Source organism: Triticum aestivum, chromosome 1D, assembly GCF_018294505.1.
Source record: "Triticum aestivum cultivar Chinese Spring chromosome 1D, IWGSC CS RefSeq v2.1, whole genome shotgun sequence".
Classification (NCBI taxonomy): domain Eukaryota; kingdom Viridiplantae; phylum Streptophyta; class Magnoliopsida; order Poales; family Poaceae; genus Triticum; species Triticum aestivum.
Window position 1 is genome coordinate 93665088 of NC_057796.1, and position 72089 is coordinate 93737176.

At 42.7% G+C, this 72089-nt stretch overlaps 2 long non-coding RNA genes and 1 pseudogene across 3 annotated transcripts; 2 read left to right on the plus strand and 1 right to left on the minus strand.

Moving 5' to 3' along the window:
* The first annotated feature begins 29905 nt into the window (after window positions 1-29905).
* On the plus strand, window positions 29906-33335 carry LOC123180533 (uncharacterized). 2 transcript variants are annotated; one of them, XR_006491096.1, is made up of 3 exons: window positions 29906-30199; window positions 30918-32031; window positions 32981-33335. It is a non-coding gene; the product is annotated as an uncharacterized lncRNA (long non-coding RNA). The 2 variants fall into 2 exon arrangements; XR_006491095.1 differs by having other exon boundaries at window positions 29915-30199; window positions 30918-31029; window positions 31190-33335.
* A 521-nt stretch (window positions 33336-33856) lies between these two features.
* On the minus strand, window positions 33857-42677 carry LOC123180534 (uncharacterized). The gene is made up of 13 exons (XR_006491097.1): window positions 40154-42677; window positions 39805-39904; window positions 38885-38988; window positions 38743-38803; window positions 38578-38673; window positions 38393-38493; window positions 36888-37737; window positions 36674-36734; window positions 36424-36521; window positions 36181-36302; window positions 35947-35994; window positions 35792-35859; window positions 33857-35619 (listed from the first exon to the last, which is right to left on the minus strand). It is a non-coding gene; the product is annotated as an uncharacterized lncRNA (long non-coding RNA).
* A 20669-nt stretch (window positions 42678-63346) lies between these two features.
* LOC123166136 (BTB/POZ and MATH domain-containing protein 1-like) lies at window positions 63347-64900 on the plus strand (annotated as a pseudogene).
* The last annotated feature ends 7189 nt before the right edge of the window (window positions 64901-72089 follow it).

The window sequence follows — 72089 nt, forward strand, 5'->3', positions numbered from 1 at the left end:
TTCCACTTTTTGATTAGTACAGCTGCCAACTTGCAATTTTGATTATGTGGTACTTTTCTTTCTGTTGCCCGTCAGACTAAGTTTTTGGACTATTAATAGCTACAAATGCTTGTAAGAGCTTCGGCTGACTATTCATTTCTCATAATCACTTATAGACCGGTAATGTGGTTAATTATTAGTGGAGCCAAAGAAACTACGCCTATATTCCTTTCGGTATTTCAAAGTGATCTATTGTTTGATGCAATTTGGAAACCGTAGCATTTCAGAAAAGTGTTTTGCTATCTCTACCATCACTGAACTACCTCTAGGATGTCATAGCAACATGTCTTTGAGCGGGATGGATAGATCAAATGGAAGGTCTGAAGGTGTAGCTCAAGTGTATCTGTATTTTCCTCTAAAAGATGTCAAGGAATATTGATTTTTATTATTATCTGTATTTGGTTATGAGCATGGGGAATGCTTATGAAAGCTACAAATTTAAACAAGTCTATGAATTGTAGGTGTACTTTGTTATGAACGTGATGATGGGAATGTTTGGACAAACAAACCTTGTTGATATCATTGGGCTATTTTGAATTTTTTAAATCATAGGTATAGTGGTTTTAGCACTATAGTCCCTGAGTTCAAGAATAAAAGTGAAGCCAACAAAAAAACACCCATGTAACTAAAAATCAGCCAAAATCATTATGTGAAACCCACAACAAAGTAACCATTCCATCACAACAAAAGCAACCAATTGCAACAACTCACGTATAAAGAAGTGTGTAATTCATGATGACTGACTGAAGTACGGCGCGGCAAAGCGCGCGTCACCCTCTAGTGTTTGCCAATTGTCAACCGTGAGGAAGAGAGATTAGCATGCAGGGAAAGCTAACGTGCCTTATATTTCAGAATTTTCTAACAAAGCTAATAATCCTTAGATATATAATTGGCAGAATGAAGTATAAAAGTTACAACAACTCAGGTGTCCGGTTGGTTACTTCTATTTGTATGCAACCTGGGGTCTCTAGATCGAGGTGGAAATGTTGCGTATCGGGCTCAGCGCATACAATGTACTTTTAAAAAAGACCATCATGTCCTTTATTATGAAGGGGTATGAATTAATCTCATCCGTCAATGTGTTTTGGGGGTGTACTGAAGCAGAAGTATACATATACATGTCTATTATATACATACGTACAAAAAAGACAAATATGTTCAAATGCTCTTTTGATGATTAGAGCATTCTTAGGCATTGTACAATGCTAGGTGCTTAGGGTGGTGTTTAGAAAAATAAATCGGGTTTTGCTGAATCACCAGTGACTATTACTATAGTAGAGAAGTCTAATTAAGCGTCTACCCAGTATAAATAAGCACCATGCTTAAGAAAAGCCTGATTTATTTCTCTAAGCACCTTGCATTGCACAAGGCCTTAGCGCACTCCACCTACTTCAGAGGAAGTCGGCTGCGTCGATTGTGACGTTCAACCGATCATCATCCATAGTCATATAACAGTTCATCATCTGTAGTCATATACTCCCTCCGTCCCAAAATTCTTGTCTTTGATTTGTCTAGATACGGATGTATCTAACACTAAAACGTAACTAGATATATCCGTATTTAGACAAATTTAAGACAAGAATTTTGGGACGGAGGGAGTATATAATAACTGATCATCAATCTAGCACATGACAAGTAGCACGGCCTCGTCATCTCCATCATCGTAGTCATATAACAACTCGATCATCATACGTAGTCATATAATAACTCACCATCAGTATAGCACATGAAAAGTTAACCAACACTAGCTAAGCGTTGTCATCCTGGGTAAGTAACTCATCATCATTCTGCACATGACAAGTACTACCCCGGACCTACTCCTCTCTCTTAGGTAAAATAGAGTAAAACAGGTAAACAGGTCCATCTCCATAATGAAGAATAGAGATCCACCTATCTTCAACATGTGACATGCGCACATTCACGTTGTCTCCAATTGGTTGTTTGCGTGTACTCATTACTTGGCTCCATCCTTTGATTTTGAGGCTATCATCTTTTAGAGAAATTGAATATACACTGTGGAAAGCCACCGGCGGATTTGGCCGTAAGCTAACCATACTCATATGACCTTCGGTATACATCAAGCTAGGCACAACATTCTTCGGAAGCTTCTGTTGAAGAACATAATAGTAACATAGTTAGCAATGTAGTTTAAGAACGTATGCAACCATAGTTAACAAAATGATACCATGTTATTTGCAAGGATGTTACCATCACTCAACTCATGGACTAGTGGCACGTATCCACTATAATTTTGGCTAATTTCATAATTGATCTTAAAAGTCTCAACGTCATTAATAAATGAGACAAGAGAATTTTTCTCCTCCCAAGTTAGGTCTGAGCCATAACTATAGTAGGTCTTGTCTACAACCTTCCGTGTATTTCTTGGAGAAAAGAAATAAGCTGTCAATTATAAATAAACAAGTTTAATAGGGACGAATACCAACTATTTTTATATAAGCAATATAAATTACTTAACCAATTTGTTTGCATGTCCACATCCACCCAGATGTCGATATTATCTTCAGGACCAAGATCGAAGGTTATTTTCATATCCTCCTGAAATCCATAGCCCTTGCATAGTCCTCTCCAGTTTGAACACCCAAAATGTGAGTGATTTACTGCATTGTAGAGCTTAACCGCAAAAGTGAAACCATGTTTCCTCCTTAGGTGAGCTTGTCTCCATAACTCTCCCTATCTTTGAAACCGAGCTTCTCAAGTACATACGGTCTTGCATAGTTGGGGATGCACTAGTCGAATTGTAAAAACCGGGAATTACACGTTAAAGCAAAAAATCACAAGTCATGCTTAATTACGAAGAAATACTAGTTGTCCTTACATACCGTAAAATGTTCGAAGGCCTCCTTCATTTTGAGGGTGAAGGACCTATCGTTATACAGGTGAGGCCTATCACACATACCTCCTTTGTCGGTGTAGTAATTGCACTCAGGGATCCTATCATCGTCAGATTTTTCCTGTGTTTATAATTCAAAGATTAAAAATTGACAACAATTACCATGGTTGATTTTCTCTTGTCGAGTCTTCCTTGAAAACTCTCATCTCACGTGGTGTATATGGTGGCCACTCCCTCTATGATATTGCGACCGTTGATGGTAGTCGCTCCTCCCTTCTTTCCCGAGTGCATTACAACAAAATGTCTAGCACACGGGAAAGAAGGAGAAGCGACCCCCACGATAATTGTCGGGATTCTTCCTCTCTGATATATTTACCGTCAGTGATGGTCGCATCCCCCCTCCCCTCGTGCATTACCAAGGTCTATCACGACGAGAAGAGGAGGAAGCGACCCCCACGACAACAGTCAGGATTCTTCCTCTCTGAAAGTCACACAAGGAGCCCCAACAGACTGAAAGTGAACCCGTTACATATATAGAGTAATAACATAAAAAAATCTAGCCTATGTTTTGCCAGAATGTTGTTTCATTCCCATTCCGGCAAATCACGTGAACTCGATATGTCCTAATTTCTAGCACAAGTCATGCCAAAATTCAAGAAATTTTTTAGCATGACCTTTGCTAAAAACACGACATATTGAGCGCCTCAAATTTGTTGGAATGGAAATGAATCAACATTCCGGCAAAGCATACGCCACTCGGAGTTTCCCCGCAATAGAAAGAGACATATGTGGCCATCTTTGGCACCACATCACAGCAGCTCAAGATCAACATGTCCATAGACATACACATGTCCAAATAGTATAAAGTATCAACATTGAAATGATCTCATACAAACTTTGTATATAAATGTTGGTCATTTCATGTCTACTTCTATTGTGCATACTCTGCTGCCATGTCTACCATAGTTATGCTACTGATATGTTGCTGTGAAGGATTGTTTGATTGCATCGTAGGAAAAACAAAAGGATTTTTTATAATGGTATATTATAGATCAAATGGAGGCTTTCAAGGACTATTTAGAGGTGTGCACATTAGTGAATATTGGATTTACCAGGCACCTGTACTAATCACCTTGCCCTCTATGTGTTCGAGAAGATTTCTTTTGATTTTTTATGCAAAATGATGGATTCATGCGGCTCGTATTGGTATTGATTTGGAAACCGTATTGTAGGTGACTAGTATTGATTCAGAAACCCTATCGGAACAGTGTCTAGATCTACCAACGGTGGTGGTAAGTCAAAAGACGGTTTGTTTAAACATGTGATGAAAAGTTGAAAGGCGACGATGTTCTTAATTTTGGCAATTAGCTAGAGTAACAATTAGTAGTTATGGTTTAGCCTTGAGCTATTGTGTTTTCTTAGTAATATGTACTCGAGTCTTTTTGGTTTCATATAATAAAAGATATACATCTGAAACCCAACCTAACATATAAAGAATGAATGTTTATCTGTAATGCTCAGGAAGAAAGAAGGGGTCAACTTTTTGATGTTTATTCCAACCTCATGTACCCTTCTTTGCATTTTTCCTAAAGCCTGTTCAACCTCATATCACCTAGAACAAGTCATGGACTTCTTCAATGAAAGAAAGTCTCATGGGTAGCAATAATATTTCTTCTAGTTTAGGAAATTAGCTATATCAATTAACTATTAGCAGTTATTGTTTAGCCTTAAACAAATATGGTTTCTTAGAAATGTGTTCCCAAGATCATGTGCATTAGTACAAAGTATCAACACTTAAATAGTACAAAGTACCAACATTCTTTCTCTTTCCCTATTCTTTAATTCATCTTGAGTTACACTTTTACTTCTTCCATTCGCGCTCAAACCTTGCCCATAAACCCTTCATTTTGTATTCAGCCACCCTCTGAAGTTTCAACCCATTTGAACCTCATTCAAATCGGTTTTCAAAGTACAACATATCAGTTATATTCAACATGGTTGGATTTTACTTCTCCCATAAAATTCCCCTAAAATGTTCATAAATCACATTCCATCTAATTGGTTTTATAAGTCTAGACAGTTTGAATAAATGCATCCATCCATCTAGCCATCCATCTAAAAAACTAAACCTAAAACTAAACACAGAGGAGAGGGAGGTGCTCACGGTGGGGGCAGGGCCGAGCCGGAGAGGGGGCACGTACTCGCCGGTCGACACGCGTGGGGAGGGCCGGGACGGGAGAGGGCGGTCGAGCGGGAAAGGCCGGGATAGGGGAGGGCGAGCATGGGGAGGGCCGGGATAGGGGAGTGCCGGCCGGGATAGGGGAGGGCGAGCATGGGGAGGGCCGGGATAGGGGAGTGCCGGCCGGGAGGTGCCGAGCGTCGGAGCAGGGAGAGTGACAGTGTGGAGAGTGGAGAGAGAGAGTGACGGACAGGGAGAGGATAAGGCCGCTTAGTATTAGCGCGGGTAACATGCTGGTGCTAATGCTAAGGGCACTACATGTAGCGCATGCCACTGTACCGACGCTGCTGCTAAGTGAGACCCACCAGCTGGCCCCGTGTAATAGCAGTGGCAACTACAGCTACGAGGTTAGTTGTAGCGCGGGTCCCAAAGCCCGAGCTGCTACTATGGCTCGACCCGGAAGTACCGTTGGGACCACTTAGCAGCAGTTATGGATGTGTCCAGTCATGCTACAACTATACTCTAACTATAGCGTTGGATTCTTACCCGCGCTACTATTACTTAGCAGTAGCTTGGGGCGCTTGCCCAGCGCTACTGCTAAGCATCTACCTATAAGCTATTTCCTAGTAGTGCTTTGCCCCTGCACGGCACACTTCCGTGCCAGCGACAAAAGCGTTCTGCTCCGCTGATACGTCCATTTTGCATCATGTTTACCTACTGTTATTTATATTGTTTTTATGCATAATAATGCTTTTGGAGTAATTCTAATGCCTTTTCTCTCATAATATGCAAGGTTCACACAAAGAGGGAGAATTCCGGCAGCTGGAAATCTGGACCTGAAAAAACTACGTCAGGCTACCTATTCTGCACAACTCCAAATGAGCTGAAACTTCACGGGCATTTTCATGGAATAAATAAGAAATACTGGAGCAAATAACCACCGGAGGGGGCCACCTGGTGAGCACAAGACACCAGGGCGCGCCTGGCCTGTGCTCAGCCCAGCCCACCTCCGGTGCCCATCTTCTGGTATATAAGTCATTTTGACCTAGAAATAATAAAGGGAGGACTTTCGGGATGGAGGGCCGCCGTCTCGAGGCGGAACTTGGGCAGGAGCACTTTTTCCCTCCGGCGGAGCGATTTCGCCGGGGGAACTTCCCTCCCAGAGGGGGAAATCATCGTCATCATCATCACCAACAACTCTCCCATCTTGGGGAGGGCAATCTCCATCAACATCTTCAACAGCACCTTCTCCTCTCAAACCCTACTTCATCTCTTGTGTTCAATCTTTGTACCGGAACTATAGATTGGTGCTTGTGGTAGATTAGTAGTGTTGATTACATCTTGTAGTTGATTACTATATGGTTTATTTGGTGGAAGATTATATGTTCAGATCCAATATGCTATTTAATACCCGTCTGATCTTGAGCATGTTTATCACTTGTGAGTAGTTACTTTCGTTCTTGAGGTCACAGGAGAAATCATGTTGCAAGTAATCATGTGAACTTGATATGTGTTCGATATTTTGATAGTATGTATGTTGTGATTCCCTTAGTGGTGTCATGTGAACGTCGACTACATGACACTTCACCATATTTGGGCCTAAGGGAATGCATTGTGAAGTAGTAATTAGATGATGGGTTGCAAGAGTGACAGAAGCTTAAACCCTAGTTTATCCGCTATTCCGTAAGGGACCGATTGGATCCAAAAATTTAATGCTATGGTTAGAATTTATTCTTACTACTTTTCTCGTAGTTGTGGATTCTTGCGAGGGGGTTAATCATAAGTAGGAGGTTTGTTCAAGTAAGAACAACACGTAAGCACCGATCCACCCACATATCAAATTACCAAAGTAGCGAACACGAATCGAATCAACATGATGAAAGTGACTAGATGAAATTCCTGTGTCCCTCAAGAACGCTTTGCTTATTATAAGAGACCATTTTGGCCTGTCCTTTGCCTCAAAAGGATTGGGCTACCTTGCTGCACTTTTGTTACTACTATCATTACTTGCTCGTTACAAATTATCTTGTTACCAAACTACTCTGTTACTTACAATTTCAGCGCTTGTAGACAATACCTTGCTGAAAACCACTTGTCATTTCTTTCTGCTCCTCGTTGGGTTCGACACTCTTACTTATCGAAAAGGCTAAAATTGATCCCATACACTTGTGGGTCATCAATGCCATTTTCTGGTAACGTTGCCGAGGAGTGAAGCGCTCTTGGTAAGTGGAAATTGGTAAGGAAAAATTATTACTATGTCCTGAAATTTATTGTCACTTGTTACTATGCAGAACAATCCTTTGAGGGGTTTGTTCGGGGTATATTCACTTCGACCGGAACCACAGTTAGTCACCCCTCAACCTACTGCACCTACTGAAAATATTGAATATGAAATTCATTCGGGTATGATAGAACAACTGCTAGCTAATCCTTATGCAGGAGTTGGAACCGAACATCCTGATATGCACTGGCATGGTATACCCGGATTGTTTAAGCTTGCAGGTTTACCCGGAGATGAAGTTAAGAAGAAGTTTATCCATTTATCTTTGAAGGGAAAAGCATTGGCATGGTATAGGCTATGCGATGACATTGGATCTTGGAATTGGAATCAATTGAAATTGGAGTTTCACCAAAAAAAATCCTATGCATCTAGTTCATCGTGATCGGAATTACATATATAATTTTTGGCCTCGTGAAGGAGAAAGTATCTCTCTAGCTTAGGGGAAGAAATAAAAGAGATGGACTGCATAATAAAGGTCTATATCACAAGTGGCAATATAAAGTGACGTTCTTTCGCATTAAGATTTTGTGCATCCAACCCTGAAAGCGCATGGCAACCTCTGCTTCCCTCTGCGAAGGGCCTATCTTTTATTATTATCTTCTACCTTATGCAAGAGTCATGGTGATCTTCACCTTTTCCTTTTACGTTTTATCCTTTGGCAAGCACAGTGTGTTGGAAAGATACTGATAGATATATCTAATTGGATGTAGGTTAGCATGAGCTATTATTGTTGACATTACCCTTGAGGTAAAAGGTTGGGAGGCAAAACTATAAGCCCCTATCTTTCTCTGTGTCCGGTTAAAACTCCGTAACCACAAGTATTGCGTGAGTGTTAGCAATTATGAAAGACTAAATGATAGTTGACTATGTGGACTTGCTAGAAAGCTCTGACATAGACTCTTTCTGATGTTATGATAAATTGCAATTGCCTCAATGACTGAGATTATAGTTTGTTAGTTCTCAATAATGTTTCTGATTCATACTTTGTATTGTGAATAGATTATTACTTGAGCATAAGAGATCATATGACATTATCCATATATGTTGCTGTTATGAGAATAATCATGATGCCCTCATGTCCGTATTTTATTTTATCGACACCTCTACCTCTAAACATGTGGACATATTTATCGTTATCGGCTTCCGCTTGAGGACAAGCGAGGTCTAAGCTTGGGGGAGTTGATACGTCCATTTTGCATCATGCTTTTATATCGATATTTATTGCATTATGGGCTGTTATTACACATTATGTCACAATACTTATGCCTATTATCTCTTATTTTACAAGGTTTACATAAGGAGGGAGAATGCCGGCAGCTGGAATTCTGGGCTGGAAAAGGAGCAAATATTAGAGACCTATTCTGCACAACTCCAAAAGTCCTGAAACTCCACGAAAGTCATTTTTGGAAATAATGAAAAATACTAAGCGGAAGAAATACCAGAGGGGGCCCACACCCTGGCCACGAGGGTAGGGGCGCGCCCCCTGCCTCGTGGGCCCCCTATTGGCCCTCCGGTGTCCACCTTCTGCTATATGAAGTCTTTCGTCCGAAGAAAAATCATAAGCAAGCTTTCGGGACGAGACTCCGCCGCCACGAGGCGGAACCAATCTAGGGCTCCGGTAGAGCTGTTCTGCCGAGGACACTTCCCTCCGGGAGGGGGAAATCATCGCCATCGTCATCACCAACGCTCCTCTCATCGGGAGAGGGCAATCTCCATCAACATCTTCACCAGCACCATCTCCTCTCAAACCCTAGTTCATCTCTTGTATCCAATTCTTGTCTCTAAGTCTGGGATTGGTACCTGTAGGTTGCTAGTAGTGTTGATTACTCCTTGTAGTTGATGCTAGTTGGTTTATTTGGTGGAAGATCATATGTTCAGATCCTATATGCATATTAATACTCCTCTGATTATGAACATGAATATGCTTTGTGAGTAGTTACGTTTGTTCCTGAGGACATGGGAGAAGTCTTGCTATTAGTAGTCATGTGAATTTGGTATTCGTTCGATATTTTGATGAGATGTATGTTGTCTCTCCTCTAGTGGTGTTATGTGAACGTCGACTACATGACACTTCACCATTATTTGGGCCTAGAGGAAGGCATTGGGAAGTAATAAGTAGATGATGGGTTGCTAGAGTGACAGAAGCTTAAACCCTAGTTTATGCGTTGCTTCGTAAGGGGCTGATTTGGATCCATATGTTTCATGCTATGGTTAGGTTTACCTTAATACTTCTTTTGTAGTTGCGGATGCTTGCAATAGGGGTTAATCATAAGTGGGATGCTTGTTCAAGTAAGAACAGCACCCAAGCACTGGTCCACCCACATATCAAATTATCAAAGTACCGAACGCGAATCATATGAACGTGATGAAAACTAGCTTGACGATAATTCCCATGTGTCCTCGGGAGCGCTTTTCTCTATATAAGAGTTTGTTCAGGCTTGTCCTTTGCTACAAAAAGGATTGGGCCACCTTGCTGCACTTTATTTACTTTTGTTACTTGTTGCTCGTTACCAATTATCTTATCACAAAACTATCTGTTACCTATAATTTCAGTGCTTGCAGAGAATACCTTGTTGAAAACCGCTTATCATTTCCTTCTGCTCCTCGTTGGGTTCGACACTCTTACTTATCGAAAGGACTACGATAGATCCCCTATACTTGTGGGTCATCAGTCAGCACAAGATTAATATGGAACCTGATGCTAAACCCGTTGTTGATCACCAACATCGGTTAAATCCCAAGATGAAAGAAGTGAGATGCGAGCAAACAAATCTTGTCTTGAATTGGGAGAAGTGCCACTTTATGGTTAATGAAGGTATTGTTTTGGGCCATAAAATTTTTGAAAGAGGTATTCAGGTGGAAAAAGCTATGGTTGATGCAATTGAGAAAATGCCATGTCCTAAAGGTATCAAAGGTATTCGTAGTTTCTTTGGTCATGCTGGTTTCTATAGGAGATTTATCAAAGACTTTTCTAAAATTTCTAGGCCCCTTACAAATCTTTTGCAAAAGGATTTTCCTTTTGTTTTTTATGATGATTGTTTAGAAGCCTTCGAAACACTCAAGAAAGCCCTAATTTTTGCGCCTAATGTTCAACCACCTGATTGGAACTTGCCTTTTGAAATTATGTGTGATGCTAGTGATTATGCTATTGGTGCTATTCTAGGACAAAGAGTTGATAAGAAATTAAATGTTATTCATTATGCTAGTAAAACTCTAGACAGTGCTCAACGAAATTATGCTACTACTGAAAAATAATTTCTAGCAGTAGTGTTTGCTTGTGATAAATGTAGATCTTACATTGTTGACTCTAAAGTTATTGTTCACACCGACCATGCTGCTATAAAATATCTTATGGAAAATAAAGATGCTAAACCTATACTTATTCGATGGGTTCTCTTGCTACAAGAATTTGATTTGCATATCAATGATAGAAAAGGAGCAGAGAACCCAGTGGCTGATAACTTGTCTAGGTTGGAGAATGTCCTTGATGACCCACTACCTATTGATGATAGTTTTCCTGATTAGCAGTTAGCTGCAATAAATGTTTCTCATAACACTCCTTAGTATGCTGACTATGCTAATTACATCGTTGCTAAATATTTACCGCCTAGCTTTACATACCAACAAAAGAAAAGAAAATCTTCTATGATTTAAGACATTACTTCTGGGATGACCCACATCTTTATAAAGAAGGAGTAGATGGTATTATTAGACGTTGTGTACCTGAGCATGAACAGGGACAAATCCTACGGAAATGTCACTCCGAAGCTTATGGAGGGCATCATGAGGGAGACAGAACTGCTCACAAGGTATTACAGTCTGGTTTTTATTGGCCTACTCTCTTCAAGGATGCTCGTAAGTTTGTCTTATCTTGCGATGAATGTCAAAGAATAGGTAATATCGGTAAGCGTCAAGAAATGCCTATGAATTATTCACTTGTTGTTGAACCATTTGATGTTTGGGGATTTGATTACATGGGACCTTTTCCTTCCTCTAATGGGTACACTCATATTTTGGTTGCTGTTGATTATGTTACTAAGTGGGTAGAAGCTATTCCAACTAGTAGTGCTGATCACAACACCTCTATTAAAATGCTTAAGGAAGTTATTTTCCCAGGGTTTGGATTCCCTAGATATTTAATGACTGATGGTGGTTCACACTTTATTCATGGTGCTTTTTGTAAAATGCTTGCTAAGTATGATGTTAACCATAGAATTGCATCATCCTATCATCCTCAGTCTAGTGGTCAAGTTGAACTTAGCAATAGAGAAATAAAATTAATTTTGCAAAAGACTGTCAATAGGTCCCGGAAGAATTGGTCTAAGAAATTAGATGATGCATTTTGGGCTTACAGAACAGCATATAAAAATCCTATGGGTATGTCTCCTTATAAAATGGTTTATAGAAAAGTTTGTCATTTGCCTCTTGAGTTAGAACATAAAGCATATTGGGCAATTAAAGAACTCAACTATGATTTTAAACTTGCTGGTGAGAAGAGGCTATTTGATATTAGCTCATTAGATGAATGGAGAACCCAAGCTTATGAGCTATTTAAAGAAAAACTTAAAAGATGGCATGATAAAAGAATCCAAAAGTGTGAGTTCAAAGTTGGAGAATATGTTCTTTTGTACAACTCTCGTTTCAGATTCTTTGCAGGAAAACTCCTCTCCAAATGGGAAGGACCCTATGTTATCGAGGAGGTTTATCGGTCTGGAGCTATCAAAATAAATAATGCCGAAGGTACTAACCCGAAGGTTGTTAATGGGCAACGAATAAAACATTATATCTCAGGTATGCCCATTAATGTTGAAAGTAATATTATCCAAACTGTGACACCGGAAGAACACATAAAATAGACCTTTCTAAACACTCCAAAATCGTTAAAAAGAGGAGGTACGTGATACGGTAAGTAAACGGACTCCGAAAAATCCGCAAAAATATTTTGTGTCTATTTTGGAATACAACAAAAAATAGGAAAATAAGAAACTACTGGGAAGGTGACCCTGGTGCCCACCTGGGGTACCTTCCGGACTCCTTTTTCTTCCGTTTGCTTGTCTCCCAAGATAAAAAGATCTTTATATACCCCCCCAAACCTATTGACCACCGTATTGCGGAGAAATCTTTTGTTTTCTTTTCTTGTTGTTTTCTGTCAGATCTGTTAAGCCAGGCATCATGTCTTCTCCCTTCTCCAACAAAGTAGAAGAGGATGCTTGGTTGATGAAGATCGAGCTGAAGAGAGAGGGCCCCGAAGAACCTCTCGAAGGGGTCAAAAGCCGGGAGGCCATCGGAGATCAAGCGCCGGTGATCGAGCAAGCACTGCCTGCCGAAGAGGAAGAAGAAGATATCCTTAAACCTTATTATGCTCATCTTACCCCTACTGAGATTGAAGCCTTTCGGATCATTGAAACGGTTTGTGTGCAAAATAAATATCTCACTGGTGAAAATATTCTGCATCAAGAGCACATCATCTTCCTCTGGAGCGTCATCCGTAGATTGGAGAATCTCCTGATCATGAAGGACAAGATCGCCTCTACTTCATCACCACCACCTTCTTCTTCATCACCAAAAGAAAATTGAGTATCGGGTATGGGCACTCCCCTTGGCTTGAGCCAAGCTTGGGGGAGGTGCCCCGGTATCATATCACCTCCACTATCTTTTGCCTTTACTTATCTTAGTTCGATCCATAGTTACCTTTTACATTAGATGAATAAAAGTTTAGTTCGATCCTTTCTTTTTCTAGAGTTTGCTTAGTGATCTATCCTTGTAATCGTGTGCGAGATATATAATAAAGTTAGTTTGAGTTTTGCTTTCTTTACTTTCTTGTTTCCAATAAAAAGAAAGGAAATAAATGAAAAAGATCATATGCTAATCTTATGGTAAGTAATGACATCACATAAGGAAAAGTATAAGTAGAAAATTTTATTAGAGATTGGCAAACATAGCATTGGTCAATGATGCAACTCATGAAAGAATTAATAAGGGAAGAGAAGATTCACATACAAATACACTATCCTGGAGATCTTTTGTGATTGTGAGCCCCCATCAAAATATTATATGCCAAAAATTTTGACGTTGGACAAGGAAGACAACGTAATGATTTATGTTTGTTGATATTCACATAGAAGTTATATTGTCATAGATCCTTCAACATGTGGTGCTTGCCCCCCATCTTTGCTAGCCAAAAACTCCGCACTAAGTAGACATACTACTTGTGCTTCCAAAAACCCTTAAACCCAAATCTTATTTTCAAGAGTCCACCATACCTACCTAAGGATTGAGTAAGATCCTTCAAGTAAGTTGTCATCGGTGCAATAAGGCAATAAAAATTGCTTCTAAAAGTGTGAGGTCATTTAGTGTAAGAGAAAATTGAGCGTTGTACGAACTTGTGATGGTATAGAATAAAAGCGACAGACTGCATAATAAAGGTTGCCATCACAAGCGGCAATACAACGTAACGTTCTTTTGCACTAAGGGGTTGAGCATATGAACAAATAAGCACATGGCAACCTCTGCTTCCCTCTGCGAAGGGCCTATCTTTTACTTTATGTATTTACTTTTATGCAAGAGTCAAAGTTTTTCTCTCTATTACTTTTTATTTTTCTCCTTTGGCAAGCATCATGTAGTGAGGAAAGATCTAGGCACATATGTCCAGTTGAATATGGGTAGCATGAGTTATTATTGTTGACATCACCCTTGAGGTGAATATGTTGGGAGGCGAAACTATAAGCCCCTATCTTTCTATGTGTCCGGTTGAAACTTTTTGCTCATGTGTATGCGGTGAGTGTTAGCAATCATAGAAGACTATATGATGGTTGAGTATGTGGACTTGTCTAAAGGCTCTCATACATGACCCTTCCTGAAAAGATGATGAATTTCAGTTGCAAAGTTGACTGAGAACATAGTTTGTTGATTTCCAATAGAGTTTATGCTTTATACTTCGATAGTGTGATGAATTGCTACTTATTCATGAGAAGTCTATGATAAAAGTTCTATGATAAAACTTTTATGTTAAAGTTTGTTGTTGTTATAATAATTCACATGATGCCCGTATTTTGTTTCTTTCGACACCTCTCTCTCTAAGCATGTGGACATGTTTTTCGATTTCGGTTTTCGCTTGAGGACAAGCGAGGTCTAAGCTTGGGGGAGTTGATACGTCCATTTTGCATCATGTTTACCTACTGTTATTTATACTGTCTTTATGCATAATAACGATTTTTGGAGTAATTCTAATGCCTTTTCTCTCATAATATGCAAGGTTCACACAAAGAGGGAGAATTCCGGCAACTAGAAATCTGGACCTGAAAAAGCTACGTCAAGCTACCTATTCTACACAACTCCAAATGAGCTGAAACTTCACGGGCATTTTTTATGGAATAAATAAGAAATACTGGAGCAAATAACCACCGAAGGGGGCCACCTGGTGAGCACAAGACACCAGGGCGCGCCTGGCCCCCCGGGCGCGCCCTGGTGGGGTTGTGCTCAGCCCAGCCCACCTCCGGTGCCCATCTTCTGGTATATAAGTCATTTTGACCTAGAAAAAATAAAGGGAGGATTTTCGGGTCGGAGCGCCACCGTCTCGAGGTAGAACTTGGGCAGGAGCACTTTTGCCCTCCGGCGGAGCGATTCCGCCGGGTGAACTTCCCTGCCGGAGGAGAAAATCATCGTCATCATCATCACCAACAAAGCTCGCATCTTGGGGAGGGCAATCTCCATCAACATCTTCAACAGCACCATCTCCTCTCAAACCCTAGTTCATATCTTGTGTTCAATCTTTGTACCGGAACTATAGATTGGTGCTTGTGGGTGACTAGTAGTGTTGATTACATCTTGTAGTTGATTACTATATGGTTTATTTGATGGAACATTATATGTTCAGATCCAATATGATATTTAATACCCCTCCGATCTTGAGCATGTTTATCAGTTGTGAGTAGTTACTTTTGTTCTTGAGGTCACGGGAGAAATCATGTTGCAAGTAATCATGTGAACTTGATATGTGTTCGATATTTTGATAGTATGTATGTTGTGATTCCCTTAGTGGTGTCATGTGAACATTGACTACATGACACTTCATCATATTTGGGCCTAACACTACTAGGGAAAACCTTATACACAGAATCCTACCAGCAACGCGCATTAAAACAAAGCACTACTGCTATCTAGCAATAGCTCGTGTCGGCAAAACGCGCTGCTGAAATAAAAGTAGCAGTAGCGCGCCTATACTAAGCCACGCTACTGCTATAATTGCCATGACCTTGCTGCCAAGCTAGTTATAGCGGTAGCGCCTTATTCCAAACAACGCTACTACTATTTATCTTAGCAGTAGCGCCTTTTTATAATGCTCGCTACTGCTAAGTTTACTCCACACCTTGCACCTAAATTTAGTCCCACCTCGCTCTGCGAACACGGTTTTTACCACCTTAAATATGTTACTTCTCAAACTATCACAACCACTTGGTCTTAATTGAACTCTATGTGTAGAATTTGTGGCTGCAATATGAGTCTTCTCCGGTTTCTAAACCCGTAAGGACTCATATTGACAATTCAGATTGTACACAAAAAGATCATTGATGATCAATGTATTTTTGATGTTTATTTTTACATGCTTAGACTTAGCAGTAGCGCATTGTAGCAGAAGGCGCTACTACTACGGGCGTAGCAGTAGCGCTTCTTAGCTGAAAGGCGCTAATACTAGGGCGTTTAGCAGTAGCGCGTTTCCCTAAAGCGCGCTACTGCTAAGCCATCCTATCTTCCCCAACCATCCGCCCCTCACTCTCCTCTCTCCACTCACACTCACTCACTCTCCTCCCTCAACCCCCCCACGCCGGTCCTCCCCGCCGGCCGCCGTCGCCTAACCCTCCTCCCTCTGCGCCGCCGTCACCTCCCCTCCTCCCTGGACTCGGTAATCCTCCCCCTCCTCCCCGCCCCTCCTCCTTCGTCCTCCCACCACTCCACCATTCGCCGTCGGTCGGCCCCTCCTCGATCCGCCTTCCTCCTCCGTCCTCCTTCCTCCTCCCTCCTCCAGTCGCCCCTCCTTCTCCCTCCTCCCTCCTCCATCTATAACCCCCTCCTCCCTGCTACATTTTGATTTAGTAGGCTAGTTGATATTTTCTTGTTGATATGCAACATTTTGATTTACTTAATAGTTTGTAGTTGATATATAACAATTTTGATTTAGTATGATTAACTGATTAGTAAAAATTTAGACATAGTTGATAGTTTTTAGTTGATATAAGCCTCTGGTCATATATAACACTTTGATTTAGGATAGTTTCTAGGGTTTAGTTGATAGTTTATACTTAATTGAATTATTACTAGGGTTTTAGTATATTATTTTTAGACATAGTTGATAGTTTCTAGTGATACTGAAACTACTTACTCATTTGGTAGAATGAACATGTCATATTTGTTAATACTATCAGATACATGTTGATAGAATATATTTTGTTTATATTTTGTTTATGCAGAAATCAAGTATTTGCCTGCCTCATCCCCGCAGTCGTCCCCATCGCCGACCCCTAAGACCTCTAGGTGAGAATAGCCAAATCCCCATGCTGTTGATATAGATGATAATGTATTGTAAATGTCGATGATGAAAATGCTAGTGCTAGTCGCCATGTCATTGATGTCGATGATGATGCATTCTGAATATAGAGGATGTCTTGGTGTTCTTGTTTGCAATGTACCTTTGAGTGGCCTATGTTTTGCCGGAATGTTGATTCGTTTCCGTTCCGGCCTATTTCAGGCGCTCGATGTGTCCTGTTTTTAGCAAAGGTCATGCCAAAAAAAATTCATGAATTTTAGCACGACTTGTGCTATAATGTAGGACATATCGAGTGTTTGTGATTTGCCAGAACGGGAATTCAATGATAGTCCGGCAAAACATAGGGCATTTTTTCTTTGTCATTGCTCGATATATCGCAAAGTGTTTATGAATTTTGTTTTCATAATTAAGCACTTGTTCTCGACGTCGACGATGCCTATCCCGCATCCTCGTCGTCGACTCGGCGGAGGAAGGTCTGCTTGATCAGAGGGGCCATGTCCGGGACTGGTCTCCGCCGGGATGGTACTGGGAGGTGCTACCTTCCGGGGCGTGCAGCTTGGTGAGGAGGCAGCCCGTCGTCGACCCTGACCTTCTTTGGTGGCGGTCGCGTGGGCCAGTGACAGTGCAGAGGCTTTCGTCCACCGCGGAGGTGGTACGTTACCGTGTCAGTGAGGAGGACGAGCACGTCTGTAGCTACGTGGTTGCATTGGAGGGCAGGTTCTCCAATACCTGGTAGGTTCTTCAGGGATCTCACTGGAGCTATGATCCTGTGATGGTTCCTTCTCTTTGGGGTCCACCACCCGCGCCGATACCCGTCGTTCGCTAGGGTTCTAGTTGTATTAGTGATGTTATGTGTATGCTACTATTTGAGATATATTAGTGATAGTATTCAAAGATGTACGGATGCAAGAGATGATTTAGTTCTGCTTATTGAATGCATGCTAATTTGAATACTAAAATTGGAGATAATTGAATGACATTTCAAGTTGACTTTAAGTCTATCAGGACTCCACCATACATGAGAGAAGACAAATGTCGACTGTTGTCGTGGGGGTCGTTCCTCCTCTTCTTTCTCGTGATAGACCTTTTGGTAATGCACGGGAAGGAAGGGAGGAATGACCATCACCGACGGTCGCAAATGTCAGAGAGGAATCAGTGAGGGAGTGTGTCCACCGTATATGAGAGAGGACGAAGAATCCCGACTGTTGTCGTGGGGGTCGTTTCTCCTTCTTCTTCTGCTAGACCTTTGTTATGCACTAGGGGAAGGAGGAGTAACGACCATCACCGACGGTCGCAAATGTCAGAGAGGAATCAGTGAGGGAGAGTCTCCACCATATATGAGAGGACGAAAATCCCGACTGTTGTCGTGGGGGTCGCTTCTCCTTCGTTCCCGTGTGCTAGACATTTTGGTGTAATGCACTGTGTTGGGGATATTACCACTGGGCGTAAACCGGCCAGGAGAGGCCGGGTTAACCCCATGGTAGTTCACTATATCTGAAGCCCATGAAGACAGACGGTGACGCTTTATGAAGGCCCAGGGCCCAAAGCCGGTTTAAGGCCTGTAGACATAGGCCGGCATTGATATGTAAACTTGTGTTGTAAGATAGAAAGAAGCGGAGACCGAGCCGGACACGTGTATGAGCCGGCCTCGGGATTCTGTAAACCGACGGGCGTCAACCCATGTATATAAGGGGATGACCCGGCGGCGGTTCAAGGACAACAGACAACAACTCGAGACTCAGGCAAAACGTATTCGCTCCCTGGTCATCGAAACCCCAGCAATTCCATCACAACTAGATGTAGGCTTTTACCTTCATCGTAAGGGGCCGAACTAGTATAAAACTCTTTTGCATCCCTTGTCCGATTTAACCCCTTTAAGTTAACCCGTAGTGATGGCTCCACGACTAAGTCCTTTCTCTAGGACATCTCCCGTGACAAAACCACGACACACTCGGGGACGAAAGGAGGAGCGACCATCACCAACGGTCGAATGTATACACCACGTGAGCCGAGAGTTTTCAAGAAAAGACTCGACAGACCGATAGTCAACCCGTGATGAATAATAATGATCTAATTTAGTTTTTGTAGTACATATATTTAATTGTACAAGTTTAATCTTTGAATTATGAACATAGGAAATGTCGTCAATGTCGTCGTCGGACGACAAAAGTCTTCCGATGGAGTGCGACTGGTGCGGCGACGACCGGGGTCTGTGCGACGGGCCTCATCTGGTAGAAGGTCGGCGCTTCAGCATTAAATTCCAGGAGACCTTCGATGTTGAAACGGTATGCAACGACGACAAGTGTTTTTTTCATAACTAAGCACGACTTCTGCTACTTCAACGTGTAATTTTCGTCTTTTACAATTCAACTAGCTTATCCCATGCCATGCAAGACGCTATGTCTTGGAGAGTATGGATTTTTAAGATCATGAAAGTATGGAAACAAAGATAATTCACCTAAGGACCCATCATGGTATGGATCTTGATGTAAAACTATACAATTCTGAGAGCGTTACCCATTTTGGTTGCCCGAATTGGGAAGCACTTTGCAAGATGTATGATTTTCATGAGGGTATGCTTGTCACCATGGATCTGGGCGATCCTGACATCGCCCAAGACAATATGGACATTTGGGTCCTTGTTGATACACTTCCAATTCTACCGCTATGTGAGTTTCTCAAACATAGTTATTAGGTAATTTATATTGTTTATTTCAAAATAGTTGACATCTTATTTTCATTCTTCAAAGAATGTGCGGAAGATGGTAGACAGAACCTACTACACGATGGCTCAGAATTAACTTATCAGGAGAAAATATCTGATCTCATTTATTACTGATCTTGAGAATTACAATATCTATTATCAAACTCCTCCACGTTATGGTCAATGCGTGCCACTAGCGCACGTGTAGAACTACGGTAACATCCATGGAGATGTCATGGTAAGATTTTTTACTATTACGACATCCGTGCATCTTTTGCATAAATTCTTCTAAAACTCAACTACATTGCTAACTACGAAGCTATTACTATGTTTTTCAACAGAAAATCCCGAAGGATTGTGTGCCTCATCTGATGTTTCTGAATGGTCGCCTTGATGTTTTGAACTTATGGCCAGGTCATCCAATGAATCACTCCTGTTCATACTGGATTTCTAAAACCGATGAAGATATGACAATCAAAGATTGGAAAAAAATGTATGGTCAATCGTAGGGAGCTACTTGGAAGCAACATTGTGCGAAGCGCAAGATTTGGAGACAGGATAATCTCCATTCTCCATAATGGAGAGTCGGGGCCTATCTTGTTTTATGCTATTTTACCTAAGAGAAGGTAGTAGGTCCTATAAAAGAGGAGTAGGTCTTAGGTACAATGTGTTATTATGTGCTACAATGTGTTAGCTAGAGTTGATGATGATGATCATGAGGAGTTGTTATATGATAATGATGATTATGAGGAGTTGTTATATGACAATGATGTATTATATGATGATAAGTTGTTAATGAGATGATGAGGATGATATGATGATTATGATGTAAAAACAATCTCTAAATTGCTATTGTATGAAAACTTGTATAATGGTGTATGAATACGACATAAAAAGAAAAAGGAAATAGAATACGCGATAATAGTAGTAGCGCGGGCACAAAGGCGCGCTGCTAGAAATTACCAGTAGCGCTTTCTACAAAACGTGCTACTACTAAGTACGTATAGCAGTAGCGTGTGTAAGCCCGCGCTACTGCTAACCTTTAGCTGTAGCGTCGTATCAGTAGCGCGGCACCCCGTGCTACTGATAGGCCAAAAACCCGCGCTACTTCTAGGCTTTTCCCTAGTAGTGTAAGGGAATGCATGTGGAGTAGTAATTAGATGATGGGTTGCGAGAGCGATAGAAGCTTAAACCCTAGTTTATGCGCTATTCCGTGAGGGAACGATTGGATCCAAAGGTTTAATGCTATGGTTAGAATTTATACTTAATACTTTTCTCGTAGTTGCGGATGCTTGCGAGGGGGTTAATCACAAGTAGGAGGTTTGTTCAAGTAAGAACGGCACCTAAGCACCGATCTACCCACATGTCAAATTATCAAAATAGCGAACACGAATCGAATCAACATGATGAAAGTGACTAGATGAAATTCCCGTGTACCCTCAAGAACGCTTTGCTTATTATAAGAGACCGTTTTGGTCTGTCCTTTGCCTCAAAGGGATTGGGCTACCTTGCTGCACTTATGTTACTACTATCATTACTTGCTCATTACAAATTATCTTGCTATCAAACTACTCTGTTACTTAAAATTTCAGCGCTTGCAGACAATACCTTGTTGAAAACCATCCTCCGGCTCTCGGTCCCATACCACCATCGCGGAAACAAACTTTGGTTCATCATCGCCACAGGAGTTCAGGCAAGCCACACCTTCACCATTGGACCCGGCATGCGGATTCACGCCAGGCTTCAGCCTCCCATGTAGCTACGCTCCGATGAGTCAATTCACGATCTCTTTGCATCCACCCACAAGGATGAGGAAAGTTGCGGGAGACTCTCACCCGTCGCTGAGGTATTCATGGCCAAAGGCACCGCACCTGGCATGGGCGAACTGTCTGCCGTGCGCACTCGTGATGGATGGGAAAATCAGGATGGTGGTGATATAGCAATTAATGGTCGCAACGGCGGCGGTGCACACGCAAATAATAAAATCGCCGCGCCCCTCAGGAACAGATTGATGAGCTCAACCGAGTGGCAGAACAAACTCTGCAAAGCCCAATTGCAACTAATACTTGAGAAGGAGCTAGGCTCGAGGCTGCTTCTATGGCCACCTTGACCGAAAGGGAGCGTCTCAGCTTGAAGGAGCAAGCTCTTGAAGTAAGGGCCCGCAACAACCCCGATTCCAGTTGGCCAAGGAAGCAGCTATGGCCAAACACGGCTGCACAAAACTTCTAGGTTTTGCGCATCCCGGTCCAGAATTTGGCTGCGATCGCAAGAATAGCAGATGCCCTTCAACCTTCGTATCACTAGCAGAAGGAATTCGACATGTTCAAGATTTGTTGAAATCGACAATGGTGCAAAATTCTATGATTACTCAGATGCATCATTGGATTCACAATGAATCGGCTCAGTCAGAGACCACTCAATTGGATCATAGTCCCCATGGGCTGCGTGTTGGGAAACATAGTGGAAAACAAAAAAATCGACATACGATCAAGATCTCGAATAACTATGAAGATGCATTAGAGATTAGATCATATCGGTACCAACGAGTTGCAGCGAAAGAAGAGTCGGTGTAGATCGTACTTGAAGTTCCACGAACCATGCATTCACGATGATCCCTCGAACCAAAGACCGAAAGCATGGCTTCTCTACGGATTGCACGCATACGGGTTTCATGATTCGGTGGAGCTTCACCTTCTAGAGCATAGCATCACCGGAGAATTAAATGAGGGAGAAGAGAACCTCATGGGGCTTCTCTATTATGAGGATTAGAGAGAACTAGATTTAACTCTAATCTAGATCAACTCTAAATTAGAATTAGAACTAGAGAACTAGATGAGGCTCCAAAACTTGTGTGCCTCAAGGGGCAAAATCTTCTAGTATATATAGTTGTAGGGAGAGGGGGAGGGGCGCGCTACCTAAGGGAGGATGTCTCCCCATCCTTGGTGCGCTGGCCTAGGGGAGGAGGAGTCCTCCTCCCTCTCCAATTCTACCACCTCTAGCTTGTCATACAAGCTTCTTTTTAGTAAACGCTTGTCATACAAGCTAGGAGTGCCCCCGACTCTTATTGGGCCTATAGGCCCGCCCAATAACTATTCACTACTAGGCCTTATTGAGATTTTGTTCATCCCATTGACTCTAAATAAATAATAGGGACTTCTAGATAATTATCGAAGCCCTCTATTATTTATATTAGGTCCTTGGAAACAATTTCCATCTATATATCTTTTTTCGCATTATATAGTATTCCCCGAAACACCTCCAGTAACCCCGAAACACTTTCGGTTTCTCTCAAAATTATTTCTTTTATTCCCACTAATTAAGTGTCTCCAGGGTTAATTTTATGTGTTTGAATTTTAGTTGAATTGCAAATGTTTTCCATTCAGTGTTATTTCAATGTCTCCGGTGAATTAATTTAGTGTCTCCAGTGACACCAATATTCATCTGGCAAAATTTGTTAATTCAGTGCTAATTTAGTTAATTTCAGGTGTTAATTTCTTGTCAAACATTTGCCAACTCAGTGCTAATTCATTTAATTTTAGGTGTTAATTTCCTGGCAATTCAGTGTTTCTAGTGTTAATTTCAGCTAGAATCAATTTGGTGTTAATTTTAATTTCCTCGCAATTCAGGTGTGATTACAAATTCGTGCAAATAATTACTGACAAACACAATGAGTATACTCCAGTCTTGTTAGTGTCAAGTCCATATGGATCAGGTGTGATTGGAACATTCCATTGCTAATTTCTTGTGTCTGTATCCATTGTGTGCATTGTGATTCTAGTTTGTGGATACTGGACATGGTTCATCTCCCGGTGTTGCTTGTCTATCTTTTAAACAGACAAAGGATTCAGAAGAGTAGTGTTCTAATCTCTAGCTAATTTCTTTCTGAATTTTAACATTTGGGCAGTGTGTATTCTCAAACTGTAATAGGTAAAGAGAGACATAGGGCTATTGAATAATGGTGATGGTGTGTAAACACGGGCAGCAGTAATCTGCTTTCCAATTATGTCTGTATTTGTAATCTATGCTACCATTTGTTGCTTTTGTAATGATGTGTTCTAGCAAGGCTATTCAGGTTTATCATGCTTTGATAAGGTGAATAGTTAAATTATTGGTGGTAAGGCTGTGGATTGGTTGGATATTTTGAGAGCCCATTTTCTTTTGGAAGAAGTAGCATGGTTGGTGCTAAGGCTGTGAAGGCTATTCTCATGTAGAAGTAGCATGAAGTAGAAGGATGCTCTAGGGCTTAATCTTTCTTTATAATACTATTAATAGTGAATAATGTGTCAAATACTCAAATTGTTTAAGAAAAAATTACCATGTAAATAATGGTGGCCGAAATCGATCAGGGGGTGGATGTTTTGCTGCTTTTTTTGTAAGCGGAAGGTGCAACGTGGTTGTGCGCAAATAAGATTTTGGGAGGATCCTTGCTTGCACACCCCTTTCTTTAACATTTTTCTTTTGAACTGAACTTTATCTAGCACTGTTGAAGACTTGAAGTCTCGTGGTTTTTGCAATGCTTGAATATTTCTGTTGCTAAGAATTCTATGGGTGTCTATTTAGTTTAAATTCGGTCTTATGGGCTTTCTATGAGCACCAAGTGCTACTACCATTTTTGCAATCTAGTGTATATATACATCTAATTTCAGTTTACTTTATATGATTCCATGCATACATTTTAAACCATGGATGTGCAATAAGAAAAATGCATGCCTTTATAGTTTAGCTGCCATGGCAGCCTTTCTAGTTTGGTTGTCATGGCAACATTTCTCATTGGGTTGCCACGATGGCCTTTTCTGGTTTGGCTGCCATGGTACCCTTTTCTAGTTTGGCTGCCAGACAGCCCTTGCAGTTTGGCTGCATGCCATGGCAACCTTTCTTTTTTGTGTATACTCTTTTTCATCTTGTGTTATGGTGCTAATCACATGAACATTCATCTTTTGTCACTGATCATTGATAGCGGCAGCAAATCATTATGGATTTAGATTTGATTCCTTAAGAGGAGGAAGATGAAGCTCTTGATCTGACGAAGAATATGACTCGTTATCTGAATTGGATTGCTGAAGAGAAGAGGAAGCTCAAGAAGAAGATGAAGAAGGTAATACTCCATGAATCTAGAGTAGCATCTATAAAGGAAGTTTGGATTGCTTTGCTTGCACATTTTTTCCTTTTGCTCCCCTTTTTGTAGGTGATCCAAAAAGGAATGAACTATCAGATAAGAAGAGGTTTGGTGTTTACTCTGCTTTGCGAGTAATCGAGAACAGAGATGGAGTTATTCAAACATATTACAAGATGCTCGCCACAACCCTGTTGAATATAAGCGTATGATCAGTTGAAAGAATCTAGGCAGAGGCAAAAAATAGATGGCTGACGGCCAAGAAGTGGATTTCTCAAACAAGAAGAAAGGATGAGTTGGCCAAAAGCAACAATCTCACTCAATAAAAGAAGGATAGTTTGAGCTTTGGCAAGGTCTCTAGATGTTTCCCGCTCAATCGTACACAAGAGGTTTCAGATAAATGAGCATAAGCGCATCACAAACACTGTCAAGCCTTTCCTCAAACCATAGAATAAGATTGCAAGATTGAAGTTCTAATGTCCATGCTCGATGAACATTGGATCTCAACTCCCTTCCTCTATTCAAGCCAATGACAAACAGGGAGCATATAGATGAGAAGTGGTATGATATGACAAGAGTGAAGGGCACGTACTATGTACTGCTAGAAGAACCTGAACCCGAGCTCACCATGTAGAATACTAACAACTTTGGGAAGGTCATGTTCCTAACTGTTGTGGCCAAGCCAAGATACAGTGGCCATGGGGTGGTGAAATTCAATGGAAATATCAGTACTTGGCATTTGTCGAGAGACTAGGGCTGTTAGAACGAGTTAAAACAGAGCAAGGAGGACTAAGAACTGAAATCAGTGAAAGTGACCATAAATGTCTACAGAGATTATCTCATCAACAAAGTGATCCCTGCAATTCAAGATAAGTGACCCGACGAAGATGACGGAACAAGAATCTTCATCCAACAGGATAATGCCAAACCACATGTCCTTCCTAATGATGAAGGTTTTCGAGAAGCTGTGGCACAAATCAACCTTGGCATTCGATTGTTATAGCAACAACCCCGAGTTTAATGTTTTAGACCTTTGCTCCACAACTCTCTCCAGTCCCTAACCGACTGCAGATCACCTAGAAATGTCTACAGAGATTATCTCCAGTCCCTAAGGAATTGACAGGGGGGAATTTCAGTAATAATTTATGTAACTAGCAATGTTTAGTCACATTGTTGCTCTGAATACACAAATTTTATAAGATTTGTGTATGAACTAGTAATGTTTGTTGCTCTGAATAACTAGCAATTAAAATTAACAAAATGTTGTTGCGCTGAATGATACAAACGTGAACAATGGAGTACAGTAACATGAAGGTTAGCCAAGCGATATGCTGATCAAGTTAACAATGGAGTAGTAGCACGAACAATGGCATACATAAATGCTCAATGTCCATAAATTTTGCCATGATTTCGGGAACTACAAATGACCAAAGAGCATGCTCCTTGTTTGAGATTATGCTCCAAGTTGCAGCACCCTCTTCAAGCAATTGCATTGAAATTAATATTTTGTTTCATTAGAAGATAAATGCAAATGCATGTTAATTGTTAGGGAGGAAGAGGAAGAGGGAGTATAAGACTAGCTGCAATGGGAGCATCCAGTATACAAAGAGACCTTGTTTGCAAGTGTGACCAAATCGTCCACATTGACGGAAGAAATGTTGACCACATTGGAGTAGACAATATCTGAAGTTCATAGCATCTGAAAAAGCTTCAGTTTCATCCTTATCTGGTCCACTCCAAGAACTTCTTGCATCAATGTTGTCGGAGTCTGACATTATAGATAGATTCAGTTCTGACACTCTATGAATACTGAATAGCATGAAGAAAGTAAATAATCAATATACTCCTTGAGTTTCAACTGCCTAAAATTTGTTCGCATGAACAGAGAAATCTTCTGCATGAAACTTGATTCAGTGAATAGCTTGACAAAATCTTCCTTTGCGAGTGATCGACTATTTTACTGAACTTCTGTTTCATTTGGTAAGTTTTTCGTAACTGTTTAGTAAATCTTCTGAAGGAGGAACAATCCAAGTTTCATTGGAATAGAAGTTTCATTGTAAGTTTAGCTTTCATTGAAACTTGCAATGTTTTGAAGCAGAAGTTCATCTTGCAAAGAAGCTAAACCATCTATTCCTAAAACTTGTAATGTTCCTAAAAGAATCTAAACCATTTTTCAATTTCTTTGTCAAAGTAGACATCAACTATATCGAGTACCAATGGATAAAATTATACCCCCTCCGTCCAAAAATTCATGCCCTCGTCCGCCTCTCCTCCTTGCCGCCGCTTCCCCGTCCCGTACCAATTGAAAGCTAGCCGCCCCTGCTTGCAGATTTAGTCAAACAGAAGATTTCTCTGCACGAGTTCTCTTAGCTGCTTCTCAATATACGGCTTGGCTGCTTCTCAATATAGTTTCTTGACATTTATATTCTTGTCGACTGTTGAAGACTGTTCATTCTTAGCCGCTACGGCTGCGTTTGCACATGTTCTTGGTTGGATCCAAGCTCACACTGAATCTATTGGAAACACAGTTGGGCAAGGAAGGCATTTCTTTTCTAAAATTGACTTGGTGCGGTTCAGAATGTACAAGTGCTTATGCTTTAGAACAAGTTAACGGCTCTCAGTGGCATCAGTGACCAAATACAAAGAACAAAAAATTCTCCTTGTACGAGAATCACAGCACTGTAAGAACATCTTGCTAGTACGAGTTATTTCTAACAGTTGCAAGGATGTGTTTGGCTACTCCTCCTCTTGCATCTCTACTTGTCTAAATATCAAGACTCTTCTCTGCTCTGCTCTTCTCTTCTCTTCTCTTCTCTAAGCAGAGTAGGCGCAGCTAACTCACTACCACTATGTTCACAAATTCTTCCTTCGGATTGTAGCAAATAACTGAAACAATATATAAACTACAAATACTAGTCTTAGTCTTCCATGCAGCTACATTACTTGTTCTTCTCTCAACCTCATAAAAGCTTGCTTATTGCCAACACTTGTCTTTTGGCAGATAAACGACAACCTAATACCGGTGCCTGCACTGCATTCATGCATGCAGTTCGATGCCACCAAGTTGAGACGACTTAACTGACTGAATGAGGGTTTGAATTTGACTAAGATGACTGATGAATAATACAATGACTTAAAAGAATAATGACAAAATGAAAGATTGCAAGGAACTGGCGGATGACTAAAAGACATGACGAATTAACAAAATGAAATACCACAAAAGAAGCATTCATTTTCACAAGAAAAAAACTATGCAATGAACTCAAAAATGGAAGAGTGAACATTCATTGAACAAAATTATACCAAAATTATGTTTATATGTCGGCCAAAATGAAGATAAAAAAATTGATGTTTGATCAACCATTGGACTGAATTATACACACTGAATCCTATTAACTTCCACCTAATTTTTTTATTGGCAGTCTACATGAAACACCTGGGACTATCTACATGAAAAAACATTAATTACCTAGGTGATAATGAAATATTCAGCAGAAGCATCCTGAGAAAATAAAATACCCGAACATAGCTAGTCTATATCAATACCTAATAATAAAGGTGCTATTGTTTCTGGCAGTACGCCGCAAAAATTGCCCCCAAAGATGCAAAATATTACCCACAATGCCACCTATAAGTGATGAAAAAACGTTTTACACAGGGGGAATCCCCCGCCTGGGTCAGCCCATGTAGTAGGGACCTCCTAGACTGCGCTCTGCGTGCTGGGAGAAGACGCACTGCGCCCGTTTCGGCTGGTCCATGTCCGAGCGGCATTTTTTTTAAATTTCATTTTTTATTTTTATTTTCTTTCCCGTTTTCATTTTTACTACTTTAAATAATTTCGGACTTCAAAAAATTTCTGAAAAAAATAAAAAAGAATTTTAAAATACTTTTTAATAAATAATAAAATATTTGTGGATTCAAAAAACATTCGAGATTTTATAAAGAATGTTTTCTTATTCAAAAAATCTCAAAATTTTTAATTTATATCTAATAAATAATAATAAAGGAGCTATTATTTCTGACGGTATATCACAGAAATTGCCCCAAAGCTGTAAAATATTACCCACCAATACCACCTATAAGTGATGAAAAAACGTTTTACACAGGGGAATCGCTCGCCTAGGCCAGCCCATGTAATCGGGACCTCCTATTCTGCGCTCTGCGCGCTGGGAGAAGACTTTAAATTCCCCATTTTGATTTTTTTAATAAATCATAACATGTTTGTAGATTCAAAAAATGTTCACGATTTTGTAAAAAAATGTTTCCTTATTTAAAAGATGTCCAACATTTTAAAAGATGTATTAATTTTTTAATGAAATTAAACAAAATTACACCAATTCAAAAAATGTTCATTAATGGAAAAATATCCTAAAAATTCAAAAACTATTTGTGACAAAATAGTTTTTTCATTCATAAAATGTTCGCTGATTCAAAAGAATGATCATGCATTTCAAAAATATGTTCCCTAACTCAAAAAAATGTTCGTGAATTTTAAAAATTGTTCGACCAATTTCATAAAAATGTTGGTCGATTCTAGAAATGTTCGCCGATTCAAGAAAATCTTTTAAAAAATGTTCACTATTTTATATAAAATGTTTGCAAATAGTATAAACGTTCATGAATTCAAAAAATGTTTTCGATTTTAGAAAATATTCGAAAATTTGAAAAATGGTTCACGAATCTGAAAATTGTTCATGATTTCAAATATGTTCAAGAGTTTAAAAAAAGTTTAGGATTTCAAAAATTGTTCATTATTTCATGAAATTGAGGGTGATAGCGTATCTCGGTGATGCAGCAAAATGTGGTAGTGGCCGTTGGAGATTATGATTTTTTTTTTGGTTGCAACGTACAGGCCCTTTTGCCAGTATATTCAACGAACAAAGTCCCAAAAATCTGCATACAAGGTCCATTATCCCTCATGGTAACAAAGAGCATGTACACGGCACAAAATAGACACTGAACTAACAGAAATGGAAGAAAAAACACCACTTTTTCGAGCCAATAAAACACATGCTGGCACAGCCCCCCTTAGCTGAACCGATGAGCAACAACGCATTTTTACATCATTAACCAAAGTTATCTCTACTATTAAAGGAGAATCGAACGTCGTGATGGTTCGACCTTCTTCGCACGTACGTGAGAAAAATCAAACCTCCTTCCCACCCTCTTCCCTCCCGCACGCTAAAGAAAAAACATTAAAAAAACAACCCACGTACACACGTCCCACCCTCACTTCCCTTTCCCCAAATCGCTCGCTACTGATCCCATGCCTATGAGTCGCCGCCGCCGACTTATTCTTGTCTACGGCGACCTCAAGCGGCAGCCAAGGAGCTGCTCGACGCGGGGAGGGCCGAGGACGAAGCGGCGCAGTGGCGACAACGACGGGCGACCTCAACTGGCAGTATACTGCAGCGAAAGGAAGAGCTAGACGTGGGGAGGGCGATGAGCAGGAGCGGCGCGGTGGCGACAACGATGGACGACGCCCCAGGTAGCACCATCTCCCTACCCTCGCTCCACCTCTTCTTCTCCCCGTAGCCTGTACTCCTCCACCCCCTTGTACTCCTCTCCCATTGTGCTTCCTCCCTCCCTGTCAAAGCTGCCCTGTCCAACTTTTAGTCCCATCAGATCTGCTCGGTGGGAAGGGCCTGCAACAGTTTAGCACATGAATTGGCATCTCCCACTAGATCCCAAGGTGACCAAACTTTGATTGCTGACGTTTTGGATATCCTCAGGCTAATGTATTCAAACTATCTGAGTGGTTGTACTCAGGTATCCTCAAAAAATTGTGAAGTTATCTTGACATGTCAATGTGTGAAGAAAAATAATGATTGGTCATCTAGGTCTTCAGTTCTAGCACGGTCTAATATTTCCACCGGAGTAATCCCACATTGCACAGCCACCATCACTGAACAATGGACTTGCTAACCATTCTAATCTTCAAAGTATAAGGCGAAGTTTGATAGCTTTATTTGGTATTGAGAAGAAACAGGGAAGTATAGAAGACGATTTTTTTTCCACCCCACCCTTCAGAATATTTTTGCTGAGTAGCATGCACATCTCAATCATATGCATTCCCTCTTTGATTCATTTTTAAAACCCTGTGTGATGCATGGGAGAACCATGTAAAATTATCAACCATGCCAGTTGATAAAATCGGAAGGTGTTTCTTTGTGCTCACATTATCTAATTAGAATTTTATTTGCCAGCTCGATTGGATTATCATGATCTAAGTAGCGATGCCGCGGTGTCATCGTGGTTGGAGGAGACAACTCATATGAACATGCCAAGGAGACCGATCATACTACTTTATGCAATGAGGTAATGTTTTTCCTTTATTGCTATTGTTGCACTATGTATCATAAATTCGTAATGTAAGAGAACTACATGGATGATACATATCATTAAATACTTGAATACTTGATTCTAATCGTGGTACTAAGAATATATTGTTTACGCTGATTTCTGAACCAATTTCCAGCATTTGTATTCCGATAACTACGATGCTTGGATTTCCACTTGGGACGAAGCGAACACTTATTCATCGGTATTCCAAATTATATCACTTGGTTGTAGTATCATGGTGCTAATTAGATAATCTCTTGACTGGTTTTGACTCTACGCCAATAGTTCAGCATCTTTTGTTTTCATAAGTCTTAAAAGGAATCATTAAAAATTGGCAGATGGGCAGTAAAGTGTCAAACCCAGAGGCCCTCTGCCATCTTGTGGGTAAAACTGCATTGTAAAACTAAAAAATGAATCATATTTAGCAATGTGCCCACCCTCAAATTGTTTCTTGTTATATTAATGTGCAGACTACCAGATTGCAAATTTTCCGATCATGATATGTTTCTAAGAGATGATGCATGATTGCAGATGGCTACCAAATTGGAAAATTATTAACCTTCAGTAAATATAGATGTACTTCATGCGTGCAAGTTTGATGCATGATTGCAGGTGCATGCAGGCTCAGTTTGTGCAAGGCAAGTGTGTGCGTATATCAAGAATGATTACTTTATTTTCAGATGGCACCTGCAATGCTCATACCAAGTGCGTGCATAAATTAGTATCATGTTGCGTGCACATTGAGCTTATAATCTTATCTGAATAATTTGTCATATTTCTCACACAAACCCATCCATTTATCTCTCTTTCTCTATCTCACACGCACTTAACCCATCCATTTATCTCTCTGCTAATTCTCCACTTGGGTACAAGTCGCTCGAGGTTGCTACTGCAGGAACATGATTTGCCCATCAATCTCTTGGAGTGATTCGACCCTTGGAAACATAACCTGCTACTTCACTCGGCGCAAGGAACTGGGTAATAAGTTACAGTTTTCGTTTCCAATTCTGTTGCTGATTGATTAGGCATTACTCATCTATGTTATACTGATAGTTAAGGATTTGCTGCAATTACAGAACTAAGAACTTAGGTTTCAGAATGAATAGAACATTGATTATGCTAAAACTAAAATAAATCTTGATCTGCTTCAGATGCCCACAAACTGTTTCAGATGCCCACAAACTGTTGAGAGTGATTGGTTCAAAGGTCAACACAAACATTGTCAAACCTTTTTTTACGAAGAAACCTTAATATTTAAACTGGTTCAGAAACTAGAATTCTGTAATACAATGTACTCATATATGACTTACATGCATCTATGAGCCATATGTTCCTTCTAAGTGATTGTCAGTTTCTTCCTTTCTTGATTAATGTGTATATGATATGCAAAAGTAAACTGTTATATATCCCATATGTTCATGTTTATCAGGACCCATCAAGTTGTCCTATCCAAATTCAGAGGGTCGATTTAAAAAAAATCAGAATAAGAACTCTGAAGACTTGAACAATCCTTTTCACAAACGGATTGAGATGAAATTGCGTGCTTTATCTGATAGGTTCTCTCATTTTAATTATTATCATTGTGTGTTGATTATATGAGGTGTTAGCTCTTCCTGGACCTCTCATCATTTCACCTGTAGCTAATGAAGCTTAGTGGAAAGCATCAATAAATAATTGTTGGCATATTTGATAATTTTAGATAGTTGCTGAGGCAAACATGCTGGTCCTCAGGTTAAAATACATTTTTTGCCTGATCTTTGTATAGGTGGTATGACTATAACTGAACCATGTGTTCTTTTATATCATATAACTCAATCATGAGTTTGTTTCATATTTTAAACCTACATGAAAGGAAGTGTGCTTGTTGACGATGGTTATTGTTGCTGAATCCATATCCTGGTTCAGACTCATATTTTGTTATTCTTAGGTGGCGGACTTGTACGGCATGGCTTTGGCTCGTCAGGCAATATTGGTCCAATATGGGTCTTACCATCGCAGTGTTGCAAGGCCTATGTATTGCCTCGCCCTTTTCCACTGCTCAAACAGTCATCTACTGCAAAAGGTACAAAGAATAGGCTTCAGTTTGTTGTTACTCACAACTCACAAGCAGATGACAATCTTTCTTTCAGTGAATAGAGTAGCTTTTACTCTTCCAGTATCCCTTGACAATTGACACGAGCGCAGCCTCAAGGATGTAAGATTATTTGTTCTTCCTTGTAGTCTGTGATGAGACGCATGCTACTTGTACATAAATGCTAATACATATCTTCTTTATACGTAAATACTCGCTCTACAGAGGGATTATGTGCAGACGAATAGCATGGGAATAGAGGGGGCGGGGAGAAAGACGCCACTTTGTTTTGTTTTGTTTTATTGCAAGGAGAAGTTGGTTATGGAGACACAATGACTTACAAGTAAAATAGTGTGAGAGAGAATTGCTATTTATCGCTGCGTGAATGGAAAACCACAACTTGCCATGTTTGATACACAATAATAAAACAAAATTTTAATCAATGTGTTAGTACATTATTTTTGTCACTCCGTGGCAACGCATGGGCATTTGACTAGTCTCATGTGAAATTCAAATAGCAGGCACAGGAAGTTGGGAATAGAATTTAAACTGTCCAAAAAAGCGAACACACGAAGACAGACGGATTATATTGAACCACCCCCCCCCAGTCGCTAGGTTGGGCTGGATGGCTACCAATTTTTCCCCATCGCCCCGCACAGCTGCACTCGAACTCTGAGGAGAATTGGTTTTTGGCTCTCGGACGGGAATGAGGTGCCTGCTCTTCCTCGAAGATGATTTGAATCAAAGAGGGCCTACATAGTGCCTTACAAGCCGTGCGCCGAAGTCAGCTCTTCCCCACCCCCTTCCCTCTCTCACACACACTCAGCAGCTCACCCCCTCTAGAAAATGGCACACAACTGAAAAGGACACCCCCACACGGTCGGAGTCCAAACAAGGACCCACAACCCGAATAAAAAGCCCAACAACAAATAAACCCGACACGCACTCGCGAGTGACAGACAAATGAGCGACACCTATGACGCTGAGATTCGTGCATGAAAAACCATAAAATTCAACCTAAAGCCAAATAACAAAAGCAGATGACTGATTGTTAGCAGTAAAGATCATCGGTGCTGACAAGATTTAAGAAGCCAGCGAGATTAATTTCCTAAAGCCAAATAACAAAAGCAGATGACTGATTATTAGCAGAAAAGATCGTTGGTGCTGACAAGATCTAAGAAACCAGCGAGATTAATTTAGGAGACGGGACAAACTCTAACAGCAATTACAATTGCTAGATTTTTCATAGCAAGGAATGATGCATTTCAGAGCTTGAATCATGTGGTACGATATTATGTGAAGATTCACTATTCAGTTAGTACAGAGTAATTTCTATCCACACTTCTAAGGCAAACAATACAGAGGAGGTAACTGCGGCTCCCTCCATATTTTCGCATTCGGGCTTGGGACCGGCAAAGGCAGTGTTAAGCCACAACAACACAAAACGCAAGTTATACAACACCAATCATTCAGCAAAGCATACAGGCCACACCATCAAGCAAATGCAACACACACACACACACACAACCAAGCGCTTGCACGCAAAAAAGACAAAGAAACAGACATAGATATGGGCACATCACACACACAGTGTAGCACTTGCACACAAGAAGCAGACAAAAACAGACTCCCACCACATTTTCACATCCGGGCTTGGGACCGGCAAAGGCAGTGTTAAGCCACAACAATCAATCATTCAGCAAAGCATACAGGCCACACACACACAGAGAGTCAAGCCACACACGATCACACACGCAGTCACACACACAGTGTAGCACTTGCACACAAGAAGCAGACAAAAACAGACTCCCACCACATTTTCACATCCGGGCTTGGGACCGGCAAAGGCAGTGTTAAGCCACAACAATCAATCATTCAGCAAAGCATACAGGCCACACACACACAGAGTCAAGCCACACACGACACACACACAGTGTAGCACTTGCACACAAGAAACAGACTCCCTTCCACATTTTCACATCCGGGCTTGAGACCGGCAAAGGCAGTGTTAAGCCACAACAACCAATCATTCAACAAAGCATACAAGCCACACACACAGAGTCAACCACACACGATCACACACAGTCACAGTCAAAATGCAATATTCACATAGTCACACACACAGTCACACATCACAGTCAAATGCACAATATTCAGAGTCACACACAGAGAGTCAAACACATAGTCACACACACAGTCACACATCACAGTCAAATGCAACATTCACACACAGTCACACACACGGTCAAACACAGTCACACACACAGACAGTCAAGCCACACACACAAGAGAGTCAAAGCCACACACAGTCAAACACACACAGAATGGAGCGCTTGCACACAAGAAACAAAAAGAAACAGACATAGATAGGGCACAAACAGAAAGCAAATACATAGATAGGACTGAACTAAACCAGAAAGCTATAAAGAAATTCCAGAACCTGAATGACTAAACACATTTCTCTCGAGGGGTGAGGGTGATTCAGATCTTCGTTCCTAAAAACACGAAGCTGGTTAGAGGCTGATTAAGTGATTATCCACAAGTTTGTAGGCCTATGGACAGAAAAGAAATGTTAAATGTGTTCTTGTTCTACTTACTAGAGAAAGCAAGGCATGTAACATGAGCAACATTCTTATAGAAATTCTGGCTAAGGTAAGCCATTCATACCTAAAAGATTATACGTTTCAAGTTGACAACAGTGGTTGCCTCTCGTCGCTTCCAAGCCGATGGCTAGCCTAAAATGACATGAGCAACTTAAAATGTGAGTGACCACAATGTAAATGATGTTTCTATTATTCTTGAAAGCAAGAAAAATAGCTTACCTCATGAGCAGCACCAACAGTCATATTAGAAAAGAAGATTCAGATGACCTGTGATGTAATAAGCATCATATATGAGTCAAAAATACTTGGGAATCAGTTTATGATCATAACAGCATAAGTAATTATTCATGTATGTATATCAAAGTTATCAAGGAATCAAGGATTCAGTCTAAAACAAGTCAGGCAAACTGATCAAAATTCATAATCTGGCCATTCGAAAGGACAGAAACTTACCGATGATTCTGTGTATCTTGCAAGTCCAATAATCCACTTGGTTTGTCGTCTTTGACTTTAGCTATAGGTGAGAAGAACCTGAGAACAAATAGAAGTACTCGATTCCTGCAATGTTCAAATGTCTGGTACACGGTATGATGTCTAGGAAAGAATGAGGAAGTGGCAGGGGCTAGGAATCTGGTAACAAAGAGGACCAAGGCTAGGCTACATTATCCAAATAAGATGTAAGTTGTTTGGCAGTACATTCTAGGAAGAACTTTTGCTATTTCTGCCCATTTATTCCCATATACCCGATGGGCATTAATCAGTGCATGTTCCTCCTCCATAGTCCAAGCTTCTCTCTGTATGTATGAATTCAAAATCAGCTTCATATTTACCAATCAGCTCTTCACGTAACCAGTGTGTTTCTGAATTAGTAAACATTCCCTGTTTCTTGCACAAAGGGGGAAATGCATTTAAGCAAACCATAAAAATAAAACAATCAAAAGAGTACCTCTCTTGACATTGCTTGCCTATACGTCCACCTTGCAATGAGACCATTTTGTTGGTCCATACTGCATTTTGAGCACAAATATCAGGTGCCAATAGGTATTTATGGATACAGCACATCTAAAAACATAAGTAGCCAGAAGTAGCAAAATTTGACTAAATAAACGTTTTGGGACTTCAGGCATCAGCATCGCAAAATGTAAAGGACATAAATATACCTGCATTGTATGCAAACACAACCCATTAGTGTCCTTAGCAACACAATAAAGAGCCAATGTGACATGTCCAGATCCACATGTCTGTACCTTAAATACTTAGAAAAGCGTTATTCCAGTGACTGGACAGCAGTAATACAAAAAAGAATATGATATCCACATAAGACGTAATCACAAAAAAGTTCACATTCAATAAATAACAATCAATTGTGACATATAAAACACAAGTTATACAAGCCACACCATCAAGCAAATGCAATATTCACACAGAGTCAAGCCACACACATATTCACCATCAAGCCACACACAATCTCACACACACAGTCAAGCCACACACACACATAGTCAAGCCACACACACACAGTCAAGCCACACACACACACACAGTCAAGCCACACACATATTCACCATCAAGCCACACACAATCTCACACACACAGTCAAGCCACACACAAAGAGTCAAGCCACACACATATTCACCATCAAGTCACACACCCACACAGAATGGAGCGCTTGCACACAAGAAACAGGCATAGATAGGGGCACAAAGAGAAAGCTAATACATGCAAGACCGAAGTAACTCAGAAAACTATAAAGAAATTCCAGAACTTGAATGAGTAAACTGATTTCTCTAGAGGGGTGAGGGTGATTCAGATCTTCATTCCTGAAAGGGAATAATAATATGTTGCACTGAGACTGTCGAACCGAAGAGAACCCATGCAGTTAGATGAAGGATTCTAACTAACTAGTTGGAGAAGTGGGTCCTCGGGTAAATATTTCAATGCGAACTCCCTTTGGCACGAATATCTTTGGTCTGTATTATGTAGAACTCCATGACCACAGCCAGGAACAACCTATGGATGCAACCAAATATCAGTATTTATAATTTTTGCTTGCAAGTTCAAATAAGATCAACAGTGAAAAGCAACCTTAAATCTCTTGTTCAGCATTCAACTAGAATAGTTTAGCAGTGCAAACTTCCCATAAACTCATAAACAATAGTCAATGTTAAATCTCAGAATGGGCGTGCGTGCAATGGAGGTGGTAACAACCTAACCCAGTGAGACTAAAACTCTAAATAAATGGCACGACTCCATAAAGCCGCACTGCATTGATGGTTTCTAATTGGCAAAACAGGATCAAGAGACAAGACGATCATTATGGTTACAAGTTACTCAAACAATTAATGATAAGAAGCTGGATAAAAAAGGTGTAAAATCACAGGACACTGAGATGAACTAATATTGTGCATGTTATACAGCAGCACTAAGAAACATGTTCCATCAAGATTTTTGAGAATAAAATATGGAGGCAATATCAGTTCCAAACACAACTTGCCTGCATCAAAGAACCACTGCAATACTTAAACATGAGTATCAAGTAGGGTAATTTATTACAAACAGCCACTACACCGGCAAGGCAACAAAGAACCATACAAGACAGAACATTAAAAAGGAGTAAATTGCATAAGAGAGAAACAAATCTACAACTGAATGGAGTAAGCCTTACTCATCCCCAATTTGGCGTTGCTCAATTTGAGAGATACCATAGTATCAAAGTGCAGCTTCCAAGAATTTACGCTTTAGATCTAAAATTCTCGCATAGCAGACCTACAAGAGATATAAGAAGGGAACTAAATATTTATCCTTAGTTGTAGACAGATAGATTATTAAACTGTTTCTGAACCAAAAAACCTTGTATTGTAAGTTCAGAATTTCCTGGTTGCTGTTTGTGACCCAAAACGAGGCTTTGTTGATAAAGGCTTCAGCATTCACTGCATCATCATCATCCTATGAAATGAAGAACTACATTAGTCCAGCTGACAATGCAATGACGACAAAGGTTAAAAACAGGAGTACCTCCAAATAGAGTCGTGCAATCTGGACGCACTTGGATAATTTGTTCGTGTCATCAAGCATCCTGGTTTTTAAGAAGATGGTCAGATTTCCCAGACTTAGAAAATCCAATGACATGTAAACAAAGACAAAAGCTTGTTTCAACCTGATTCCTGAGTCCAAGTCAATGCCACTAAGCATTTGTGCTGCTCTCAACCATTGTTGTTCAGATTCATACAGTTCTGCAAGCTTCTCTCTAATCACTACAACCTGCGTATAGATAGCCATCACAGTTATAGATCAAGAATGTTGCAGCACTTTTTTACATAATAACAACAAGGTCAATTACAAAGTCACCGAAGAAGATATAGTGAGCAGTTACAAAGCCCACAGAAACATATATTATGTCAGTTATTTGTGGTAGTGAAACAAATCTAGAGATGAACATTCTCTATGAGATTTACATGAAGACACTGGAACAGCAGTAAATTCACTGGAGGATTTCTTTCACAAGATGACAAGCATGATGCAGGCATTCTTTGTACATTTTTCTGAACAGGTATTAATTAACCAGCTTCGATCTACATAATCTTTCAATACTAGGTATTTTATAAAATTAAAATGAGCACACTTATTCTATCTTTTTTACTTTGATGGTAGCTAATACCTAGAAATATGAATAGCAAGACCTTTTGACATGATTGCAGTAAATAGAAATCATACTACTCATTAATGGCTAATTTCAGTGACTGTTTTCAGCAGCTCAACAAAGTTTAAACCCATGAAACATTATAAATTGCAACTTCAACAAGAACTCCCAAACATTAACACTAAAGAAGACATAGATATTTAGATTTCTGAAATGCGATGCATAAGAGGGACATGACGCACGAAGCCATACGTAGATATTTAGGTTTCTACAATGCAACCCATGTGAGCATGAAATGAGTGGCAACAGTAATTCCCTATATTGCATTATTTTCTCTACTCACAGACAAGATCATGAGGTATTATAAAACTATAGTCCTTGAGCAATAATTAGTGCTTGATAATTGAATAGATATAACTCGGTTTGAGATAAGCTACCTTTCCACTCTTCAGTGTCTTCCATACATATTCTTTAAGTTGGTTGGTTGTAATGTTACTCCCAGTCTCTTCCATTACAGATTTGATCTAGCAACACTTCCTGCAGTATATGGTGACTATTCTCAGTTTATGCGCATCAAAACAGTAAATACACCATTTTAAAATAACAGGGCGTATGTTTTTCTTCTTCTTAACATCATGTGCAAAAGCAAGTGGGTAAATAGCACAGCCACAAGTTCTGCAATTTGTCCACTTATTACGAACAATTTGTTCCAGGAGATCCATTTGGCAAGCACAAGTTGAGCATGATGTGGCAGAGAACATCAACTACACATAAAATCAAATGTACCTGATTAGCCAGGCCGTGCAGTGGCCCAGCCAAACTGTTCAGTGTCCTTAGCAACCCAATAAAGAGCAAATGTGACATGTCCAGATCCACAAGTCTGTACCTTAAATACTTAGAAAAGCATTAGAATATGATATCCACATAACACACATATCACAAAAAAGTTCAGAAAAAAGAATAGTCAATTGTCTGCACTAAACAAGTACTGGTGTGTTACCTCAGGAACTACCAATACCAAGTTAGCATAAATGATTATATTCGTCAAGACATCAATCACTCCTGGCATATAAACATGTACCGTCTCAAGGATAATTTGTAAGAGATGTGGTTAATAACTTGGATAAAACACACCATATCTAGTATACTAGCACAGAAGTGATATCAATATTTCTACGTTCCACATAAGATAGTATAAAACACACCATAGATAGTATAAAAAACACCACGGGCTACACGGTTTGCACCTCTCAACGCATCCCCATATATGGAAAGACAGACACTGGGAACATAAGCAAAGCATTACAAGAAGAACCCAATTCGAAAGAACATAAGCAACCATCAGAAGAACCCTAACGAATCACCTCATCTCTGTGTATAAGATGGGGTTATTCAAGAACATAAGAACAACCGTAACGACCAGCGAGCCAAACCAGAGTATCACAAGGGCGCATGCATTTGAGGTCTGGAAATCGCCAACGAACAACACAGCAACGGAACCGATCTGAAACTGACCTTGCTGGCCTCTCCCCGTCTCCGTAATCCAAATTCAAAACCAGACGGCGAACACAAAATGCAGGAACACGAAACGTAATCGTTCATCGCTCCGCCGCAAACACGAAACGCAGGATCGTGACTTCGCGTGTGTCTCTCAGATAACAGAAGTGCACGCAGAATCAATATTAACTACTCAATGATCAAACAAACATTAAAACAGAATTTTACGCAATAGGATGTCAGAAGCTCAATGATCAATGAAAAATGATAGCACTATAAATTAATTGTCACAAAGTCTAGGAAAATCATGAAAAGCATTATTCCAGTGACTGGACATGAGTAATACTAGGTCATTATTCAACATAAGACATAACAAAACACACATATCACTAAAAAATTGAGAAAAAAGAAGTTAGCTGGCTACACTAAACAAATACTAGGTCATTAATCAGAATACCGAGTTGATGCCGTAAAATTTAACAGGACAAACAATAATTTTTTCAGGCACACTAACTGGGGATTAACAAATGTCACAGCATAAGAGTTGGGCACGTCAACTGGATCAGCATCATCACAAGAAAACAAGCAGCACATGTCCACGTTATAGGTTTGTTGAAATTGTTGTCCAAAGGAAAGGGACATGACAGAATTTAGCATCATTGATAAAAAAACATGTGATGGACGTGCTTTCATGGATAAATAAATTCTGGAGTTATGCTCACAACAGAATTATATGCCCAGGTGTGCAATGGCAAAATTCTGGAGTTATGCTATGCAATCTAGAATGTAGTCTAAGGGGAACTAACTAGCAGCAGCTCATCTAGAACTCCTATGAGTACTTCAATGGAAGTAGCAACATCAGGAAGAAAAGAAGGAACCTTGTCCAACAGTAGCAGTAGCAGGTGTTCAATTAGTTAAGCAGCAGGCAAAGCATGATAAAAAGAAACAAATTGGAAAGAACATAAAACAGTACACACCATCAGAACACACACGCCTAGCCGGTACAACAAGAACTCAAGAGTTAACGGACCCTGGAACTCAAGAATTGACAGAGGGCCAACAAGAACTGACAGAGGGGCAAGAATTGACAGAGTAGCACAAGAGAGCATGCGTTTGAGTTCTGAAAATCACCAAGAGCAACAGAGGAACAGGTCTGAAGTAGCACGATAAACGAACGATGCTCCCCATCTCCCGCCGTAATCCAATTTCAAACCAGACCCGTTCGTTCCTGCAACCGACGCGAACACGAAACCCAGGATCTCTCTCTCGGACAACAGAAGCGCACGCAGAAAGAATTGCTAGTTCGCAAACTGAGACGGAGACCTCCGACGAGGCGAGACGGGCCAAGAACACGCGAGCGCATCGGGACAACGGCGAGAGCGAGCGAAATCGAACGAGGCGCGGCTCTAAACGGACGACGGCGAGGACGAGCAAGATCGAACCGGACGCGACTCTACACGGACGACGGTGAGGACGAGCAAAATCGAATCGGACTAAACGGACGACGGCAACGAGCCAATTCGAACCCGACGGCGACTCCACACGGACGACGGCAACGAGCAAAATCGAACCGGACGGCGACTCTAAACGGACGAAGGCGACGAGCAAAATCGAACCGGACACGACCCCAAACGGGCGACGGCGAGGACGAGCGAAATCAAACCAGGCGCAATCCCAAACGGACGAATCGAGCACGAGAAAAAACTAAATCTTGCGCGGTTCTAAACCTAAACAGACGACGAATCGAGGACGAGCAAAATTGGAGGGGTGGGTCGGTCGGTCGACAAAGTGGCGCGGAGATATTACCGTTGGGAGCCTCAGATTGGGATCGGGTGCTCGAGGCGGTTTGGGAAATTTCTAGTAGGGTGGTCGAGGCACAGGCGGTTCCGTGCAGACCACGGCCCGGGGCACACGGGCTATCCGGCCAGCGCATATGAGCGGACCGGCCCATTTGGTCGTGTTAGGTTGTGTGTCGTGTCTTATCTTAGAAAAATAATATGTTTTTTTTAGGATTACCGCATGTTTCATTAATCACAAACATAGTCAATACAACGCACACACGCGGAACTGATCGGAAAGACCGAGAGAAAACACGTGCTCCCAGAACTATGCGCAAAACCCCTCTACGAAAATAAAATCACATCTAAGACCATAGGAATTCCGGCAACTGCCGTCACCACCGAAATCGTCGCTGAATTCGGAGGAGAACCAAAACCCAGAAGGGCGTTGTGAGCCGATAAAGAAGCTTGCCGAGGACGAGGCCTTTTATCATTGTGGCGTGTCGACCGAGTATCTTCCCCATCCTCCTCGAATTCTGGAGCTACTGTCAGCCGTAGATGTCGTCGAGGCCGAGCACCACATCAGCCGCCATCAAGCCGCAAGTCAAGATCCGGAACCACCATCCTCTTGTTCGGAAACGTTGCTTGGAAAACAAAAAAAATCAACGCATACGCAAGATCTATCCATGGAGATGCATAGCTACGAGAGGGAGAGTATCTCTACGTACCCTCGTAGACCGTTAAGCGGAAGTGTTTATCAACGTGTTTGATGTAGTCGTACACCTTCACGACCTCCTGATCAAGTACCGAACGCACGGCACCTCCGTGTTCAGTACACGTTCAGATCGATGACATTTTCGCCTTCTTGATCCAGCAAGACGGGTGAAGTAGTAGATGAGTTCTGGCAGCACGACGGCGTGATGACGGTGGTGGTGAACTTGTTCCCGCAGGGCTTCGCCGTGCACTGCGAGAAAACTAGATGGAGGATGAAACTGTGGAGAGGGGCGCCGCACACGGCTTAGGGATTGTCGTGTGTGTGGCGCCCCTCCCTCTCATATACATATATATATAGGGGTAGTTACCCCACATATGTCATATACTACCATGTGGTACTATATATAATACTTTATCATTTTAAATATGTTTCTATACTATATCTAAGATATTTGAAAACAAGTTACATAGAAAAATTGCATATGAGCCTATAGTTTCTGTTATATTTATGAAATACGTGTATATTTGTACGTAAAAAAGAGTATGCTCAAAATATGGTACATAGTATCTAAAAAGTAGTATATATACTACTTAAACATTGTTATATACTACATACTATACGTACATACTTTCGGTTTTGGCAGATACTACATACAACATACAAAACGCAAGTGGCGATAACTACCACTAGTGGTAGCATATAGGGAAAATCCATCCTACCACCTGGGGGTAGTTACCCCACATGTCTCATATACTACCATATGGTAGTATATATTCAACTTTATCATTTTAAGTATGTTTCTATACTATATATATAAGATACTCCAAAGTGAGTTACATGAAAAAAATGCAAGTTGGCCCATAGTTTTTATTATATTTGTGAAATACGTACATATTTGTACGTAAAAGAGAGCATACCTAAAATACAATACATACTATCAAAAAAGTAATATATATATACTACCTAAACATTCTTATATACTACATATTACGCTTATATACTCTCCGATTTGATAGATACTGCATACAACATACAAAACTGAAGTGGTGGTAACTACCACCGGTGGGGGGAGGGGAGGCAGCCATGGTGCGCCCCAAGGCGGTCGGCCGACCCCCTTGGGTGCTTGCCCTATAACGTCCCCCCTTCCTTGTTTGCACACGGGAGGAAGGAAAGGGGGGAGAGGGAAGGTAGGGGAGGCCGACTCCCCCCTTCCTTTCCTCCTCAAGGCCTGTGCCCAAAGGAGGGGCGTGCCAACCCCTTGTGGGCTGGTGTGCTCCCCTCGTTTGGCCCATATGGCTCATTAACCTCCTGGGGCTTCCCGGAACCCCTTCCGGTGATCCGATAATTACCCGCTACATTCTGAAACCTTTTCGATGACCAAATAGCATCGTCATATATATCAATCTTTACCTTCGGACCATTCCGGAGCTCTTCGTCATGTCCGTGCTCTCATCCGGGACTCCGAACAACATTCGGTCACCAATTCACATAACTCATATAATACTATATCGTCAACGAACGTTAAGCGTGCGAACCCTACGGGTTCGAGAATGATGTAGACATGATCGAAACGCCTCTCCAGTCAATAACCAATAGCGGGACCTGGATGCCCATATTGGTTCCTACATATTCTACGGAGATCTTTATCGGTCTAACCTTTATGACAACATACGTAATTCCGTTTGTCTGTCGGTATGTTACTTGCCCGAGATTGGATCGTCGGCATCTCCATACCTAGTTCAATCTCGTTACCGGCAAGTCTATTTACTCGTTCCCTAATACATCATCTCGTAACTAATTCCTTAGTCAATTTGCTTACAAGCTTCTTGTGATGTGTATTATCGAGAGCGCCCCACTGATAAGCGTCGGTGCTATACAAACGATTTTTAACCCCTTTCCGCGACGGCATTTGGAACCGTCGCCAAGTGAATGTGGGTGATAGGGGGGTCCTTCCCACACGACCCAGAAACCGTCGGGGATAGGCCCTCCTGGGACACAGGCTGGGGCAAAATGAGCTCGTGTGCGATCGGGCGAGGCATCGAAACCCAATCATTTCCGTTCGTATGTACATCCCACGCAGTGAATCCTAGAAAAACATTTTCGTTCGTATGTATATCACACAAAGTCAATCTAAGGAATACATTTTCGTTCTTATGTACATCCCACATAGTCAATCCAGGGAAAACGTTTCCGTTCGTATGTACATCCCACACAGTCAATCCAGGGAAACGTTTCCGTTCGAATGTACATCCCACACAGTCAATCCAGGGAAAACATTTCCGTTCGTATGTACATCCCACACAGTCAATCCAGGGAAAATGTTTCCGTTCGTATGTACATCCCACACAGGTTTATTTATAGGCTCGTGTGTGATAGGCGTTATTGGAAATATGCCCTAGAGGCAATAATAAAATGGTTATTATTGTATTTCCTTGTTCATGATAATTGTCTATTGTTCATGCTATAATTGTATTAACTGGAAACCGTAATACATGTGTGAATACATAGACCACAACATGTCCCTAGTAAGCCTCTAGTTGACTAGCTCGTTGATCAATAGATGGTTATGGTTTCCTGACCATGGACATTGGATGTCATTGATAATGGGATCACATCATTAGGAGAATGATGTGATGGACAAGACCCAATCCTAAGCATAGCACAAGATCGTGTAGTTCGTTTGCTAAGAGCTTTTCTAATGTCAAGTATCGTTTCCTTAGACCATGAGATTGTGCAACTCCCGGATACCGTAGGAATGCTTTGGGTGTACCAAATGTCACAACGTAACTGGGTGGCTATAAAGGTACACTACAGTTATCTCCGAAAGTGTCTGTTGGGTTGTCACGAATCGAGATTGGGATTTTTCACTCCGTATGACGGAGAGGTATCTCTGGGCCCACTCGGTAATGCATCATCATAATGAGCTCAATGTGACTAATGAGTTAGTCACGGGATCATGCGTTACGGAACGAGTAAAGAGACTTGCCGATAACGAGATTGAACGAGGTATGGGGATACCGACGATCGAATCTCGGGCAAGTAACATACCGATAGACAAAGGGAATTGTATACGGGATTGATTGAATCCTCGACATCGTGGTTCATCCGATGAGATCATCGAGGAGCATGTGGGAGCCAATATGGGTATCCAGATCCCGCTGTTGGTTATTGACCGGAGAGTCGTCTCGGTCATGTCTGCGTGTCTCCCGAACCTGTAGGGTCTACACACTTAAGGTTCGGTGACGCTAGGGTTGTAGAGATATTAGTATGCGGTAACCTGAAAGTTGTTCGGAGTCCCGGATGAGATCCCGGACATCACGAGGAGTTCCGGAATGGTCCGGAGGTAAAGATTTGTATATAGGAAGTCCAGTTTCGGCCACCGGGAAAGTTTCGGGGGTCACCGGTATTGTACCGGGACCACCGGAAGGGTCCCCGGGGGTCCACCGGGTGGGGCCGCCTATCCCGGAGGGCCCCATGGGCTGAAGTGGGAAGGGAACCAGCCCCTGGTGGGCTGGTGCGCCCCCCATGGGCCTCCCCCTGCGCCTAGGGTTGGAAACCCTGGGGGTGGGGGGCGCCCCACCTGACTTGGGGGGCAAGTTCCCCCCTTGGCCGCCGCCCCCCTTGAGATTGGATCTCTAGGGCCGGCGCCCCCCCAGGGCCCCTATATAAAGAGGGGGGAGGGAGGTCTGCGCACCCAAGCCCCAGGCGCCTCCCTCTCCCCCCGTAACACCTCTCCCTCTCGCTGAGCTTGGCGAAGCCCTGCCGAGATCCCCGCTGCTTCCACCACCACGCCGTCGTGCTGCTGGATCTCCATCAACCTCTCCTCTCCCCTTGCTGGATCAAGAAGGAGGAGACGTCTCTCCCAACCGTACGTGTGTTGAACGCGGAGGTGCCATCCGTTCGGCGCTAGGATCATCGGTGATTTGGATCACGACGAGTACGACTCCATCAACCCCGTTCTCTTGAACGCTTCCGCTCGCGATCTACAAGGGTATGTAGATGCACTCCTCTCACTCGTTGCTAGATGACTCCATAGATTGATCTTGGTGATGCGTAGAAAATTTTAAATTTCTGCTACGATCCCCAACAGGTGTAACTATCACACACGCTCTGCCTTGGTTAACCTTTGGCTTTTATCAGCTACATCACACACGGTTTGATGAAGAAAACTGTGTGGCATTGAGCTATCCATCACAAGCGCTTTTACTGCTAGAACCGTTTGCAAAGTTCCATGACACATTTAGCAGGTTTATTAGTTTACAATTAATAATTCTAGTATTACGCAAATTCACATTTCATATCGAACAGTTGTTTCCCAATTTCATATCAGGCACATAAATATATTTTAACATCGCAATACAATAGCTACCTGAAAATAGCACAATACAACAAATAGCTAGTTCAACTTCATAAGAACAATATTAAAACAATATATTCATTTCCCTAATCGAGATCATCCAGGCTCGTCTTATCCACCTCTGCTTTCAGTTCAGTAAGAACTTGTTTTGCAATGGCCAACTGGGAAAGTGCCTCCTCCTTCGCCAACACCATCTTAGCAAAGTCTGATTTAAAAAATCTGAGCTCATTCTCCACCCTCCTCTTTTTAACCCGCATTTTCAAATATTCTTCAGCGCTGACAACACTTTCTCTAAGCCTACCTCTGTTCTCTTCCTTATACATGCTCTAGAGCTTTGCTAGGCACATCTTCAAAGACTGTGGCCACTCTTGATCAACCCACTCCAAGTAAGAACACTTCCGTCCATCCTATAATATTTAAAACTAGATCAGTAACAATTGTAGGGGAAATGGGTTTATAGCAACATAGAAAATCACCAATGCTTATTTTGAAAAACTAAAGAAACATGTTAATTATGACATATCTTCTCAAAAAGATCAATGTGCAAATGAATTAATTGCTACTGAGACAACAACCAAATTCTGAAACATCAGAAGCTATAATTAACTACAACAACGCTACAAGTTCTTACTCATGTACAATAAATAACAAATTGAACATTTTATGAGGAAGGTAAATATAACTGCAACAACATAGCGATAGTGTTTGGATGACAACAAATTGATACTAACAGGTGTGTACATGCACAAATTTTGTAACATAGAACTAATAGCACTAAGGCCGTCCACTATGTATGCCAAAACTGGTGTAAAGACAACTGTTGCTACATCTCGCACCGGTGCCCTGCACTGGCGAGCCGATGTAGCGAAAAAAAAGCAGGGACCCGGACTCTGGAGCACCTAGTTGCTCCTGTTGGAAATATGCCCTAGAGGCAATAATAAAATGGTTATTATTATATTTCCTTGTTCATGATAATTGTCAATTGTTCATGCTATAGTTGTATTAACCGGAAACCGTAATACATGTGTGAATGCATAGACTACAACATGTCCCTAGTGAGCCTCTAGTTGACTAGCTCGTTGATCAATAGATGGTTCTGGTTTCCTGAACATGGACATTGGATGTCGTTGATAACGGGATCACATCATTAGGAGAATGATGTGATGGACAAGACCCAATCCTAAGCATAGCACAAGATCGCGTAGTTCGTTTGCTAGAGCTTTTCTAATGTCAAGTATCATTTCCTTAGACCATGAGATTGTGCAACTCTCGGATACCGTAGGAATGCTTTGGGTGTATCAAACGTCACAACGTAACTGGGTGGCTATAAAGGTGCACTACAGGTATCTTCGAAAGTGTCTGTTGGGTTGGCACGAATCGAGACTGGGATTTGTCACTCCGTATGACGGAGAGGTATCTCTGGCCCACTCGGTAATGCATCATCATAATGAGCTCATCGTGACTAAGGAGTTAGCCACGGGATCATGCGTTACAGAACGAGTAAAGAGACTTGCCGGTAACGAGATTGAACAAGGTATAGGGATACCGGCGATCGAATCTCGGGCAAGTAACATACCGATGGACAAAGGGAATTGTATACGGGATTGATTGAATCCCGACATCATGGTTCATCCGATGAGATCATCCTGGAACATGTGGGAGCCAATATGGGTATCCAGATCCTGCTATTGGTTATTGACCGGAGAGGCATCTCGGTCATGTCTGCATGGTACCCGAACCCGTAGGGTCTACACACTTAAGGTTCGGTGACGCTAGAGTTGTAATGGGGATTGTATGTGGTTACCGAAAGTTGTTCGGAGTCTCGGATGAGATCCCGGACGTCACGAGGAGTTCCAGAATGGTCCGGAGGTGAAGATTTATATATGGGAAGTCCTATTTTGGCCACCGGAAAATGTTCGGGATTTTTTGGTATTGTATCGGGAAGATTCTAGAAGGTTCTGGAGTGGGGCCCACCTGCATGGGGGGACCCTCATGAACGTGGGTAGTGGGGGCAAGGACCCACACCCCTGGTCAAGGCGCACCAAGATCCCCCCTTAGAAGGAATTTGATCATATCCCAAAGGGATAAGATCAAGATCCCTAAAAAGTGGGGATAACAATCGGTGGGGAAGGGAAAGGATGGGATTTCTTTCCTCCCACCTTTCCAACGCCCCAATGGACTTGGAGGGCAAGAAACCAGCCCCCTACACCCCTATATATAGTGGGGAGGCGCATGGGAGCTGCACCCCTTGCCCCTGGCGCAGCCCTCCTCCTCCAACTCCTTTCTCCTCCTCCGTTGAGCGTAGCGAAGCTCTGCCGGAGAACCATGAGCTCCACCACCACGCCGTCGTGCTACCGGAATTCTCCCTCAACTTCTCCTCTCCCCTTGCTGGATCAAGAAGGAGGAGACGTCCCCGGGCTGTACGTGCGTTGAACGCGGAGGCGCCGTCCGTTCGGCGCTTGGATCGGATCTTCCGCGATTTGAATCGCCGCGAGTATGAATCCATCAACCGTGTTCTTGTAACGCTTCCTCTTAGTGATCTTTGAGGGTATGAAGATGCACTCCCTCTCTCTCGTTGCTAGCATCTCCTAGATTGATCTTGGTGACACGTAGGAATTTTTTTTTGAATTATTACTACATTCCCCAACAATGGTATCAGAGTTAGGTCTGTGCGTAGATTCTATGCACGAGTAGAACACAAGTAGTTGTGGGCGATGACTTGATCAATTTGCTTGCCGTTACTAGTCCTATCTTGATTCGGCGACATTGTGGGATGAAGCGGCCCGGACCGACCTTACACGTATGCTTACGTGAGACGGGTTCCACCGACTGACATGCACTTGTTGCATAAGGTGGCTAGCGGGTGTCTGTCTCTCCCACTTTAGTCGGATCGGATTCGATGAAGATGGTCCTTATGAAGGGTAAATAGCAATTGGCATATTACCGTTGTGGCTTTTGCGTAGGTAAGAAACGTTCTTGCTAAAAACCCATAGCAGCCACGTAAAACATGCAACAACAATTAGAGGACGTCTAACTTGTTTTTGCAGGGTATGCTATGTGATGTGATATGGACAAAAAGATGTGATGAATTATATATGTGATGTATGAGATTGATCATGTTCTTGTAATAGGAATCATGACTTGCATGTCGATGAGTATGACAACCAGCAGGAGCCATAGGAGTTGTCTTAATTTATTGTATGACCTGCAAGTCAATAAAAACGCCATGTAATTACTTTACTTTATTGCTAACTGTTAGCCATAGTAGTATAAGTAATAGTTGGCGAGACAACTTCATGAAGACACGATGATGGAGATCATGATGATGGAGATCATGGTGACGATGATGATCATGTCGCGCCTCAAAGATGGAGATCAAAGGTGCAAGATGATATTTGCCATATCATGTCACTTTATGATTTGCATATGATGGTTATCATGTTTGCATCTTATTTGCTTAGAACGACGGTAGCATAAATAAGATGATCCCTCACTAAAATTTCAAGAAATGTGTTCCCCTAAGTGTGCATCGTTGCGAAGGTTCGTTGTTTTGAAGCACCACGTGATGATCGGGTGTGATAGATTCTAACATTCGCATACAATGGGTGTAAGCCAGATTTACACATGCGAAATACTTAGGTTGACTTGACGAGCCTAGCATGTACAGACATAGCATCGGAACACGAGAGACCGAAAGGTCGAATATGAGTCGTATAGTAGATGCGATTAACATGGAGATGTTCACGATTGATGACTAGTACAATTGATTGCTACCTTTGCAGCCAATCTACACGTACGTTGATAACTATTTGTCCAACTAGTACTACTATATGTACACTAGATCAACTGGTGCTACGTCCGCCCTCCAATTCCTGATGATTGTTGGAACTATTCCAATACTATTTATTTATTATTATTATTTGCTTCGGTCTGTTACAGCCGTCGTCGCAGCCGCACATGATAATGCCAACTTTTATTTTTCCTAGCTAACTGTCTACAATGCAAAATATTTTTGATTGGTTTGTACTGCATTATTCTTTGCAGAGTTATTTTGCCGATGCTTGTACATGCGTTTTCTGTCTGCATCAATCTGGCAGCTAGTCAACCTACATGTTAGAACCTTCGTCAAACCAACCTCCGCATTCAGACGCGCCGTGTCATATGTTGGTCGGCCGAACCAGACTCACTCCGGTCAGGGCGTCCCTCATGGAATCCTGACGTTTATGATCATCTTGTCTGCCATCAGTGTGGGCATCATCGGATAAATCATCAGGTGCAATTGTTCTATTTTTCCGCATTGTACATATTAATAATATTTTGAAGAATATTTTTTGCTCGCCAGCGATTTTTGGTGCAACAGATTTTGCAGTCCGGTCCGATATGTCGTTGCTGCCCTGCGTGCATCACACCCGTAACTCGGGCGACCCCGCGGATTCGGATTTGTCACCTTATCACGCCGACGCCCTATAATCGACCTCGACTACACCACGCCGCTACCTCGGCAATCGACTTTGGCTACGTCACGCGGTCACCTTGGCGTGCCAATGTCGTCATCTCGCCTCCGCCGACCGAATTGTGTTAGATCCCAAGGAGTATATGCCTAGGTCGGGCCAGCGCATGCGGGGCCGAGGACATTCCTGCACAGGCAGCGGCCATCAAGGGATTTCTCTCCTTCTCTCTTTATATATATATATATATATATATATATTTTCACTACATAGATGTCGCTATCGCGCACTAGTACCCTGGCAAAGTTGTATTTTTCTTTGCCGCATGACTAACTCAATTCAGTGCTAGTTTTTGCAGCACGACTTGTTAAGTCTAACTGATGAACAGTGCAAACTAGCTTTGCATTAATCGGCGTTTTGTCTGTACGCTTTTGTCCGCAGCCTGGCGGACATTGCATTTGCAAGCAGACCTCGACTCTCAGGCTATATTTCTTTAATTATTTACTTTGCTTAAGTAAATTAAGTAGAAAAACATTTTTAAAGGTATATTATTATTATCATTACTTGTTATTACTTTTATCTGGCACTATTTTATGTGCACAGGTGAACCAACTTTGGCTGGTGTGCATCGCCATCTCAGCAAACTGACGTCATCGTCCCTCCAACAGGCTATATTTCTTAAATTATTTATTTTGCATAGAAAATCATACAAAGGGATTTTTTATTTTCCATCTTGCGATGCTTTATGTATGCAGGAAAGTTAACTATGATCATGCTATGCCGCTACCTCGGCAAGACAACGCGTCGTCCCAATTGGCGTATATCGACTCGCGTGATCGCCTTGCTGGTCAAATTGCCATACCGACATGTTTGGATGCCTCGGGGACTTCGGCATCGCCGAGAAAGCTCTACCTCGTCGGGTCTTCGGCGCACAGGCCAAATTCCTCCAAATTATTTACTTCACTTATGTCAATTAAGTAGAATATTGTTTTTTTTCTTTCTTGGCTTGCACTATTTTATGTGTGCAGGTAGTCGACTTCGGCTGCGTCACATGGTCACCTCGGCGTGCCGACGTCGTCGTCCCGCCTCCGATGACCAAATTACTGCAGGCTTCACCTCGCCACAGTGTTCACGCTGTGTCGCCACTTCGGAGTGCTGAGCTCCCCGCTCGGCCACCTCGGGGCCAGCCTAGGGGCTGGGACCTTGTCCCGCATCAAGCTCGGACCGCGTCATCAATGTCGAACACATTAACCAGCTAAATCGCTTTCATGCTCAAAGTTTTAAATTTTTAATTTGTGTTCGGTTCCACCATGCTCACAAACGTTATTTGTTAAAAACACTTCATTTACCCAAGTTAACTGGGGGGCTCTTAAATTTGTACGAGCCATTTTATAATAATAGTTTCTTCTAAATCGTTGCAAAGTCTTTTTCTACCACTCCTTTCTCGACTCGAGTGTGTGGTCAATAGCCGGATAGCCTGTTTTCTTTCTAATGACCGCTCGAGTTTAGTTCGCTAAACTGGTCTCGGGGAAGTACTCCGCCTTCGGGATAAGGAGGTCGAAGCCAAAGGCTGACCTACTTGAAGTTTAGAGATCGGATGTATCATGTTAAAGCACGACAGAAGCATAATTTTTTTAAGACCAATTTCTGATTGGCACAAAAAACTTGATTTAGTTCGGACGTAAAGTTTTTACTGAAGTTTTTTGGTTTTCCAAGCTTATGGCATTTTTAATCTATTTTGTGTGTCTCGAGCATATGTCTCGCAGTACAACGCTGGGCACCTTTAAAAGCTTCGGCAATATCAAAGAGGGGCTGCGGCTAGAGCCGAACCCACCAAAACCAAGGTACCCCATAGAGTCCTCGGCAAAGTGTTCCCGGGCATTGCTTTATATGCATCGGTTTCAAATTGTGTCTTCGGTCAATAGTTGGGTTGCCCGGCTCCTGTGCTTGCCTCCTACGTTCCGCTTTGTTCGGCTAGGTGTGCAAAGGGAGAACAACTGCGATTGTGCTTCCAGCTCGCATGGTTAGTGAAGAAAGCCAAAAACTGACTGTCACAATAAGCGTAAACTAGTCAGCGATCCAGTGACTGTGTTAAACTATAAGATCAATAGAGGTCACCCCGTGTTAAATGACAGGCCGTTCATAACATTGGCCGAAGTGTTTACGGCTTGACCTCGGCTGTCGCCGAACACTAACCAGGGGCTAGTAGCTGGCCTCCCAACTTTAAGCTCCTATGACTAAATGAAAGTTATAAAGCCCGCATATCTGATTGCCTCGTTTCCGCTAACACAACCGCCTCCGGGCACCGAGACGTCGGCTAAGGGTTGTCTTGTTATTGCGGAAACACCCTGCGTAGTATCTACAAAGGGGTAGAAGCCGACGATGGGCCACTTTCAACTGATAAACGGTCGCAACGGAGTTAAAATAAACATATATCATCAGCGTTTGTATTCAATATACAAGCGATGCCTTCCGTAATTTTATCGTTATAAAGCCATAAATATGCATCAATTTGACTTAAGATTTTGGCCAAGCTGGGTTGCCTGGCTCCTGTGCTTACCCCTACGTTCCCGATCGTTCGGCTAGGCGGTAAAGGGAGCACCTCTGTGATTGTTACTACCGGGTCATCCGAGTTAGTACCTCAGACTGGATGAAGCCGAAAGCTAGCCATCTTAGAGGATATAATTGGTTGGCAACAACGGAAGTGAAAATTTAGGTTCGCTAAAGACCACATAGTTCGGGAACTTTCCCCAAACTAAATCCTCAATATTTTTGCTCCCACATTGATCGGAGCTGAGGTTTCATGATCATGCATGACAACTCAAAGAAAGGAACCGATAGCGGGACTATTTTCTTTGGAAGACGTTTCCTATGTTAAATAGTAATATAACATATCTCTCTGCATACCTTTGTTTATAAAACCATATGGCTAGATTGCCTTGTTTGTCGTAAATCTTTGCCCTCATAAAGGCTTTACAAAGTAGGACAAACACTCCTCGGTTACTGGCCGAGGAGGTTGAAGCTGATGGTCAGTCAACAAAGTTTTGTACAATTCGGATCTGAGCATTAATGATGTAGAGTACTTCGATACATAGAATCATTACACATAATTTGTGATTTTACTTCGGATATCGATCCTTAATTCGGCCACCCGTGCCCACATTAAGGCCCGGGGGCTACTGGGCTTCGGGCTTATCATTTACTAATATTAAAGGGGCTACTGCATTGCCTATTCAATGCAGAAAATTCAAAGGGCTCAGTGTTCGGCTTGACCGAACTATGGGAAAACGCGTCTTCGGACAACAATAGGTACCAACTGGTATTTATCCGGCATCAAGCTAATATATTGCGACGACTTCTCAAAACCCTCTCAAGGGCCCGTCCGCCGATCACTATCTCCTCTAATGTGCATCTCGGATTTTAGGCCGACACACACCTTGAGGGCTACTGGCTATATATCTCGTCGGTAGATAAATTGCATCAATTGGAAATAAAATCCGCAAACAATCAGCCCGAGCCCAAGGTGGTGCATCACCTCGGAAGCAGTTCGGCATAAAGCTCGGCTGCGAGCGGCTAGCTCCATAGAGAAACTTTTCAACGTTAAGCTCGGATAACCTCCTTCAAACTTTTTCAAGCCAAGGTGTTCTATGACACCTCGGATATAGTCCGGCGTTGGAGCTCTGATACAATCCGGCGTTGGAGCTCGGATATAGTCTGGCGTTGGTGCTCAGCTGCAAAAGATACCTCGAATGCAGTCCGGCATTGGAGCTTGGATGCAAGAGGACACCGCCGCATGGGAACAACTTCAAACCCGAGGTGTGGCGTAAAAAACTAACAAGGCATTGATAAAGGCCGAGAACTTAAAGGGGCTCCTCGAATACCCGACGTGTAAACTCTTCGGATTCACTTCGGCGATCCTCAAGATCAAAGATGAGAAGATTTGTTGAACCAGTTTTCAAGACCGACGACCGAAGATGAAGAACAGTTCAGAAGAATCGAGGAGCGTCCCCGACTTGAAGACCAGTTCATGGGGCTACTGACGGTGTCCTGTACTAGGGGTACTCACCACATCGTCTCCCGACCAGGTGGGTCGGGCCGAGGACCCCCATGGCGGTTCACTAATGGGCCACTTTAGGCAACCCATGCCGCATATAAGGAAGATTCCACAAGACTCGGTGATCAAGACAAGGACTCCTCTCCACCAACGTATTCAACTAGGACTCTTATTATCCTAGGCCTCCGGTGCATTATATAAGCCGGGGCCAGGCTAGTCGATAGGGCATTATGACATTATTCATCATACCCTCAGGTTTCAGACCACAACATATGATCTCGAGGTAGATCAACTCTGTAATCATACATATCTAATATAATCAAGCAGGAGTAGGGTTTTACCTCTTAGAGAGGGCCCGAACCTGGGTAAACACTGTGTCCCCCGTCTCCTGTTACCCGTCGATCGTAAGACACATAGCTTGGGACCCCCTACCCGAGATATGCCGGTTTTGACACCGACAGGGAGAGGAGGAGGCCAGCCACCAGGGGCGCGCCAAGAGAGGGGAGTTCTACTAGGACTCCAGTCCTAGTAGGATTCGCCCTCCCCCTTTTTTCCTTCTTCCGGAGGGGGAAAGGGGGAAAGGAGAGGGAGTAGGAGAAGGAAAGGGGGGCGCCGCCCCCTTCCCTAATCCAATTCGGCCTCCTCCCTTGTGGGGGGTGTGCCAGCCCCTTGTGGGCTGGTTAGCCTCCCTCCTATGGCCCATATGGCCCATATCTTTCCCCGGGGGGGTTCCAGTAACCCCTCCGGTACTCCGGTATGTACCTGATACACTCCGGAACCCTTCCGGTGTCCGAATACTATTTTTCAATATATCAATCTTTACCTCTCGACCATTTCGAGACTCCTCGTCATGTCCGTGATCTCATCCGGGACTCCGAACAACCTTCGGTCACCAAAACACATAACTCATATAATACAAATCGTCATCAAACGTTAAGCATGCGGACCCTACGGGTTCGATAACTATGTAGACATGACCGAGATACCTCTCCGGTCAATAACCAATAGTGGAACCTGGATGCTCATATTGGTTCCCACATATTTTACGAAGATCTTTATCGGTCGAACCGTTATGACAACATACGTTATTCCCTTTGTCATCGGTATGTTACTTGCCCGAGATTCAATAGTCGGTATCCTCATACCTAGTTCAATCTCGTTGCCGGCAAGTCTCTTTACTCGCTCCGTAATGCATCATCTCATAACTAACTCATTAGTCACATTGCTTGCAAGGCTTATTATGATGTGCATTACCGAGAGGGCCCAGAGATACCTCTCCGATACTCGGAGTGACAAATCCTAATCTTGATCTATGCCAACCCAACAAAACACCTTCGGAGATACCTGTAGAGCATCTTTATAATCACTCTTTTACGTTGTGACGTTTGATAGCACACAAGGTATTCCTCCGGTATTCGGGAATTGCACAATAAATAGTCAGAGGAATATGTATAAGTCATGAAGAAAGCAATAGCAATAAAACTTAACGATCATTATGCTAAGCTAACGAATGGGTCTTGTCCATCACATCATTCTCCTAATGATGTGATCCCGTTCATCAAATGACAACACATGTCTATGGTCAGGAAACTTAAGCGTCTTTGATTAACGAGCTAGTCTAGTAGAGGCATACTAGGGACACTTTGTTTTGTCTATGTATTCACACATGTATCAAGTTTCCAGGTAATACAATTCTATCATGAATAATAGATATTTATCATGACATAAGGAAATATAAATAGCAACTTTATTATTGCCTCTAGGGCATATTTCCTTCATATTATGCTGAGCTAATGGATGGGTCTTGTCCATCACATCATTCTCCTAATGATGTGATCCCGTTATCAAATGACAACACATGTCTATGGTTAGGGAACCTTAACCATTTTTTATCAACGAGCTAGTCTAGTAGAGAGGCTTACTAGGGACACGGTATTTGTTTATGTATTCACACATGTATTTAAGTTTCCGATTAATACAATTCTAGCATGAATAATAAACCTTTATTATGAATAAGAAAATATAATATAAACTAACAACTTTATTATTGCCTCTAGGATTTCCTTCAGAGACTCCGTTGACGGAAGACACACTGCCGGCATGAGTGCATGACACTGATCTGGATTGATTGAAGCCACATGACCGATCAATGATTCAGCATGCATAAAAATGTAACATGTTATAGTCGCTCTCATGCGTTGGACATATAATATTTGAGTCATTATTTTTGTGTTCAAATGCCAGTATACAAAAAACTCGTAAACTTTGTATTCTATTTCTTTCTCCATCATTTTTTTCATGGAGTGGTATGGACCGCATGGCAAAATATTGGTATATACTCCATTGCAAAGAAGTTATTTTTTAGTCTTCCCTTGCCAATAAGTGGTATATACTCGTCACAATAATATTACATATGCTCCATCACAAAAAATGTGGTAGAAACTGTCCTGCAAAAGATGTCACATACTCATCGCGCTTTGTATTCTATTTCTTTCTCATAAATCATATTTGTTTCATGGAGTGGTATAGACCGCATGGCAAAAAAATTGGCATATACTCCATTGCAAAGAAGATTTTTTTAGTCTTCCATTGCATAGAAGTGGTATATACTCATCGCAAAAAGGTTACATATGCTCCATCATGAAAAATGTGGTATAAACTGCCCTGCAAAAGATGTTGCACATACTCATCGCAAAAAAATGTGGCATATACTCTATAAATAAAAAGTGTGGATGAATACCTCATCCCAAAAATATAGATATACTGCATTGCAAAGAAGTGGTATATACTTCATTGCCAAAAAAGGACACTGATAACGCCCACACGTGTGGTGGGAGCAACACCCATCCACACGCCCTATAACACACAGATTGTGTCATGTCACCACATGCATGCATGTGGGAATCTTTTGAATTTCCAGTTTTTAAAATGGTTTATCTCTTAAATGAAAAATCCGATTGAAGATTCGTTTTCACCACTAAATTCATCGCGACGAGATCTTTGAAACTAGATCTCATATTCGACGATTTTTTTGTTAAAAGTTGTCAAGTCTATTGCACATGAATTGCCATGGTGTTTACACTGAAGTTGTCATGATATGCTTCAGATTTTTCTTCTACGTTTAAAAGTAAATTTTGACATATTATAAAACGGAACTAGACTTGCCATGAACCATAAACTAAAATTGCCATGATATATGCACTTAAAATTGCCATGGTTCATACAAAAAATAATTTTCATGATCAAAGTACTGGAATTGCCATGGTCAAAATACTAAAATTGTCATGATCTATAAACTAAAATTGCCACATGGCAACTTTACTGTAAACACTATGCCAACTATAGTGTAAACATCATGGCAATTTTTGGCCAATTTTTTCGTTGAAACATATCAACATGCGATCTAGTTCTGAAAATCTCGTCGAGACGGATATAATAGTGAAAATGGATTTTTAATTGGATTTTTTAATTAGGAGATAAAACATTTTTAAGCCGAAAACCAAAAAAATTCTCGCTGATGTCATCTGTTTTGACGTGGCAAAATGAATGATAATAAAGGCGTTTGGGCCATATTGCTTCGTGCCACACGTGTGGGCGTTATCATTTGGGAAAAAATGATACTGCATTCATACTACATCACACAAATCTTGGTATACTTAGCTGCAAAAGTAGCCACAAATTTATACACTACTACCATATAAGTGAGAATATTAATTAGTAGTATATGCTGCATGCCTGCATGCCTCACGTGGACAGATAAGGGTGTGTGGTCTTTTATCCCTTAATTATAGGACCAACCATGTCTGAGGTAAAGTAGATGCATGCATGGGTTACCGGTTAATTTGCTAGTTGTTGGGTAATATCCTTCAACGACCCGTATCATGCAAAAAAAACCTCCAAGGACCCGCTAAGGGATGGGAGTATGTACTCCCAGGAATACAGAAGAGGAGTAGTTACCCCACATATAGGGAAAATTCATCCTACCACCCAGGGATAGTTACCCCACAAATCTCATATACTACCATAGTATTATATATACTACTTAATCATTATAAATATGTTCATATATTATATATAACATATTCTAAAGTGAGGTACATGAAAAAATTGTAAATTGACCCATGATTTTTATTATATTTGTGAATACATATATATTTGCACGTAAAAAAGAGCATACTGAAAATACGATGCATACTACTTAAAAAGTAGTATATATACTACCTAAACATTTATATATACTACATACTACGCATACATACTCTCCGATTTGATAGATACTACCTACATCGTACAAAACTCAAGTTGTGGTAACTACCACTGGTGGTATATATTCTAAGTTGAATACATCAATTAATTGTGACATCTTCAAAATTAGGAAGCATAATACATAGTACTCCCTCCGTCCCAAAATTCGTGTCTTAGATTTGTCTAGATACAGATGTATCTAATACTAAAAGGTGACTTGATACATCCGTATTTAGACAAATCTAAGACAAGAATTTTGGGACGGAGGGAGTATAAAAGAATTGAATGAGAGATCTTTAAGAAATTGTTTACCCGGTCAAAATCGGGTGGCCAAATTATAATTGGAGACCTCAATTGAATGTGAGCTCTTTAAAACTAGGGAGCTTAGTGTTATACTAGAGGATATAAAAGAATTTAATGAGATAGCTTTGAGAAATTGTTGACCTGATCAAAATCAAGTGACCCAATCTTAATTGGAGACCTCAATTGAATGTGGGCTCTTTAAAACTAGGGACCATAGTGTTAAAAGAGGATATCATAGAAAGGCCTATGTGGTTCTTCTAGAAGTGAAACAGTTTGAGCTGCTTGATGACAGGATTGGAGTCTTCAAAGTGCCCTTCTCGGTTTGTGATGATCTTACTCGTATGGTAAGAAATTTTTATTGGGGCTCGGCGGAAGGCAAGAGGAAAGTGCATTGGCGCGGATGGGACTATTTGATGCAGCCCAAGTCGAAGGGAGGAGTGGGGTTCCGTGACTTTCGGATGTTTAACCAAGCCCTGTTAGCACGTCAAGCGTGGAGGCTCTTAACTAAACCACATAGCCTGTGTGCTCAAGTTTTAAAAGCAAGGTATTACCCATTGGGCAGGTTGGATGATACAGTTTTCACCGGGAATGCGTCGTCGTCATGGCAAGCGATCAGTTATGGATTGGATCTTTTGAAGAAGGGCCTAGTATGGAGAGTTGGCAACGGCAGAAGTATTCGAGTTTGGCGAGATAACTGGATCCCTAGGCCTTTTTCTTATAAACCAATCTCTCCGTAGGGAAGATGTCGTGTTCGGTTCGTGTCTGACTTGTTAAACCAGAACGGATCGTGGAACTTTGAGCTATTGAATGCTTACTTTGTTGATGCGGATGTACAAGAAATAGCGAAGATCATAGCATCCCCGAGGTTGGAGGACGATGTGATAGCATGGGGGCCAGGTAAATATGGTATATTTACTGTTAAGTCGGCCTATAATCTGGCCTTTGAGGAGGCACACCGGGCCACTGATGCATCCTCCAGTTCGTCACCGTCAGGACAGAGGAAGTGTTGGGATTTTGTTTGGAAAAGCTGGGCGCCGCCTTCAGTTCGTAACTTTGCATGGAGGCTAGCCACTAATTCACTCCCTACTTGGCAGCAGAAGCATAAAATTGGCCTCGAAGTTGGCAGCAGGTGTCCGGTTTGTGGGATGGAGGAGGAAGACAACTTTCTTTCGTTAACTATCAGTTTGGACGGGACCTGTACCTCGCCATGTCCAAAGTATGGGCGACCCCGGAGTTGGATTCCATACGCCACAACGGGAAGGAGTGGCTGCTCCATGTTCTAGCACCATTGAATGCGTGGGGCGGATGATGGTCTTGATGATATTTTGGAGAAGCTGGTTTATCCGGAATGAAGTGGTGCATTGCAAGCCTGCACCACATATGGAGGCTTCAGTACGGTTCTTGCGAAGCTATGTGGACTCCCTGATCGGAATCAAGTTATTCCCGCATGCAGATCCAGCAAAAGGCAAGTCTCCTATAGTGTATGAAAAACCAATGCACATCTAGAAGTGTCATTACTGTGTCAGAGGAGAGAAGATGAAAGCCGCCGGAGTTGGGGTGGAACAAACTGAACACTGACGGGTCCTTTGATTCGTCTGGTCATGCTGGGACGGGAATGATTTTACGAGACCACCGCGGGATCATTAATTTCTCGGCATGCAGGACCTTGTACTCCTGTAGAGATGCCTTGGAGGCGGAGCTTTGCGCATGCATGGAAGGGCTATCGTTGGCGATTCAACGGAGCGATCTTCCTATAGTGCTGGAAATGGATTCTCTTGAGGCCGTGGCCATGATCTCATGTGACATCGTCGACCGCTCCGTCTACGCTTCCATCGTGAAGGAGATTAAGCACTTATTATCCCTTAGATAGACTTGTATCTCTCATATTGTTACATCTCAGGATAAGGCTAGTGATATATTAGCAGGGTTTGCTAGAACCCAAGGTAGGACCATGACCTGGCTAGGGGCTGGTCCGGTTGAGTTGATGGAGATTGCTTGTCTTGATTGTAAGGACATCTTGATTGAGTAATGCAAGTTATTTATCCCGCAAAAAAAAAAAGATGACAGAATTGGAAATTGTTGTCCTGTCTAGGAAATGTCATGGTGATAAGCAAGTGTCAGTGGAATTCGGCTTGGGTGGCAGAATTCCTACGGCAGACTAATCAGAGCAAGTGTCACCTGCTTGACATGCAAGCCTATGACAGAATTTTCTGAGAATGGCTAATCAGCCGAGAAATATGCATAAACAGTTCATCCGCTATAGCTCAAAAGCTGCAAAGATGATCAAAATCATTTGCTCAGACTAATCAGCCAGGAAATATGCATAAAAAAATTATCACCCGACAAAAAAAATCATAGCATTGTTAGAGGCTAATTAAATTTTTTTCCGGGGAAAATCATTTTCTCACAAACTTTGAATATTATACTAAGACCAGAAGATCTATTCTTACACATAATCAAAGTGGAAACAGTTTAGTAGTCAAGTTCCTCGATGGTGAGAGCTGCCGGATGCTGGAACGTGAGGTGTTGGTCTCCCGAGCAGACTAGAGAAAGGGGTAACAAAAGTCGTTGGTACTGTTGGTGGTTGGAAGCCTGCACGAACAAAGCCGCCGGTTCTATTGTTCGACTCGAGGTTCCCCGGCCAAATTTAGCGTGGAGCAAGTCTCGCAAGCGCCGGCGGCCACGAGAGCAGCCTCGGCTCCGACCGATCGCCGCCAGCAGTAGGCCGACCTCCGGCGGCTGGCGAGCAAACCAGTAAGCGCCCACCTCTTGTGTTCTTGCTCGGTCCGTCGAGCCTGTGTGGCGTGTGCCAATTTTTGTGGTGATTTCTTTTGCTTGATCAATCTTTTTGGTGGTAGTTTGTGATTACTGATGCTTCAAAAAAATTCAGTGAGCCAGCAAGCTGGCGAGATGGCAGAGCCAGAGGCGCGGATCACCACTATGGGTTCTTCGGCCTTCCGGTTCAGAGTAGACTACGAGCAAAGCAAGAAGATTCCCGTCGGCAAGGCCATCCACTCCGACGTCGTCTCCGCCGGGGGACACCACTGGAGGATTGAGTTCTTCCCGCGTGGCCAGACTGAGGCCGACAAGGGCGAGTACGTCTCCATGCATCTTCTTCAGGCACATGAGCAAAACCACCAGAAGGATCAGAGCCGTCATCGAGGCCTTCGTCATTGGCAGCAACGGTAATCCATCTACGCCGGACATACTGCAGAGGACATTTCAAACCTTTGAAATCAACGGAGATAAAGGCCGCCATGACTCCTGGGGATGGAATCGGTTTGCCAAGGGAACCATTCTGGAGAAAAAATTCTTAGCAGAGAGGCACGTCACGTTTGTATGCGCCATCATACTCATTGATGACAAACCTGCTATTCTTGTCCCGCCTTCAGATATAGGGGCTCATCTTGGCCGCCTGCTTGATCATACTGACGGGACAGATGTGTCATTCATCGTTGGCGATGAGACAGTCCATGCTCACTGGGCGGTGCTTGCTGCCCGCTCACCGGTCTTCAGAGCACAGCTCTTCGGTTCCATGTCTGAGGCCACAATGTCATCCATCAGGCTGCACGATATCACGCCTGCAACGTTCAAAGTTATGCTTGGGTTCATATACATGGATGAATTGCCTGGAGAAGACGAGTCCGATGACTATTCCACTGAGATGCTCCAGAATCTACTCGCCGCGGCCGATCTATATGCACTTGATCGGCTGAAGGTTATTTGTGACCAGAAGTTATGGAATACAGTTTCAGTAGATACAGTTGCAACTATGTTAGCTTGTGCCGAAACCTATAACTGTCAGGAACTGAAGAACAACTGCATTGACTTCTTCGCGGTGGAAGCAAATTTGAAGGAGGCCATGTTCACTGATGGTTATGCCTTGTTGCTTCTAAAATTCCCATCGATTACCGCTGAGCTCAAAAGGAGGGTTCGGGCATAAACACGTGTATACTTCAGGTGTTCTAGCATAGTTTAGTATGGTGTTTTCGATTTGGTGAGTGGTATCTGACATCTTGTGAAGCATATAATCTGTATTTGCTGAGGAGGGAGCCTGGAAGCTTGATATTGTAGAATCTTGATCCCGAAGTGTTGGGCTTAGTTGCTATCCAGTATTGATACCGATAAATCATATAATTGCCAAATTAGCAACTCATTTCTCTGTTTTTCTTTTTGTTGTACATGTTAATGTATTCAGCTTTGCATGTTTGTGCACAACTCTCCAGCTATATGTAATGTTAACTCCATGGTGCTATATGATCAATACGTCATCCATCAGGCTACACGACATCGAACCTGCAAGATTATGCTTAGGTTCATTTACGCAGATGATGCCTGGAGAAAACGAGCTTCGGGACTCTTCCGCTGAGATGTTTCAGGATCTACTCGTTGCGGCTGATTGGTATGCACTGGACCAACTAAAGATTAGGACCCCGATAACACGCGCACGTTCGGTACCGCAGGGGGCCGGTCCGAACGACTTGTTCGGAGTGGGAGTCCCTCGAGCCGAACAAAACTGTTCGGAAGGATCCCTTAACCCCCGAACTACCACGTGGCGAAACCCCCCTCTTGGTCCACGCGGCTTCTCCCCTCGACCCCCGATCCAAAAATGCCCTGCGTCTCCCACCTTCACCCCCGATCCCCACCATAGTTCCCCTTCCCCTTCATAGATATCTATGGAATTTGCCATGGCAAGATCTGAGGAACCCTACAGAAGCTGAGCTACTTGAAGTGAAATCAGGTGAATTTTGCTTACCGCACACCACCTCCTCACCTCCCCCCTCCCCCCTCCTCCTATTTCCCCCCTCTCTGATCTAGCCATTCTTGCCAAGGCAAGATCTGAGGGACCTTACAGAAAGCTATGAACCCTACAATAAAAGTACCACGCATATGGCAACTTAGCAGTCATGAAAAAAGAACCTGTACTTGCCATGAATTTTGTTTTTTCAGCTCTTGCCATGAGTTGTGTGCTGATCTTGCCATCCTCAGATCTGCCATGAGATTTGTGCTGATCTTGCCATGCTCAGATCTATTTGGATGGCAAGAACAAGAAAAAAAAAGTGTGGTAGTTTGATGAATTGTGAATTCTTGCCATCCCATATTGTTCTTACCATATAATTGTTGTTACTGACGACACTTTGAAAGGATCGATATAGTTGACTAGAGGGGGGTGAATAGGCAACTAACAATTTTTAGTTTTTCTTTACCAAATTAAACTTTGCATCAAAATAGGTTGTCTAGATATGCAACTAAGTGAGCAACCTATATGATGCAATGACAACAAGCACGCAAGCAAATAAGAGATATAGCACGAGTAAACTTGCGAAGCTAAAGGGACGAGATAACCAAGAGTGAAGCCGGTGAAGACGAGGATGTGTTACCGAAGTTCCTTCCTTTTGAGGGGAAGTACGTCTCCGTTGGAGCGGTGTGGAGGCACAATGCTCCCCAAGAAGCCACTAGGGCCACCGTATTCTCCTCACGCCCTCACACAATGCGAGATGCCGTGATTCCACTATTGGTGCCCTTGAAGGTGGCGACCGGACCTTTACAAACAAGGTTGGGGCAATCTCCACAACTTAATTGGAGGCTCCCAACGACACCACAAAGCTTCACCACAATGGACTATGGCTCCGCGGTGACCTCAACCGTCTAGGGTGCTCAAACACCCAAGAGTAACAAGACCCGCTAGGGATAAGTGGGGGGAATCAAATTTCTCTTGGTGGAAGTGTAGATCGGGGCCTTCTCAACCAATCCCGAGCAAATCAACAAGTTTGATTGGCTAGGGAGAGAGATCGGGCGAAAATGGAGCTTGGAGCAACAATGGAGCTTTTGGGGGAAGAGGTGAGTCAACTTTGGGGAAGAAGACCCCCTTTTATAGTGGGGGAAGCAATCCAACCGTTACCCCGCACTTCAGCCCCGCAGAGAGCGGTACTACCGCTTGGCCAGCGGTACTACAGCTTAGCCAGCGGTACTACCGTTCCCTCTCGCGGTACTGCAGCTGGGCCCAGAGCGGTACTACCGCGGTGGTCAGGGCGGTACTACCGCACACGAGCGGTACTACCCCCTCACTGCCGCGACAAGTAAGGTAAAACCCGACACGGAAAAAGACCCCTCGAATCGAGGCGGTACTAGCACGAAGCCGCAGCGGTACTACGACTGGGGGCTACAGCGGTACTACCGCTGTGGAGCGGTACTGCCGCTTGTAGCACCCAAGCGGTACTACCGCTCCGGCCCGCGGTACTACCGCTGGGACCAGAGAGGGCACACTGAGAGAGGGGAACGAGCTCATCAACGAAGCGGAAAGGCTCAGAGGGTGTGCAAAGGAAGTGTACGTGATGATTCCACCCTAGCCTTTCCAAAGCGGACCTCCTCTTGATAGTACGGTGATCCCTACGAAACTAGTCCACCAAACTAATTCGAAAGTACTACACCGTCTTCGCTTCAAACTCCGAGGGGAGGGAATCGTCTCGTGCCAAAGGATGAATCTCTGAAAAACTCAATGCACACGATTAGTCCGCAAAAGCATTGTCATCAATCACCAAAATATCTTAGGGATAAATATGCCCTTACAATCTCCCCCTTTTTGGTGGATTGATGACAATACGGGATTTGCACAAACGGGAAAAGACAAAGGACATAACCAAGCCCCCAAATCTCTAAAATATAGACGGGCTCCCCCTAGATGTGTGCCATCAAGATAAGTGCTTTGGACTGCACGACACACATACTAGGATCAACACTCCCCCTGTATTTTAGAGACCAACAACCTAAGCGTGATTCAAGAGAGCAGGATATATAACATAATAAGCATGCAACTCATGAGATACCAAAAGACTAGAGACATAGATAAAGATATGATAAGGATAAGGTAGCATATGTCTCACACCATATGACTGGAACTTAGGTCTCACGGAACACAAAACCAAACAAAGCACAAGGTAGCAAACACAACGAAAGCACAAAGACAAAGACACACTCGCAACACAACGACGCAAATCCCTAAACTCTCTCCCCCTTTGGCATCGAGACACCAAAAGGGGCAAAGAGCTAACCTACGGCTCCAGGTGAGAGCATGCTGAGGATCTCGAACATCAGGACTCTGCGTGATCATCTGCACCACCATCCTCGGCCGGAAACTGCTCGGCATCTGAATCGGTCCACGGACAGTGCTGCTGGATCCACTCCTCCTCCTCAGTGATCTGACCCTCAGAGCCGCTGGTGACTGTCGCACCCAACTGACGCATAAGCTCCTTGTGACGTCCCCTTGCCTTCTTCTCAGCCACATGAGTCATGTACTGACCGTGAGACTCCATGCAGAACAACTTCTTCATCTTGTGTTTGAGCTTCTTTGCCCAAGAGGGCTCTGCCGCAGAAGGCTCTGTCCCAGAAGGCACATAATCCTCATCGTCATCATCGGCCTCATCCTCGCCCTCGGTCTCCATGGCAGCGGCAGAAGACGGAACCCCAGATGTAGGAACGGAGGTGCCCCAATTATCCTTCTTCCTCAGACGCTTGATCTCATGAGAAACCAACTCTCCAGTTTCCAGCTGCTCCGCGGGAAAGGAACGTCTCCAGGCCTTCTCAATGAGCAACATGATGAATGGACCATAGATCGGGCACTTGCGCTCAGAAATGGCAGTGAGAAGTTCAGACCACATAACATGAGAGATGTCCAGGGACTCGCCAGTGTTTGCTTCCTTCTCACGCTGGCAGAAGAGAAGCATATCCACGAGATAGGAGTGAACCATATCCAGATTCCCGATGCGAGGAAAGAGGGTCTCTCGAAAGACACGATGAAGGATGTCCAGGTAGGCAGACAACTCATAGGTCTCCTTCTTAGTCACAGGGTGAACCTTCACAGTGCAGTAGGGCCAGAGGGCTTGCTTGTGAGTGGAGTTGACATTGTGGTGAGGGCGAAAGCCAACAGGAGTCTCAAGCCCGCGATCTTCCACATGAAGTAACTCCATGAAGGCCTTCCACTTGACAGACAGTAACTTGCCATTTGTCATCCAGGTCAGAGTCCTTTCTTCATCAGTTCCAAGATGGACAGTAGCAAAGAACTGAGCCACCAAATCTGCATCAAAGTCCTTGTTGAACTGCATGATTCTGAGAATGTTGAGCTGAGTACACATCTGAAGAGCTTCACCAAAGTATTCGGGATCCTTCTCCATGGCATCCGTGTCGATGGAGCGAACATTAACAAAGAGATTCTTCTTGGCCTTGATCACATCAAAGTAGATGGCAAACTGAAAGCGGTTCCAGAACGGGCGGTTGACCAAACTGGGTTCTTGGTCTTCCGCATAGGGGTTGCGGCGACGCTTTGCCCAGAACTCCTTTGCAGACATCTCAGTCACAGTCTTGGCCCTTGGCTTCGGCCTGTTGGCAAGTTTCTTCTGACGTTGAGGATTAGCACTTGAGGAAGCACCCACTGGCGGCGGTGGAGCACTAGAGGAACCACCAGCAGACTCATATGTGCGGTACCGCTTTGACGTTGAACGCCCGGGGTTGACACGGCGGACTTGCTGCTCAGGATGTTCATCACCTGGAACCAAACACACGAACAGAAAACCAACACGAAAGAAAAAGCGTAAGCCTCCAAACAAAACAACATGGATCAAACAAAGGTAGGGAATGATGGAATCTGGCAGACAGCGGTAGTACCGCTGGCCATAAGCGGCAGTACCGCCCAAGCGGTGTTGGGGAACGTAGTAATTTCAAAAAAATTCCTACGCACACGCAAGATCATGGTGATGCATAGCAACGAGAGGGGAGAGTGTTGTCCACGTACCCTCGTAGACTGAAAGCGGAAGCGTTATCACAACGCGGTTGATGTAGTCGTACGTCTTCACGATCCGACCGATCAAGTACCGAACGCACGGCACCTCCGAGTTCAGCACACGTTCAGCTCGATGACGTCCCTCGAACTCCGATCCAGCCGAGTGTTGAGGGAGAGTTTCGTCAGCACGACGGCGTGGTGACGATGATGATGTTCTACCGATGCAGGGCTTCGCCTAAGCTCCGCAACGATATTATCGAGGTGTAATATGGTGGAGGGGGGCACCGCACACGGCTAAAATATCGTATATCAATTGTGTGTCCATGGGGTGCCCCCTGCCCCCGTATATAAAGGAGCAAGGGGGAGGCCGCCGGCCTAGGGAGGAGAGGCGCGCCAGGAGGGGGAGTCCTACTCCCACCGGAAGTAGGACTCCTCCTTTCCTTGTTGGAATAGGAGAAGGGAAGGGAGAAGGAGAAAGAAGGAAGGGGGCGCCCCCCTCCCTAGTCCAATTTGGACTAGTCCATGGGGAGGGGTGCGGCCACCCTTTGGGGTCTTTCTCTCCTTTCCCGTATGGCCCATTAAGGCCCAATACGAATTCCCGTAACTCTCCGGTACTCCGACAAATACCCGAATCACTCGGAACCTTTCCGAAGTCCGAATATAGTCGTCCAATATATCGATCTTTACGTCTCGGCCATTTCGAGACTCCTCGTCGTTTCCCTGATCTCATCCGGGACTCCGAACTCCTTCGGTACATCAACATACATAAACTCATAATAAAACTGTCATCGTAATGTTAAGCGTGCGGACCCTACGGGTTCGAGAACTATGTAGACATGACCGAGACACCTCTCCGGTTAATAACCAATAGCGGAATCTGGATGCTTATATTGGTTCCCACATATTCTACGAAGATCTTTATCAGTCAGACCGCATAACAACATACGTTGTTCCCTTTGTCATCGGTATGTTACTTGCCCGAGATTCGATCGTCGGTATCTCGATACCTAGTTCAATCTCGTTACCGGCAAGTCTCTTTACTCGTTCCGTAATACATCATCCCACAACTAACTCATTAGTCACAATGCTTGCAAGGCTTATAGTGATGTGCATTACCGACTGGGCCCAGAGATACCTCTCCGACAATCGGAGTGACAAATCCTAATCTCGAAATACGCCAACCCAACAAGTACCTTTGGAGACACCTGTAGAGCACCTTTATAATCACCCAGTTACGTTGTGACGTTTGGTAGCACACAAAGTGTTCCTCCGGTAAACGGGAGTTGCATAATCTCATAGTCATAGGAACATGTATAAGTCATGAAGAAAGCAATAGCAACATACTAAACGATCGAGTGCTAAGCTAACGGAATGGGTCAAGTCAATCACGTCATTCTCCTAATGAGGTGATCCCGTTAATCAAATGACAACTCATGTCTATGGCTAGGAAACATAACCATCTTTGATTAACGAGCTAGTAAGTAGAGGCATACTAGTGACACTCTGTTTGTCTATGTATTCACACATGTATTATGTTTCCGGTTAATACAATTCTAGCATGAATAATAAACATTTATCATGTATAAGAAAATAAATGATACTTTATTATTGCCTCTAGGGCATATTTCCTTCAAGCGGTAGTACCGTGCAAGACGGGGAACCGGCGGTTCCTACTGCCGTGGTTAGATCCGGCACTACCGGACTGCTAAATTCAAAAATAATCCTACCAAAGCTTAATCCACATAGTCTAGACGCCTTCTCCAAACTACTCAAGCCGAGATTTAGCCAAAAATCTAGAGATGCAACCACTATTGCCCCAAAAACACTAGATCTGAGAACTAGACAAAAAGAGAGAAAGAACGAGGGCAATACCGGCATCCATGGCAAGAGGACGAGGTGGGGATCGACTCCACCGAAGGGAATGGAGAGGGATGGCCCGGAGACGGCGGCCCGCCGGAGCTCTCCCGCGGCGAGGAGTCGCTGGAGAGAGGGAGAGGGACGAAGGGGTGGTGCGAATGGGTATGGGGGAGGAGAAACCTCCCCCTGCCCCGACATAACCCCCTGATCCCGCCCCCCAGCGGTAGTACCGCTCGGGTGGGCGGTAGTACCGCTTGTCAATAAGCGGTAGTACCGCGCACCACCAGCGGTAGTATCGCCCAGCCAATACTCCAAAGACTAGACACAGAGGCTTAGCTCAAAAGAAGAGAGAAACAAACGGCAAGAAAAGAGAGCAAAACACACAGCAACAAAAGCATCAGCACGAGGACAAGAACCACACACCTCTACAAGAGAGGGCGGTGGCCGAGGCCACCTATGTTTGAGTCAATTGGTATGGCACCGCGAAGAATTATCCTTGGGCCCATGACCAAAACTCGTCTTTGAAATACAAGTACCATAAAAAATGGCTAATGTGAAAGAGTTGATCAATTTATGCATAATAAGGGGAGGGAGAGTTCATCAAGAGAACAACACTCCCCCTATGTCCATGCCTACACCTAAACAAGATAACAAGTCGAGTATGGTGGGGAGTGCAAGTGCTCAAGCAACAT